Below are 57500 nucleotides of genomic sequence, written 5' to 3' on the forward strand. Positions count from 1 at the left end.
TGATCCACTAAAACAAACTGAAACTGCTGTTTTTATCATCTACGTCGGTGAATTAAGGATTTATTTCCACCAAACCAGAGTTGGTGATTGTTGGAAACACTAACAGAGACGCTTTTAATGAGTTTTATTCTGTTTCTGTCCACTTTAATGAAGTTAACGATGATCTGAAGGTAAAATGAGTGTTTGTGTCTCTGGAGTCTGGTGGAGAGTGATAGTGATATTACGGCTGTTTGTGGTTAAACTAAAGGTCTATCTCTGTAGACGTTTATTTTGATCTTATTTCATTATTTCTTTTGCACGTTTTATTATAGTTTATCGTAGTTTGAGCTTTTTATACAGATAAAATAGTAGAATATATTTATATTTTATACACTGAACACTGGATATTAATGCACATTTTGTCTCTTGACTAAACGCCTCGGCTGCATTGATCAGAGGGACAGCTGATCATGACAAATATTTTTACAAAATTTACAATAAATCTGATCTCACGTCTCACACACACACACACACACACACAGGCTTCCAAATGCCACTCTGTCAGTTAGTCTCTGCCAGTGTTGAGGCATTAAATGGCTTCTCCTGTCACTCCACTCAGCCGTGCAATGAATTCTGGGAGCTGGTGAGTTTTTACACACACACACACACTCATTTAAATACAGCTCGTTAGAAAATACACTCCTACACACACATACACACAGAGCATAATAACCAGACAGCGCTCTGTCAGTGTGCTGAGACGATACGCCGACTTAGGCTGCTGCGATCATACACTGGTATACTGGAACTGCACACACACACGCACACACACACACAGGCAAAGGCCACTCTGCCAATCATGCAGTGGGAGGCTGTCTGCCTTCGATGGCTCTGCTCGTCACTCCGGTCGAGTTAAAACTGAGCTCTGACAGTTTGAGGCCAAGCCTACAGTTTGGACACAGACACACACACACACACACACACAGAGTAAATACACACCTGAATATTTAATCACCGGGACTGTTTCAGATTTCAGATGTTTCAGAAAACTTAAAAAAAAAGTAAAAGTTCATTTAGATTTCTACTAAAGTCAAAGTGTTCACATTCAAAAACTGCATCAAAATACAATAAAAGTTCTTAAAAGTGTTTGAATGTTGCAGATTCAGTCCATTACGATGTAATCAGATTACAGTTACACTTATTATTACAGTTTTACTCACAACCAGTGAAATCACTGCTACTCTTACAGCTGCCAGTTCAATGAGACACTGGGAGGAAATTTCTGCTTTAATTTAATGACACAGTTTAATAAAATCAGCAGTTCAACTCGCCCTCTAATGTTTTAACTCAGCCTGAACCCTGTGAGTCCACTGCTGACACAGAGTGGACAGTTTGGGGCATTTCTATAAAAACAGAACTAACTTCCTCTAATCAGAGGAGGGTCCTCCATCCTCCCCCAGCTGTGTGAATGTGCTTCTAGTGACTGTGTTTTATTGCGCTTTTATGGAATCAATTTTTTCTTTGGTGTCCTGGTTTGGAAACCTCTCTCAGTCAGATTACAGTTACAGCTGATAACCAACAATTTCCCCCCGCCCCGTCTGCACATTGACCTTTAGCTTTCGGGGCAGAGGTCTATAGTCCCAAAATGTAGAACAAGGCTGTATAAAAATAGCTTCATTCCAGCAGTTCTCATTCAGATCAACAGTTTTTATTATCTTATTTATTCCACTGGTTATTTATCTTTGTGTTTTTTTTACTGATCTCTCTTTATAAGTCCTGGTTTTTAGAAACTGGAGCTTTATTATCATGTATCATGTTTGTCTGAGTTGTTTTTATATTTTTGTCAAGAGGAATGCCTCTTTGTCTTTTACTGCTAACCAGCTCTAGCTACAGGTACGAATAACCTCGAACCTTAAAGTCTCTGTTGTCTCCAGGTCTGATGCTGAGCATGTAGTTACTTTAATGTTAAAATACAGTTTTAAAGCTCAAATAAAGAAATAAGTGTGTTGTGTGAATTCCCTCTACTAACGAGGTGGTGACTTCCATCAATACGTATATCGGTGGTATCGATGCTGCAGGAATCGACCCGCCCTCCCCTCGTACAGTCGTTGTGTAAGGAGGCCGCTGTGGTTCGTTTAATGTTTGAAGTAATTACAGTGAAAAGATTCTGTATAAATATGAACGTTCTACTGGTTTTTATTTGCAGCCCACCGACTCTTCTGCCCTTCAGACGTCACGCTGGGGCGAAGTGGTAGATTGCTTTAAGGACACCTTCACACCGACTGTTTCATCTCACACTTATATTCCTCTCGCTCCCAGGTGGAGGTCCTGTGAGGTTTACCCTCCAGTGTGTCTGGTCAGAATTGATTGGATCGCGTACAGAGACACAAAGTGACCTCTGCTTGAAGCCGACTTCATGCACCGACTGACTGAGACTGATATTAAGGGACATTAAAGGGTGCAGACATTGTGTTTGAACTGAAAGATTTGATTGTGTTTCTGTTTGATTGAGAGACACACAGAGTTTATATTTTAATCATGTGTTAACTCTTAATCAAAAGACTTAATGTAAGATACATAACCAGTATGAGCAGATGGTTGTTGAAGATTTTAAATGCTTTGGTATCGACAGCAGTTCTACCTGAAAGGGAAACCCCGACCGCGTTTTATCTGAACACTGAGAGGAGGAAAATCTCAGGAAAGCCACAAAAGCAGCCGTGCGGGACGTACGATGAACTCTCTCTGTCGCTCTGTGAAGTTGCGATCGCAGCAGTTAATGCAAATTCAACCGATGAACGTGGACCAATCACTGTAGATTTTCCTTAACCGCACGTTTTCAAACTCCATTTAATTCTCATTGAAACAAGTTCCCATTTAGAAATGTTTGAACCTTCTGAGCGTTTTACAGTGCAATGTTTTTATTGAGCTCCCTGAATGTTCTTCTGAAACTTGCTGCTCTCATCTGGAGACGTTGACAACTTTTTTAACTTTTGGGATTAAACACTGGATTATCCGTCTGTGTGCGGCCCAGAGAAACTAAGAAGGAGATTGGAGGAGAAAATTGGAGGAAGTTGGAAAATATGTCTGTCACTGATTCCAGCTGTTGCCCCGATCAACCAATCTCCATTCAGAAAACAAGCATTTTAAAAGCTGTTTGCTGGCCGTCTCGCAGACAGACCGACAGAGTCTGAATCATTTTGATCCGTTTATTGACATTAAATCACAGAAATATCAGTTTACTTTAGGCTCAAACCAACTTGCTAGCATGTTAATTTACAAAAAATAAACAAAGAAAACGTGTTAAGTAGGCAATGTGACCGTGCGTGGATGCATGTGGATGTCTGTACACTGCAAAGACGTCTTCTTTAAACCACACTTAGGACTTATAGGTAATGTTAGCCGACGTTGTGGGAACTTTCTCCCACAATTTCACGGCAGAAAAATGCCTAAAAACAATGCAATTTTTGTAAAAGAAAAGCTGCTGTGAAATCAGGTTTTATTTTTAGCCAGAACAATCCTAAAAGCTCCCAGAGCGAAGCACAGACCCGGTGGAGCCGTCACGAGTCGAGATGTTTCTGATCTTTTTTAAAATTCATCAGCTGAAGTTGAAGAAAGTGAAACTGATGAACTCTCTGCTGCTTTAAAAGGTCCTATCAGCTCCAGCGGATTCCTTTACACCATGTTTCTATTCTATCCACTTCCCCCAGTGCATGTTGGGATTTGTTCTGTTTGCCTTGATTCATGAAGGAATTTCTGACTGACTGAATAAAGAAGTGTGTGTGTGTGTGTGTGTGTGTGTGTGTGTGTGTGTGTGTGTGTGTGTGTGAAGTCTCCCAGCTATGACAGGTCACACACTGTTGACAGTTACATTTACATCCCAATGAAAGAAACACAGCTCCAACTTTACTGACTTTATCCACAGCAAAGAGTCAGATGGAGGAGAACAGACTCCAGATCAGCTTCATCCAGTCTGTAATAGTTAAAGTAGAAATGTTTTTTTATCTGTTAAGGGCCTTTTTCTGTTATTATTATACTATTATTATTGACTGGGTGACATATTTTATGGATATTTCATATAATATTCAACAATAAGAGCAGAGAACAGCTGATAAACTGATCAATGAACCTGAACAGTGAACTCAGTAACTGCAGGAAGTTTGATTATTTCCTGCTAATATTGATCACAGATGAGTGTTCCTGATATTTTCATACAATTCTCTGTTTGCATTCTGTGTTGTTTTACTTTGCAGCAGTCAGATAGACCTCAGAGTTATTTATTCTCATTTTTTCTCTTCTATCAGCTCTGTGAATAAAGTTTGTGTTCAGGTCTTTTAGATAGATAGATAGATAGATAGATATTCCTTTATTTGTCCCACAATGGGGAAATTCCAATGTTACAGCAGCAAAGTGGATAGAGAAAAAACTGTACAAAAACAGAGTATGAAAATAATAAAAACACTATGTACAAGAGAAAAAACAGTAAGAATCCACAACAGATAACAGAAATAGTAGCAGCAGTTGCACACAGGCAATAGATTGCACAGTGAATATGGAATGGTAGTGCACAGTAATTAATGCACATTGTTATTGTTTTTAGTTTAGATCTTAAATAAAAATCAAATCTTATTTCTTCACAGAAATTAACGCTGAAATACAGGATAACTTTATTTAAACCATGTGGAGATTTTCATCTGTTTTTTATTTTCTTATTTGTGATCTTCAGAATCAGAAATACTTTAATATACTTATATATTACCTTTATATCAAATTGTCTCCTTTTATAACTCTAATTTTAAGTGTGTTCATTGTAAATAAAATTGCGGAGCCTCGCAGCTCTTTTCACTAAAAACATCGTGCATCGCAAATTTTTTTTTTTGAAAAACTGCCGTGAAACGAGGCAACTTAGGCTGCAGCAATACGGTGAAATCCTGGAGGGACTGAATATCGAACCACCGCAGACACACACACACACATGCTCTTTGATGACATCACTTCCTGTTTTAAAGTCCGACCCGTCCTGATCTCTGACTCGTCTGTGAATGAATTCGCTCTTTATTGTCTCACAGGTGGAGGTCTGTGTGTGATTCTTCGTCACCGCGTCTTCCTCTCAGTTCTCCAGCTGCTGCGACGGCACACATACAGCTCCACATCTGCCACAGATATACATATCCTGTCTGTCTGCCTGTCTGTCTGTCTGAGGAAGTATGTACATCCACTGTTAGACCCTCTCATCCAAACACTGTGCGTCTCCTGTCCTCCAGTATCTGTCTTTAAGTTAAGCTAACTGACTGCTAGCTGCATAGCAGTGGTTACTTAACAAACACTGCTGTTGGCTCCCTGCACCAAACTCCCTTTAAGAAATATCACATTTTAACAATTCCTAACGTGTTCGTAACAACACGTAACTCTAGAAACACGAGCTAAAGGCCGTCATATGTCCACAGTCTGACTGTCAATACAGGATCAATATCATCCATAAAGATACAGTGTATACTGATCAATATCATCCATAAAGATACAGTGTATACTGATCAATATCATCTATAAAGATACAGTGTATACTGATCAATATCATCCATAAAGATACAGTGTATACTGATCAATATCATCCATAAAGATACAGTGTATACTGATCAATAATCCATAAAGATACAGTGTATACTGATCAATATCATCCATAAAGATACAGTGTATACTGATCAATATCATCCACTGGTTCCCAACCTGAGGGTCGGGACCCCCACTAGGGGTCGCCAAAGCTTCATGGGGGGGTCGCGAGGCCTTCTTGATTTTAAGGTGTGCTAGAAAACTTAAATATATACACAGTAGGTCGATATCTCAACATTTCATTCATTTCTGTGAAGAAAACTAAATTAAGTTTTAATTTCTAAGTTTAGATTAAACTGTTAAACCAGATAAGATCATTTAACTCAAATATTTTTTTTAACTTGAAGTAAAACTAACAAAATTTTAAGTTAAGTAAAAGAAAACAAGTAAAATGTCACATTACAGTGAATTATTTAATATCTAAGCTCTGATGAGCTGAACACAAACCGTTTTAGAACGATGGCATCAAGTATCAGGGAGAATATAACACTGAGTTTGTTTAAAAAGCAGCTTATCAAAGTATGATTGTTACAAAAATACCAGTAAATATATAAAAAAAACTCCTCTCTGATCAACATTCACAGGAAATAACCTAAAAAATATGCTAAAGTTCGTCCAAATCTCTGGTTTTCCACCAACTTCCTGCAGTGATCGTGTCCAGCTGTTCTCTGCTGTTATAAGGAACCAGTGGTTTAATCCATAAAGTGGATTCTCTACTAACTTTACTCCTGAAATAAATACAATAACTTGTTTCCATATTTAAAAGCTCCCCGTGTATTCGAGCTGCAGGTTTGTGTTGTTCATGTCGGCGTGAACAAACGACGTGAGGAGGGAGAATAAAAGTGCGGACTGACGGATGAAAGAAGTCTGATTCTAAATAAAAACACAATCTGACCCTGAAATGAAAAAGTATCTTCATATTCTGACGGAAACACCTCAGATGTTTTATTTTCTGTCATTCACATTGTTCACCCCGTCTCCAGCAGCCCTCTCTTTCGTTTTCTCGTGGCGTTTGCGGTGGAATGAATTGCCGACAGTTTCAGTCACGATGAATATGAAGCGAGCTCGATGCCCCCGCTGTGCGCCTGTGTGTGTCTGTTGTGAGGGTTTCACTTGATCTTTTGCAAATCCACCAAACGCATGCATCCACACACCCACACCGGCGTCTCCGGCGTCTGCTCGGGTGGGTCGGAGGGTGAGCGACTACACCCATCTGTCACCCTCCTCCTCCCCCTTCCTCACCCCTTCCTCGCCTCCATACGAGACAATAAGAGCACGAGCTCAAAATGTCTGGAATGAAAAACAAGAAGCAAACAGAGAGAGAGGAGTCGGACACGGAGAGATACTGGACGGTTTCCAGTTGGTCGCGATCCAAAGAACGACGGTGGAAAACCAGAAGAGCGAGTAGAGTCGGAGCATGTTATTATAATTAACTCAATTATTCACCAATTACTGCACATAAAAGTCTTTATTTATGAGGTAAAGTAACTTTTAAACTGTTGTTTTAAATGTCTGCTTCAGTTCTCTTTAGTGGAGTCTGGTGTGAACGGAGCCATAGAGGCAAAGCTTCAATCGTTAGCTCGCTAGCTACACCCGAAAGCTAACTAGCAATTTATCTAAATGAGCTAGTGTTAGCTTTTCTTTTGGGAAAGAAACTGTTTGTATCGCTCTGTTCACGGCCACAGGAGAGGAGGAAGTTGACGGAGGTTCGGTCTGGTGTCGGGTACTTTTATTGGATAAAATCCTGCAGAACCTCTGGAGCTCCTCACTGCTCGGGTCGATGGGATCTGAAGCGTTGAAGCTTTTTCTCCTGTGACATTTAGAAACTGCTTTTACTCAAACATGACCTCACTTCATCCAGACACCTGCGCTACATCACTTCCCATTCACATCAACATTCAGCGAGCTTTCAGCTCTCACCGCTGACATTTAGGCATTTCGCTGACACCCGCAGACAACAGGATAAACTCCGGCTGAAGATTATACGCCACTAATTGGGGAGGTTAAAGGTCACAGAGGGACACTGACCCGAGCAGAGGTGGACCAATTAGCTGCTGACAGAGATATTTTAGGGGAAGCTGAAGGACAAACAGTCAGAGAGCGGCGAGCGGCGAGCGGCCGGAGAGACGGTGAAATAAAGAAAGAGTGGAGGAGTCGGAGAGTCTCCGTCTGGGAGCGCCGGCTGTTTGAGGGCAGACTGACCTCCGACACAAAAACAAACCTCTCCACTCTCTCAACCTGGAGCGCCTCGTCGGAGCGCGCACCTCGTTTCCATGACAACAGAGTGCTGCTCTCAGCTCACCTGTGAGAGTTTGATCCTGCAGCGGTTCGTCCTGACCTGAGGGCCACAGACTGCAGATCAATACTGCTGATTATTGATCGACTGACCGGTAGTGTTACAGAGCGTTTTGATAAATGATCGACGTGAATGAGCGAGCTACTTGGATAATGTTTGATTACATTAGCTGTTGTAATCGTAAATATATTAGGTAGTTAGATTGCGTGATGATAACATTAGCTCTCAGATTTAGCTAACATTTGTCATTATGAAGATTATTTTAACATTAGTACGTTAATTCAGAAACAATAAATAAAATATTCACCTTCAGGTAGAAATATGAATATAAACATTTATTGCGTATTTAAAGCCGTTGGTTGTTTCTGTGTCCTTTGTTTTATCTCTCTGGTCCACGCCACCAGACTCCATTCATAAAAACAGCCATTTTATCTCTCTGGTCTCTGTTTCACACAATAACACAAACAGTGATGTTTCATTTGGCTTTGAAATGGTTCACTGGTGCCGACTGGAGCACAGAAAGTACAAATGAAAGAATATAAACAATCGATACTTAAAGAATCACACGTCAGTCCCAGTCTCTCTTCCCAGCATGCAGTGGGATCAATCGACTTCATTTTCCAGAAATCACAAATGGAATTTCAAAATAAAATACGCTGGCGTTCACAGTGATGGAGGAATAAATCTACCGGAGCTCTCTCAACCCACTCCTTCTTCTCTCTCCCAGGGAAAAACAGCAGCAGGGAATTCTGGGAAGGGTAGGCCCCACACATCACCGGAGTGGTGGGATGGAGGATGAGGAGCGGTTGCCATGGTAATTGAACTGGGTTGTAGTTTTTTCCCTCCCTTTCCGCTCCCTCTTTCTCTCTCTTCAGCTGGGAGTTTACAGTCAGGATTGATCTGCATACTGAATACCTGTTCATATTTCAGCACACACACACACACACACACACACACACACACACACACACACACACACACACACACACAGACACACGCACACACACACACACACACACACACACAGACTGGGTGTAATGGGTTTAAGTTAGGCAGCATATTGGAAATGCCAAGCTAATGTCTCAGAAGCTAAATCAGCCAGTGTGTGCGTTTGTGTGTGTGTGTGTGTGTGTGTGTGTGTGTGTGTGTGTGTGTGTGTGGAGGGTATATTTATAAGTCAGTATCAGGCTGTTAGCACGCCTTGTTCAGCTCACACACACACACACACACACAGTTGCAATGAAGATGTTTTATCCATGGAGGCGAAACAAAACACCTCTGGAATCCCTCATCTATCGCCGTGGAAACGACAGCAGAGGAGGAGAGGAGTCCTCCCCGCATCCATTTCATCCTCTGTTAGGCAGAAAGACTGTGTGTGTGTGTGTGACAGCAGCTGTATCAGCAGAGGAGGAATCTGTTCTCATGTCAGATCTTCACACACTGAGACTTCAGAGTGCTGCTAATTAGAACGACCTCTCCCGGTTCCTCTCTCCGTGTTCGTACCACTGCAGTACTGACAGTAAGGCTAGTGTGGAGGATGGATTACACCGACTGTCTGTTAAAGTCCAGGTGAGATTAAAAAATGTCATTTCAACCCTTTAAGATCACATCCTCAGATATATTGTTCCTATTTAACAAATTATGACAAAACATTAAAAAAAAACTACATTTCTTTAAAAATATATTTTTATATAAAATCCAATCATTGTGTTTTCCTGTGAAACTAAATGTGACGCGTGAACTAACTGATTTCAACCAATAATATCCTGACATTCACCCGTCAATCAATCTTTTAGCGACCCCCCCACCGGCAGACATTACAGTTTGTATGTTGAACCCTGGAGACTTGCTGTTGGTGAGAAACCATTTTTTTGAAGTAACACATCTTCTGATCTTTACCCAGTAGTCATTGTTGTGCCCCAACCAACTGTTTCACATTAACCACACAAGCTTTATTTTGAAAGTCTATCTGGGCCGTGGAGCCCTGCGGTCTCAATCTGAATGTGTGACGTTGATTCTGTCACGTCTCCTCAGGAGCGATCAGCAGGGACGCTCCCCTCGCTCATTTAACACCTCATTAACGTGCTGTGCACAACTGGACGCTCCCACGAACACAAACGCTCCTTTAGAGAGAAATCCCTAATTTGTTTATGTCTTCACTAACGTGTGCATGAATGCAGACGCTCCCTGAGTTATCGCTGCACTACAGACGCTCCCTAACTCGGTTTTAGCACGGCCTGAGGGATGTGCGCCTTATAGACGGTCAGTAACTCAGTTAGCACAGCGCTAACCTAATAACACATGATGAGGCTGTGGACCGAGAGTGGGAACAGGGAAACATCATGTATGTCTCAAAGCCGTGAAGAACACCTGGAGGAAAAAACTTTAAAGAATAGAAACCTATAGTTATCCACAGACGAGAGCAGACAGACAGTGAGTGAGTCTGTGTCCAACTCTTCCTCACAGGTTAGTTAATGATGTTACTGAGTCAATGTGAGCAGATTGTGTCTGTAGACTGAAGAGAATCAGAGTCTCACTGATGGTGGAAATAAAGGTTTTACTTCCTTAAAACAGCCGTTTTTTGAATGGAGTTTGGTGTGACAGTGTGGAGCAGAGGGGATTTGAACCTTAATAATTCCCACAAATGGATTCAATTTGCACAAATTAGAGAGACTGCTTTCAGGGGTCGGGGTCATGACACAAGGCCATCGAGGTACACAGGTACCTGTTTTGTGTTGAGTCTGGCGCCCCCTGTGGACAAAAGCAGTATTGTTTCGACAACATGGCCGCCACAGGTGAGTGAGACACCTGACAGCTCTCTTTCTCTTTCCGCTCTTCCTTCTCTCGTTCTTGATGATGATGCGATTCTTACATGTCTTTATTGCACCTCCTCCTCCTCCTCTTCCTCCACATGTTACAGTCCTGCTGAGGGATTAAGAAGGTGTTGCACAGATGTTGCCTCTTCCTCTTCATCACGTGTTAGCACTAATGACTTATGTGTACAACTTTATAGGACTGCAGAGGATACCCTTCAATATTGCTACTCCTCCCTCCTCCTCTTCCTCGCCTCATCGAGTGCTGATGAAGCTGCTGTGCGATTAAAATGTTCCACAGATGTTTCCTCCGTGTCTAACACTCCCCCTCATCCTCCTCCTCCTCTCTTAAACTGTGAACAACATGCAGCCATGGAGGATTTTTCTGCAACTCTTACACTCTTCTTCTCCTCCATGTTTTTCAGTCTTGGTGTACAGATGGTGCCTCCTTTTCACCTCCTCCTCTTCCTCTCCTCCTACTGCTCGTCTTCCTTTGTGAATAAAGTGTGAGACAGAGAATGGAATATAAAAATACTCCTTCTGCCTCTCTTCATCCTTTTCCTAACTGAATACTATTGTTGTGTTACTTTCTACTATTGACCACATTCATTATATTTACTTTTCAGATTAAAAAACATAAAAAGAGCTTTAAAATTCAACCAGATTCATCAAGTTAAACCAACAGTTTCTTACTCAGGGCTCTTTCAGTTGTTTGGAGTTTTACAAAGAAGACATTTCCCTCTAAACTTCTCACATTGGTTTCTTTTAAATAACTGTTTAAAGTCAACATACGTCAAATGATCTGATGTTAAATAGACTTCGAGAGGATCCACTCAACCGGATAAACAGGACCCCGCCCATTGTGACGGCCGCCCCAGGAGGAGAGGTAGAGAGCTGACCTCAAAGACACTTGGAATTACCAAAAAGAGACGCATGGCGACCACAAAGAGACACCAAAGAACCAGAAAGACACATAAACTGACCACAAGGAGACACAGAGGACCCCTGGAGGAGAGAGAGAGAGCCATGCTAGCTCCTGTATAGCGCTTTAAGTATCCGAATACTTCCTCTTTAACTTTTGACCCCTCAAATATTGTACATGTGCTTCAATTGAGAATCCTTTTCTAACACCAACACCTCCCTGTTCTTCCCACTCCTAATGCTACCCTTCCTCCTCCTCCTCACCTCTCTGTACACCCCCAATCTCCACTGGGCACGGATGCAGATCACGACCATCCTTATTGAATTTGACGCTACGTGTGGCAGAAGGCCAGAGATTGGAAGCAGAGGATCTCGCTGTTTTGTTTCCTCGTTAAGGACAAAATACACAAGTCAACAACAACGGGCAGCCAACAGGCTCTGAAGACGCTCTGCTTCTGAAGCGCTATCGGTGAGATTTGAAGATAAACAGATCACAGAGCCAAATGACGTAGCAGTCCCAGGCCAAAACCGACGTGCCTCTGAACAGCCTCATTAGCTTCAAATGTGGATATATTACACATTTTCTTCTTCAGAATAACCAGGACTATTTGAAAATTAAGATGCATTTGATATGAATACTTGCATTCAAGATTTATAACACATGAAAAATTTAGGATGGCCTTGAAAAATGGATTTTATTAGAACCGTGAAGGTGTCACATATGAGAGCTCATTAGACCTGTGTGAGCTCTCAACAGCCTCGTGACTAATAAATGACATAGAGCGGAGCTGATCGAGTAAAACAAAGATTTACTGGACGGAATTAAAGCATCGTCCCTCAGAGCCTCTGTACAGGTTGGACACGTTGCCTGGATGAACCAAGTGTTCATAAAGACCAGAGCTATCGATATGTTGATTGACAGCGAGATAGACCAATCGGTTCGAGCCTCAGTGAAAGAGTGGGCGGGACGTCGGCATTCTGCCTCTCTTCATCCTCCTTTTCGTCCTCTTCTTCACCTGAATAAATCTAATGAAGTCCCACATGTGTGCTTCTCCCTCCTCCTCCTCCTCTCATCCTGTTTCCTCAGCTCGTCCAGCAGTGGTCTTCCTCCTCCTCCTCTTCCTCCTCCTCGCGTTAAAGTGCTGATGAGGCTGGTGTGCGATTAAAGAGGTGCTCCACAGATGTTCCCTCTGTGATTGATTGCTTCATTTATTGTCTGAGGGCTGAATGTAATAAACTCATTAGCACACTCCCTGGGTAGGAGGCCTGTGTGTGTGTGTGTGTGCGTTTTCTGTCATGACCTACAGTGTCCAGCTCTGACAGTTGATTAATGGGGGTTTTCTTCTCTCCAGGGTGAGTCGGTCGCTCACATCGCTCCTTCCTCCTGTTTTCGTTTCACTAAACTCAGCTGGCCGTCACATCACGTCACAAAGTTTTTACGTGTTTGATGTCGGACAGTCGGCTGGGTTCCGTTAGAGACACATCAACGGTTGGAAGTCACTCCCGAGTTTCCAATCTCTGCTGATTGCTGAGTGAGGGACTGAAAGTGTGGCTGGATGAACGTTATTTAATGAAAACCTCAAAACGACCACAAAATTCAAAACTACAAAGAGATACCAACTGGACACAAAGAGGCACAAAACTACAAAGAGACACAAACGACCACAAAGAGGCACAAAACTACAAAGAGACACAAAATACAAAACTACAAAGAGACAGAAATCAACCACAGAGTTTCGGGGTCTTGCTCCTGGGAGGGTTAGGGACCTGCTACATGTCTGACCTCCACCCAGCTGCTGTGGTGGATTTGTGGCTGACCCCTGGCCTCCGTATGTTACAGAGACGTAAGTGTGGTGATTGAGAGCTCTAATTTTCGGAATAAGGCGTGGAAGCCCGGAGATCAATTTCCTCAGCAGTGTTTCTCATTACAGCTCAGTTCAGTGTGGCACTCGCTTTGTTCCACATTGATCTCATTCCATTTCCATCTTCCATTTCAGGCTGAAGGTAATATCACATATTTATCCAATCTCTGTCTGTGAGCCACAGCCTGCAGCTATGACAGCAGGGGTGAGCTGCACTCCACTGGCTCCAGGTCCTGTTCAGACTCTGATGGCCAACCAGGGCCGGATCATTTAGGCTGGCCATGTGTCAGGTGATTTCACTAACATGACTGAACACTTTTGGTGGGTCCTACCTTACATCGTGATCTTGGAGAGTTCCTTGTGTCAAAATATGATTTTAAAACCTGCATTCCTTCATTGTTTGACATTGATCGTTCTCTCTGGAACCCACAAGGTCCATTTGGTAACTTATTCAGGAGCTTTCGTTCATATGACAGCAGTTGTGGCGAAGACTCCCATGATCCCACGCGACTTCACTTCATCACCAAACTTAATCTTTTGTCATTGTTTTGATGTGAGAGATATCGTCAGTTAAGCAAATTATCTGAAAGTCCAAGTTTAATGCAAAAATTTGACTTTTTGGGGGACTGTTACAGCCTAAATTTTCACAGCAGCTTTTCTCATAATTGTAATGCATGTTGGGATGTTTTTGGACATTTTCTTTTGCAAAGAAATTTCAGGAGTGAAAATTACAATAATAGTTGGAAGCTCTTTTGTATAATTCATTAATAAATTTAATGCAACTTGTTCCAGAGTGCTGCACCGTTCTATATGGACTAAACACTAAAGCAACATGTACAGCCCCACAAATTCAAACAAAACATTTCATATGATTCAATTTTAATGAGCAGAATGTGTAATTATGTTGGACATAGTGCTCTCATCTTCAACCCAACATTTCACCTTCAGACAACCAAAACAAATCAGGGTTCTTCATCAGACAGATGCTTCATTGTTCACAGGGCAGTGAAACAGAAAATGAAATTGATCCTCAGTGACACCAAGATCACAGAGAACAAGTAAGTCGTGCAGAATTCAAAGAGATCGGTTGAATTTGCATTTGAAGTGTTGCAATCGCAACTTCCTGGTGGGACTGAATTGTGTTTTTCTAACATTTTCTATGTGAACAGTGAATCAAAAGAAGATGGTTGGAGCAGAAGTTGTTGTTGTGGTCTGCTTGTTTTCATCTCCTGCGTAATAAAACGGAAAATCCCACGATATAAATTCAACTGAACTTCTGGGAGCGACTGAGAAAGCTTGCTGATTGGTTTCCTGTGGGGACACAGAGGGAAGTGGCTTCTTCTCCCTTCTGCCAACTGGCCGCCTCTGCTTATTTTTTGGATGTCGACTTTGTGTCTGTTTACTTGCCAGAATATTTTTTCCTTTCTGCATCTATCAATAGACCGTCACATGACAGACATGTGTGGTTCATGTGAGGATGCTGGATGGGAACCAGGAGGCTGAAACAGTCTCCCCCTCAGAGTTCAGGCGGCCCAGCCGATGTGTTTATCGCACTGCATTAAGAACGCAGCGGGGAGGATGGAGGCAGCCGTATATTTAGTAATGACCCAGTTCTAAAGGGTGCTGGCAGGGTTGAGAGCTGGTCCCTGCAGGATGATTTCCAAAAATGAAACGAGATCAAAACCAGAACTCCAGCGCCGATGGTTCCCTGTACTGTTTATGTTCTGACCACCTCAATGAAAACATATAGGCTGCATCATGTACGTCTGCTTGTGGTTAAGTTATAATCTGTAACATAAAGCTCATAGTTAGGGCTGGCACAGGTGAGTCCTGAACCATCCCTTAGTTATGCTGCTATAGGCCTAGACTATCGGGGGATTTCCCATGGTGCACTGAGCTCCTCTCTTCCTCTCTCTTTCTGCACTCATTCATGTTCCATTAATGCATGTTACTAACTTCACTTCTTCCCCGGAGTTCTTGTGCTTTCTCGTCTCGCAGGTTCTCATGGATCCTGGTGGAGCCTCCTGCCATGGTCCTGCTTGACTGCCATTGCCAATACTGTTGTTGCTGTGCACCTGTCTGTCTGTCTGTCTGTCTCTCTCTCTCTCTCTGTCTCTCTCTCTCTCTCTCTCTCTCTCTCACCCCAACTGGTCGAGACAGACAACCACCCACCTAGAGCCGGAGGGTCTGTCCTAGGTTTCTGCCTTTTAACAGGCAGTTTTTCCTTGCCCTTGTCTCCAAGGTCTTGCTCATGGTGGTACTGTTGGGTCTCTGTAATTAATGTTATAAAGAGTTCGGTCTAGACCTGCTCTATTTGAAAAGTGTCCTGAGATAACTTCTGTTATGAATTGGTGTTATACAAATAAAATTTAATTGAATTGAATAACATTTATGCACTATGTCTATAAACACTAATATATAGTTGAGTTCTGACATTATCCCAAATGTTTCCAACAATGTTCAAATCTGTCATTTTATTCAGGTAACGCTGCGTTTCACCGGTCACCTGTCGATGGCGTCATCTCCCCTTTGTGCCTGCGTCAGTGTTGTGGTTGTCTGTCAGAATCTGTCATGCATTGACTGTAGATCCAGTCTGAAGCCACATTGTTACCATCCACTGTTTAGATCTTGGTGCTTTTTAACTCTAGATTTGAACCGGATGAAGGATTTTAGTCATCGGACGTCTGGATCTTAAGTTATCAGAGAAACAAGCTGAGCTAACGTTAGCAGCAGCTCGGCTCGCAGCCCCTCCGGGACGTCCTTTGTCTGTCCTACAGCGTGGGATTATTCGGTGTTTGATGATCCCACGCTGCTTCATCACATCATCAAACTTCCTCTTTTGTTATTGGTTTTGTTTGGATGTGAAAGACCCCCTAGTGGCAGAAACTACGGATTGTTAAATTTGAGAAAATGATCTGAAAATGCAAGTTTGAGGCAAAACGTGACTTGTAGTTTTCAGATTAAAAGCACACACAGCCCAACAAAAAGAGAACCTCGTCAGGATGAGAAAATAATCAAACCTGTAGGATGTGGAGCACAGTGAGAGGAGTTTATGTGAAGTCCTCTGGAAGCAGAAATGTTGCAGAGCTGCTGTCAGAAACTCTCAGCCAACCCACTAATCTACTTCTGTGAAGCGTCCTCCAGCTGAAATTTAGGCTGTTAGCTCAAAGTAAGAACTTGTGACCCATTTACACATTGGCGAACTCAGTTTTAGCCCCCTCTGCTGTGAGAGACTGCCGGACACATTTATGGCGTCCGGCCTTTTCCATCCGACCGTCACGGCTCACAACCTCAATTCCAGTCCCCACTGATTCTCACATAATACTGTTTTGGAGTCCTCCGGAGGGAACGCAGGCTCATATCCGCCCCATTTACACCAGGAGCTGAAATCCCAAAGAAGACAGAGGATGTTATTTTAGGTTCCTGCCTTCACAGAGGCCGAGCTGTCGGCCTGTTTTAAATTTCAGAAATTAAATGTCTCCGTTTTCAGAAGGTCCCTGTGTGACTTTTCCCACACCAACACCCTGAATGCATCACTGCTGCTGTAAGGAAACAGAGGGTCCAGTTGTGTTTCTACCCGTTCATATCAGAACTTGTTTCTGGTCTTTAACACTTAATAATAGAGTCTAATTAAGATAATAATGAATCAGTAATTTGGCAGGAATGATTCCTCTGCTGTTGTAATTCATTTTGAATTCAAACTAAACTGAGGAGTAAATATTGTTAGAAAAACAAGCAAACACAGAATTTATTGTATTGTTTCCTGATAGATTTCCTAATGGACGTTAAAGAGAATAGACCTTCAGTTGCTTCACATGTGTAAAATGTCCCTGATGTTTTTATAATTTGTTTATTCAGACTTTATTTTACCAGGCTAGACATTAAGTAGAATTTCTTATTTACAATAAAGACACTTAAAGCAGAAAAGTGTAACATTTACAAGTATCATTAAAAACACCTTTTAAGTCAATTGGAAAATGTCATTCTAAGCCTTTAAGGTCACATCCTCAGTTATATTGCCATTAGCTAGTTAGTTCTTGCAGCTAATATTAGCTGACTTAGCAGCAGCCAAAACAAGCAAAAACACCTCTTTTTGCTTCAACATGGTGATTTATAGACCGGAACCTGCTCCAGGATGGTTCCCTTTCTACTGGTAATCTTCAAGGTGAATCAAACCACATATTTAGTCCCGGCAGTGTTTATTTAAAGATGAATAAAAACCGTCTGTAGTTGAAGAAAACTATTCCAATAACGTATTAGATGGGCCAGTGATGTAAAGGATTGTATCATCTGCATATAAATAATTATGGGCGTCATTAACAGCATGAAGGATATCATTAATGAATGTGGAGAGAGGTTTCAGACTGGAGCGACTCAGACCATTTCTCATCTATTCAGGTCCACTGATATTTTCGGTTCAGTAAAAGAGGATCATCAGAGTGTGACTGCAGCCTCATCACATGTGCGAATGGGAAAAATCGGAGTGACACCTCTCTGGGGTTTTGGCAGATTTCCCGTCTGACACCCACCAACCTCCCACCAACACACACACACACACACACACGGTTACTGATGCCACTTTTGGCAACGTACATTCATTTCCTGCTGACTTTCAATAACCCTAAACTCCACGGACCCAAAAATCTACTTGGGGACACAGCTTTTGTCTCCAGTTGGACAAGCTGTCCTCAATTAACTGATCTTTAGTCTGAAATGTGTCCCTGAAGATAGCCTTCACACACCCTGTGTTCGCTGCTTGAATCCAGATATTCAGTGATATTCAGCAGCCGTCTGGTACAGCTGGTACATTGCAGCTGCTACTCGTCTTAATTAAACATCTTTTTTTATTATAAATCCACTTTTCTGGTGGTTGTGTCTCTCAGTCAGACTCTTCTGCAGCCGGTGTTCTGTTTGGTAATGTCACTCATTGCAGTGTTTGGGAGGAGTTGACTGTTGTTGCTACGCCTGTCAAGATTCCTGCTCTCGAACAGCGTGATGCAGTTTACACAAAGAGAAATGTGACAGTTTTACCAATTTGTGGGTCTTTGATTTCAGACAGATTGACAAAAGAAGCTTCTCATTTCTAGCTGGCAATTCTGTCAGCTGTTTCGAGCTAGCTAATTAAGCTAATGTAAGTTCCATGTTGAAAACAGCTGTCACTGACTTTTTAATGTTTTAGGCAGATTTGTAGTAAATATGCACCTGATGGCAACATAGGATGCATGATAGCATAGCATCGTAGAATGCTAAGAGACTAAAGCGAACAGGTCAGAGATCAGGGAATAAAGTACAGAGGTGTTTATATTGCTGGTTTGGGCTCCTGCCACCCAGTGCTAAGTCAGCTAATGTTAGCTGCATAAACTAGTTAATGGCGGGTGGATGTCAGGATATTACTGGTTGAAATCAGTTAGTCCATGCTGACGTAAGCACGCGTCACATTTAGTTCAACAGGAAGACACAATGACTGGATTCTGATATAAAAATACAAAGAAACTGACACAATGTGACTCATTGTTAAATAGTAGAACAATATAACTGAGGATGAGATCTTAAAGGGTTGAAATGACATTTTTCATTTCACCTGGACAATTAATCTTATTTTATATAGGCCTAATATGTTCGATATATATTCCTTATGAAAATTTCAGATCCACATGAAGAAAATGTAAAAATGAAAATCTCCTTGGTGGCCCCTGCTGGTCCCCAACCCCCAGTTTGAACCTCCCTATCCAGACCACATATCAGTTTCTGACTCAAATAGTAATATCACACGAAACAAATGAAGTCTTGTGGCTCCTGTTCACATTGTTCTGTTAGTGATAGATGCTGACAGATTACTGAATGAATGAAAAACAGGGTTAGACTGCTCGAAGTCTCCCAGAATCCCGCGGGAGTTCCTCATCCATCTCACAGGCTTCCCTACATACATTTTTAATGAGCCGCTCGCCAGAAATCTCGCCTGCTCTTGTTTCTTCCTACAGGCGATAATTGCCTCTCAGGATTTTTTTATTTTATTTTCCAGGAATTATTATTATTATTCTGTGTTTTGCTGCTTTATAACAATGTATTTAAAATGATTAAAACACAGAAATGTGTTTTATTTCTGTGTTCATATGTTTTAAGTATTTGTATAATAATTGATTTTTAAAGATCTTTTTGTCACATATTAAAGAAAAATAGGTAAATGTTGAGAATTTGAAATGAGCTTTCTATCACTGTGATATTATCATTTATACTATTATTCATAGAGGTGAGTGGATTTTATGATATCTTACATTTTATGGCGCCATAAAAATACAATATTTCTGGTTGTGTTTTTATATTTGAGTCTCTTATTGATTTCAAATAGAAGATAGATTACATGGCTCATCCTTCGTGCACAACTGAGCTTAAAACAACCTTTATATCTCACTGTACAGGCGATTTCATGTCAACAAAACACTTATTTAACACTTATATTTAATCCATCATATCACTTTATAGGATGATTGTTATTTCATCAGATATCACACTTTGTTCCTGCAGCTGCTTTTGTGTCTGCAGTTGTTGGTTTTTTCATTATATTGATGAAATAATTACTTAGTATTGTAATGTTGTAATGTAATGTTTGTCATTATTTTAAGATAATGATATTTTGATTTCTTACAGGATCCATTTCTCCCATCACATTGACAGAAATGGGCTTCCACATGTAGTGCATCTATAGAACGACGTTTTAAACACCTTAAGCTTATCATTTGTCTAATTATAATGCTTTTATAATGTAATGTAATTAACACCCTCTCACAGTTTTATTATAGGCATTTACCTGTAATGTCACCACCACATTATATGTCTTATATTGTCACTATAATCTTGCTGGAATATTTCTGGTGATAAAAACCTATGTTTGGTGTTTTTCCAGCCTTGTGTTGTATTAATGTCTAATGTTCCTTTACAGTGTTTACAGGGAGAGATTCAGTCATACTATAGCTGTGTAGTTTCATTAAGGTTTAATGAAGCTCATGCAGATTTTCATCAGAGCTGCAGTTTGCGTGCTGCTGGCTCCCGGGGGGAAATGCACTGCGTGTTTCTGCATTAATATGGATGTGATGTGAGAGCACGGCTGCTGTCTGCAGACCAGGAAGAAAACATCATATCGGGAAAAACAAGAGAGGAAACATATATGGAAGCCCAATGTGAGGAAGAGGATTCTGTAAGTCATCATAATGACAAACTTTATCAATATTTTATACTTATTATCTCAAAATAATGAATTCATATCAAAAATAATTGGAAAATGTCTCAATATTTTGACTTAAGTCATAAATCTGATCTGTGATTTCATAAATTATTTGGTGTTTAATGCAATTTAAGATCAAATTCATGAGGTTTAAGAGTCTTGGATTATCCCTGTTAGACTGAACAAACATCTTCTACATCAGGACCTCCTCCACCTCCTCCTCCTCTTCGTCTCGATCAATATGAACTGAGTGCTGAGACGTGTGGCAGCTCAGGGACTCTCCCTTATTAATAATGAATACAATCCAAACCCTCTGTGTGTGTGTGTGTGTGTGTGTGTGTGTGTGTGTGTGTGTGTGTGTGTGTGTGTGTGTGTGTGTGTGTGTGTGTGTGTCCATCATCTGGAGTGCAACAAACCCAGTGGATAAAAGACACATTTTAAAAATAAAAGCACACACTTATTTTCAAACATTAGTCATTTTTATTTATTACTCTTTATCATTTTAGCAATCTTTTATTCATTATTTTTTTTATATCTCAGTAGGCCTATAATCTGTAAAGTATCAATCTTGTGTTAAAACTGTCTGGGATAGACTATCTATAATAGAGCTTTTTTATTTTCTTAAAATCCTTTGATATACATATTCTCTTGTTAGATGATTTTTGGAATAAGTCCATTTTTTAAAACTCTTTTTGTTACGCAACATCCCCATAAACAAACAAAGAGACAAACCAACAAACAAACAAAAGTACACATCTTTTTTGTCAGAAGGCAGTGGAAACGTCATCTGCGCCTCGAAATAAACCTCCAATTTATTTACTGTATTTATGTAGTTTATGATGCTACTGCACTGTTGGGCTTTTTAATCTAACATACAGACCTAAAATATATCACCTCTAAGGTCGTCTAGTATGAATCACGGGCGTATGAAAAGGGGGGATGTGCTAAATGGCAACAGTCATATCACTCTTCAGCCACGGTTTGATTTTTTTTAGCTACACTGGCCATGAAGTCACATCTTCGTATTGCTGTCGGCTTTTCAGAACATCGCGTTTCTTTCGTTCGGTGACCGTTTCGCTCACAGATTCATTCATTTCTAGCACTGAGCGGGGGGGCGTGGCGGGACAGGAGAACGGTGGGAAATCAACCACCAACGTGAACTTAGAGTTAATTATAACGCGTTTTAATACTTTCACGTCCCAAAAAGATCCTTGAAGAGTTTCCGTCAGGCTGACAGCAGTTGGACTTTAAATTGTTCTCGTGGGAATTCAGGAAATGAGCACAATTATTATTTTGAAAGGAAGGTTTTCATTGATGGAACCAGGAAGTCTTTGAGGTTTAACTTTAAGATTTAGTGGTTCGCTAAACCGACGCCATCTTATTTAACTGTGAACCCAACTGTTAGCTGCCAAACCAGATTAGGTCAGATTAGCTAAATCAAACTGTTAGCTAACCTTCCTTAATGTGGTTTAGCTGCTGTACTGAACTGTAAACGATTGATCGATTGATTCTTGCTGCTAAAGTATCCGAACCAATCTGTTTCAACCAGGACACAGATACCAATATTAGCATAGCGATAGTGCTAGTGTTTTGGGGGGTTGATTTGGGGTCAGATTGAAACCTGTGTACCAGACATGGTGGATTACGCTGGTGGTCCAGTCCCTTGCTGCTGTTTCCTTCAGCAGGATTGAATTCATTAAAGCATTTCACAGTTTGTGCTCGTTTCCTGAAACGTTCTGTCTGAACTGACGTCATGTTATTAAACACCGTTCTGAACCGTTCGTTAATGAAAAGCAGACTCTCAACGACACCCCTACGCCTAAAGAGCTTGGTGGGGGGAAAACGAGGCTACGGTCACACCAGGAACTGGCAGAGCGAGATTTCTTCACGTGGCGTAGATTTTATACGTGGTAGCTAGCGAGGTTAGCGAGCTAGCCAGTTGAACAACCAAAATTAAATGCTATAAATTTTAAAATACACCTACCGCTGGCACACTGACTGCAAGCCATGCTGCACGTGTCAATACTGTCATTGCTTTTTTTTTCGTCAATGCCACATATTTACCTGCAGGAGTTCACCTGTTCAGGGCGGCATTGTGCAGAACGGACTTGTGATAAAAGCTGGTGTGACCGTGGCCTGAGCACAATAAACAGCCAATAAGAACACAAATATTACATCACCATCAAGCATTCGGTCCATCAAACGTACCGGGCTCAACACAGTCAACCTGGCGCAATAAAAAAAGGAAAAGCTGTCCGTGATGGAAATGAGGCGACTGGTCTGACATGGGCTCTGGGCCTCGGCTTGTCTTATTGATTTTGTGGCCTCGCGTCACACATGAATATGCACCTTAGGCTATACGGGACCCCTAATATATAGCCCGATACTGTGTCAGCACCCAGCAGTCACACAGCGCCGTCTAGGCCTAGCCTACTAAACATCAATAATTCATGGTTGACTTTAATACTGTGTAATTCCACGATTGTAAGCGGGCAAGGATCCATCAAATTTTCATCATTGTCATCGTTTCGGCTCGACCGCACCTTGAATATTTCATGTTATCGACCTCCGGGTCAGGTCAGCGTGTGATTGGATGAGCGCTCCGGGAGGACGGCCTGCAGACGTCCCAGGAAGGCAAACCGTGCCGCCGTATAGTGATGTAGTAAAAATCCATTTGGGGTGTTTTCAGGTGATGAATTCAGTCCGTTTGGAGTTGTTTTTTTCTGTATCGAAGAGCAGCTATCACTCTTTTTTGCTATTTTTCTTTTCTTGTTTTTTTCTTCTTTTCACTTTGTGTTTTTTTTTTGTATGTCTTCCCTTGTTTCTGTTAAAACGCCAGCCAAGTCAGTATGGTGGGCAGTGTGGTTAGGACCAAGGCGAGGCCCCTGGCGTCAGCTGATCTGGGGGCTCCGTTGCCGCTGCTACAGAGTTCAAACAAACTCCCACGGAAATCCAGGTTGCGGGACTCCTTTTTCAGTTTCTCCCAGAGGTCCGTCGCTCCCTCCTGGCAGTCGGCCAGCGCCGTCGTGGCACAGGAGTGGAAGTTATCCCAGTAACTGGCAGGAGAAAACACAGCAAGCGTTAGCACCACCAAGCTCATGACTGCAGTGGGAGGCATGGTTTTAAAACTGAATGCATCGTCTACTCAGGAGGCAGAGCCAACAGTGGAAGTCGTCCCAGAATCTGGCACCACAGAAAACACAGCGAGGAAAAAGCTTATGAAGACACAGCCGGTAAAGTTTATATTCCAGTAAAACAAAAAGCAAATGTGGAGCCTCTGAGCATATTACTGCACCGTCTTTTCCATGAGCGTAGGGCAGGAAGACAAATACTGAGGACAACATATGAGCCGCCGTCTCAAAGCTACCACCACTGAGGTCGTGGGAATTATTCTACATTTAAAGATATATACATTATAGTTGATTTATTGGCCAATATTTTACACTCAGTATCTGACTTTAAAGGACCTGTTTGTAGGATTTAGTGACATCTAGAGGTCAAAAAACATGTTAATTCCTGTGAGTTAGCAGAACAAGCTAGTTAGCTACGTGATATTAGATAAAAAGATACTTTATATATTAAATTATAAATTATATTTCATAATAATACACATGATAATAGAGAAAGTTAGTTTTCCTAATTCTCTGTATGAGCTACATTACTATATTATTTCTCTACAGTAATTATTAATTAATGTCCCCTTGAAATCAATGAAACAAGACGGTGGAAACCAGAATCAATACAAAATAAAAGTTCCTTGTTGCTGCTTTAAAAACAATTGTAAGGTAACAGAAATATACTTTTTTACTGTATTTGTTACTTTACAGATTCAGTTTTTTAATAAGAAAATTAAAATGAATGTATCTAGTATAGCTTTTATTAAACACTGTTGTTGAGCCTGTAAAATCGATTTATATTTTTAAATCTACTTTAGATGGTTTTCATTCTGCCAGTGACCTCTTCTCTTCCTCCTTCCTCATCTCTGCTGATGTTTTATTCATCGCCTCATCCTCTCCTTTTTTCTTCACATCTCTTTCATCCCACTTTCTCTTTGCCCTAATTATTCCTTCCTTTTTACTACACTGTAAAAAAAAGGGTTATTTTTTATGGTTAAAAAAAAAGCTGCAGCTGTACTATTAAAGGAAATCAGTGCTGTTGAATTTACAGAATAAATACAAGTTTTTACCATCACAAGAAAACAATGCTTCACTGTTACAGAAACTGTATTTAACCTATTTACAGTTTACAGTCTTTTATTGTCATATTTGTGAGTTTTCCACCAACGTTTTTATATTTTATTCTTTGTCTCACTCTCATTTTAGTCTCGTCTGTTCATCTTTTCTTTCCTTCCTCCTCCCAGTTAATGTAAAGACGACACCAGCCTGCTCACCGACGCGTGCTCACACTCACACATACACACACACACATAAACACACACACACACACACACACACACACACACACACACACACACACAGCGTATCTAATCCAATTTTCCAATCTGCTCTTATTGATGTTGACCTCCTGAACCGAGCCGTGTCGATGCTACATCTCTGAGCAATTAACGCATGTGTGTGTGAGTGTGTGTGTGTGTGTGGGTGGGTGGGTGTGTGTGGGTGTGTGTGTGTGTGTGTGTGTGTGTGTGTGTGTGTGTGAGGAGGCGTATTAAAGCGTCCCTCCTGCCACGCCTCAACACCGCTGTGATGGAGCTGTCACTGAATTAAAAACTCGTGTGTGTGTGTGTGGAGGGGTGGGGGGGAGCTTCCTGCTGCAGTGTGCCATCTGGTGCCCACCCGGTTTGGGTGGTGGGGTGAACAGGGGATAAAAGGGGCTTTGGGGGGTGGGGGGTCAGCTGGCTAGTAAGACCCCCGTCTTGCACATATGCACACCCACCAACTGCACCCCCGAACCCTCCGTCTCCCCCCTCAGGGTTTGCAGTTAATCACTCATATGATTATTTTCTCCTTCGCAGTCAGATTCAGAGACGACTTCCTGTGTGAGCTTTTGTTCTGATTATTACTTTCCTCAGTAACTAGTGCTGTAACTAACTCCTAATAAATGCCAGTGATGTTATTAGACACCTCCAGTTTTATGATCGTGGAAGAAAGTAGTTTGAAAGATTCATATTATTTTGATTTCGATCAATCGTCATCATTTTGGGGAGAAAGGACACAATTACCAGTTTTGTGTGGAGTAGCAGAAAAGTAATATGACTACTAGAGTAACTGATTACTGTTAGCAGTAAAGCAATAATATTACTTTTTAAAAGAGTAATGAATTAAATGTTAAACTAGTCCGACACTGATTAACAGAGGATGAAAAGGTTTATGTTCCCCCCCAAAAAATCTGGTTTTCTATCATGATTAAGTTATCGATATGATGGATGATGGATAACTTTAACAGTTACTGTACACTTTATTTCCCTGACTGTGGTAGGCAGGAGAAATGTTCAAACAAAAATCACTGCTAGAAAGTACAGAGGGTGGACGAATATCAGGAACACCAAGCAAGCTGCAGCAATCCCATTCAATGGTCCTGAAAACCAATTCTAGCTCAGTGAACGGAAGAGTTGGGTCTGAAACTGCTGTTTTTATCATCTACGTCGGTGAATTAAGGATTTATTTCCACCAAACCAGAGTTTGTGATTGTTGGAAACACTAACAGAGACGTTTTAATGAGTTTTATTCTGTTTCTGTCCACTTTAATGTAAAATTACTGATTTTGTCAATGGAATCTGGTGGGCCAGCTGCTGGTTCTCTAGTGCAACATCTACTGGCAAGTGATTTTTACATATATAACCTTTAACTATGTAATATTTAGTCTTTTCAGTCCTCTGTTGATATAGCATACGATGTTATATATATATATATAATATTATATATTGAGATATCGTGAACCTACTGGCAGATCTTGTGCAGGTTGTCCCTGTCGTCCAGGTCCTGGGGATAGTTGGCCATGTTCTCCCCCAACTGAAGCAGACAGTCTGAGAAACCTTTAAACACAGAGTCACATTGACCAGCACTGACCAGCACCGTCTGCAACACAGAGACTGCAGGGGGGAGGAAGAGGAAGAGGAAGAGGAGAGAAAGAAGAGAAAATTTCACATTAGAGAAAATCACAATAAGCTTCTCAGTTATGGACCTCTGATTGGTTGAGTCTGTTCTGTTTTCTACAAACAACAAACCATCAGGACCACATTTTCTGTATGAGGAACCATTTTAAAGAGTTTATTTATCAGTTTAACTTTAAACCTTCTCTAACTGGACAAGACACATATCGATACACACTGATTGTCTCTTATCAGGTTATTAGTGCCAACATTCCTCCAAATGTAAATGTTTTTATCGTATGATTACTTTTATTTTACTTTTTTAAAGCATATTACAAACGTGCCTCTACATATATAAGTTGTATTCATTCCGATAAAAACATGTCTGCCATCTTATTCTGACATAAACAGGTGGAGGAACTTTATCAGCGCTTAACATGACTTAAAGCTCCAGTGTGTGTAACATTGAGAAGTAATATAATATTCATGGTATGTTATCATCAGTGTATTATCACCTGATGATGAGGCTTTGTAGTGTTTTTGTTTCCTTAGAATGAGAGATATTTTGACACAGAGGCGACAAAAATAAAATGTTGTGTCGTCTGCAAAGAAATTGAACCTTGCTCAACTTTTTAATTCATGTATAATCACCTAAAAATAAGAATCGTTCTTAAAATTAGACGTTTTTATCTACAGAGGGAGCGGGTCGTCTTCTACCGAGGACGCCATGTTTCTCCCAAACACTGGATCTAGGAAATAACTTTCTAATATATACATATATCCAGAGGACATTATGCTGTATACTACTGTACTGTAAACAACTGTATAAACTTCATATGGGAAGATAAAAGTGTCATCAGCAAACAGCAAAGAGAGACATGAAGTGTCACTAATACAACTAATTTAACCTGAACAAACGCTGTTTAGTTTATTTGCGCAATGAAACAAAGTATAATACAAAAGTATACAAACATTTTTTCTTTTAACAAAAGAAAAATGTAAAGAATTGCCTCATTATTTAAGAGAAACTAACCAGGAAGTGGAGATCACTTCCTGTTACTTTCTGCTGTTTCCAAGGTTCATTATTAGAAGGTCGGTCAGCTCAGTTTATGGGAATTATTAAGGTTCAAATCCCCTCTGCTCCACACTGTCACACCAAACTCCATTCAAAAAACGGCTGTTTTAAGGAAGTAAAACCTTTATTTCCACCATCAGTGAGACTCTGATTCTCTTCAATCTACAGACACAATCTGCTCACATTGACTCAGTAACATCATTAACTAACCTGTGAGGAAGAGTTGGACACAGACACACTCACTGACTGTCTGTCATTAACTAACCTGTGAGGAAGAGTTGGACACAGACACACTCACTGACTGTCTGTCATTAACTAAGCTGTGAGGAAGAGTTGGACACAGACACACTCACTGACTGTCTGTCATTAACTAACCTGTGAGGAAGAGTTGGACACACACACACTCACTGACTGTCTGTCATTAACTAACCTGTGAGGAAGAGTTGGACACAGACACACTCACTGACTGTCTGTCATTAACTAACCTGTGAGGAAGAGTTGGACACAGACACACTCACTGACTGTCTGTCATTAACTAACCTGTGAGGAAGAGTTGGACACACACACACTCACTGACTGTCTGTCATTAACTAACCTGTGAGGAAGAGTTGGACACAGACACACTCACTGACTGTCTGTCATTAACTAACCTGTGAGGAAGAGTTGGACACAGACACACTCACTGACTGTCTGTCATTAACTAACCTGTGAGGAAGAGTTGGACACAGACACACTCACTGACTGTCCCTCTCTGTGGATTAAAGCCACAGATCTTTTCTTTTACTGTCCTTAGTTGATTAGGAAAGTAAATAAAACCGTAAACTGGCTTTGAAAGTGACGTATCGCTGCTCTCATCTATCAGGTTCAAGATTCATTGAGAAACTTTGTTAACTGTGTCCTGAAGCCGTTCAGGAATTAAACTATTGAGAACTGTTCAGTTTTGATTGTTTCTTGATGAATGAATCTTAAAATAAAGTTCTCCACTTAAATTAAATAAAACTGATATTGATGATGCTGATAAACTGATGAAAATATCTCCTGACAGTAAAATGACCTCAGAGTGTTCAACCCGCTGTAATCAGGCCGTGTCAGTCTCCTCCCTAATTCTCTTTAACTCAACCATAAAACACTGCGCGGGTTGCCAGGTCTGACACGCCTCCATCCCCCCTCCTCAGCCAGTCACACACGTGCACTAACACGACACACACACGCCCCTTTACATGACCTCTGTTAACTCAGTGTGTGTGTGTGCTCGTGGTTCGTTAAGCAGGGGATGGGGCTGATTGATTGGTTTGGATAATAACACGCCTGCTGTCCGGTTCCACTCGATCAAACTGTGGACTAACACAGCATGACGTGTAGGACGAGACACGGCTGTTAGAGGAGGACGAGGGGGAGAAATCCATTCATCCTGCCTGCAACACGACACAGAAAACCCATATCTGTTTCTACGGGTCGTATCCAGAGAGTCTGTTACTCAATATCGGCTTCATGTGGAACTTATTGTGGGCAGAAATAACACATTTATACCACATGCTAAACACTGCATGGGATTATCTTAAAGGGGGTTTCCATAGAACCCATTTTTATTCAGATATCTAGAGGTCAGAGGTCAGAGGGATCCCTTTGAGAACGGCCATGCCAGTTTTTCCATCACCAAAATGTAGCCCAACCTAAAGCGTTGTCGAGCCTCCTTCACAACACGCTAGCATGACATGGTTGGTACCGATGGATGCTATCTTCACTCTAGCTTTAAAATACAACCCGCCACAGCCTCTGGAAGACGGTGTGCAGTGGAAGAGGGAAGGATAATGAATAACTGAATAACCACAATGCACCTGGTGGGAGGTTGAGCTGACCTGAAGCCCTCTAACTCCACACACACACACACACACACACACACACACACACACACACACACACACACACACACACACACACACACACACATTGTATTTAGAACAAAAAGTTAATTGGTAACGTCTGTGTTTACCCAACATGTTGAAATTGTTGCTGTGAAAAAGGTCTATTATGCAAATCTCCAGATTTTGTTGAAAAACGTTTTTCTTTCTATAATATTTGCAACTTTTTATGGTTACAATTAAAACAGAAAAACATCATAAATATTACGAATAACACTGTAAAACCTGTTAACAAAAATAAATGAAATACAAATTAAAGTCAATCAGAATGAATTGTTGAAGCAACTCAGATGTTTTGAGTGAACTTAAAGGTGTGAAATATTTGACTCATTTTCTTTAAGTTGACTTTATATCATTATAATGCTGTATAGGATATCACAGTTCTAGTTTATATTTCAGTTTATTAATCTTTATGAACCCAAATATGCATCTAAAAAAACCAACGTTTTTATTGTACGTCAGCTGTTTTGACAGGTAAAGTAATAATTTGCTTTAGTGGAAGAAAACTGAGTAAATTCAACATTTGTAAAAAGAATTAAAGCATTTTTGACTTTATTTAGATAAATTCCGTTCACACATTGTTGGAGAAATGCTGCGTATGAAACTCGCCACTGGGCTACCGTAGAAACATGGCAGACTCCGCCAGAAGAGGACTAACCCTCCCTCTGTAGATAAAAACGTCTCATTCTCAGGTAACAACAACGATTCTTATTTACAGGTGATTAAACAGAAATGAAAACATACCTATGGATATTATATTATATTTCAATAAATCCTCCTTCTCTTATATTTCCTCTGTTTCCTCATATCGATTTATAGGTGAATCTCTTTTTACTGCTTATTCAAAATTAATTATCAAATTAAATATGAGTAATGTTTATATATTCAGGTTCAGGGGCGGATCAAGAGAAATATTCATGGGGACTGTAGCCCCTTTGTCTGTATTATATCCCATAATATCACATATATTCACATATTGTGTCACTCTGTATGATTTTAATGCTCTTTCTCTGTAATATTACATCAGTGTTCCTCTTATTGTGTCTTAAAGCTGATTTTTTATGAATCCTCTGTTATTTAATATACCTTATTAAACATTCTTGATGTTTTTTGGAGCTGTATAGTTTTAAATATATATATATTTATTTCTGTATTAAATATATATTAATTAAGTATTAATGCTTAAAGATCCCCTCCATGCTTTTATTAACGGGGGTTCCCAAATGTTTCCATGCCAGAGCCCCAAAAACCCCCACTGACAATATACAATAAGATATGTTATAATGTATATTTTTAAAGATTATATGTTATAATATAATAATAATGGTAATAATAAAGTCATTTTATTTTATTAACTGATGTTTTTAGTGTCTTCTTGTACAGCTCGGCTCCCCTGGTGGACCCCGCCACCAGCTCTGAAACACTACTGTCGTCATCTTGAGGCCTTCTTGATTTAAAGGCTAAACAACTTAAATTGTGACGTAAATTCTCCATAAAGAAGCTTATTAAGTCTTTTGAATGTTAAAAAATATTTAAAACATATATAATACAGACCGAATTGTATAAAAAGTTCCCTAAAAAAGGAAATAACCTGCATAAAATTCCTCCAAATCTCTGGTTTTGCACAAACCTCCTGCAGTTACTGAGTTTGGATTCATTGATCAGTTTTTAATATAATGTTAAATATCTATAAAATATGTGACTGAGTCAGTTTAATTCATTAAAGAAAAGGGGTCTCGTTGGGGGAAGCAGTGGCTTAAAATCACTAATAAAAGCAGCTTAATCAGGAATCTTTTGTTAGTTTGTGTTACTTTATGTTAAAATAAATTATTGCATTTCAGCGTATTAAGACAAATAAAACAACGTGTGTCCAAATAAAGTAGAATTTCCACATTAAAACCATAAAGAAAGTAATTTACCTCATTATAAAATCACAGAATCTATGAATATGCTAATTTAGTTTTCTTGCTGCACTGTAAAAAAAAAAAAAAAAATGTTTGTAAACTGACATTAAACTGTAGGTTAAATACAGTTTCTGTAACGGTAAAACTTTATTTAAGCAGCATTTTTAAAGGATTTATACGGAATAAAGTCGTTTTATACTACAAACTGTAAATTACACAGAAAACCAGCGACATGATGTCAACAAACTGTTTCTTTTGATGGTAGAAACGTGTATTTAAACGATAAAATAGGATTAAAACTCAATAATAATGTTAATAATAATAATAATAATAATAAATGAGTTTTGGTTCAGCTGCTTTTATTTTGTTGTTTTTCTACAGTTTCTCTGTATTTGTAAAAATGTCTTTTAATATCTGTGTATTAATATTCAGTCTGTGGATGAATGAGAGTAAAAAACTCCTCCCTCCCTCCCTCCCTCCCTCTCTCTCTCTCTCTCTCCACTGCTTGTCCTGGTGTCTCTCTACCACTGTATGGAGGTGGCATTACATCATCTCAAACATGATGCTTTTCTCTCTGCAGCGTTTTTATTTATTTCATTTATATTTATTTATTTATTTATTTAAATAAAACGGGCCAATCAGCTCCAAACAATGTCACCCCCCCCACCCCCCCATTCACTAGCCCCTGAGATTCATTTTAATTATTAATAAATCAAATAAATCTGATTCCAAATCATTTCTCCTTCAGATGGATAAATATGTATTATTATTAATATGAAACCGAGTGAGCACTGAGAGGATTCTGAAGATTATTTGGTTCATTTTATTTTTATTCTTCCCTAAAATAAATATTAATGTTTGATTTTGTTTCATTAATTTGTTCTAAACTTCCGTTTTTATTCGTTTTTGTTTCAATTCTTTCTCCATAAATCGTGTTTGATATTTTTATTTCTTCCTTTAAAAATAAACATTTTCATCCTCTTTTTATTTATTTCCTTCTTCTCTCATTTCGCGGGTTTTTTTTATTCTCGTTTGAGTGAAACCGGGACAGTCCCATCGCACGCGCACCAACGGGGACGCGCACAGCTTTTTCCTTCACGCCTCCCATCTCGCACTCATTCACCCCACCTCCACACACACACACACACACACACACACGCACAGACACACCCACCAGGCACCGCGCGTAAAAACAACCAAAAAAACGCACAAATTCCAACAAACGTTGAAGAGTTCAAACACTCAGCTGCTTTTTACACAAAGTCTCAGTTTGATTTCACATTTCGATTATTTTGATCATTTAAATTATTTTTTCTTTTTCATTTGCAGGTTTATAATCATTTCTTTGGGTCGTGAATTCGCCGCAGCAGCGCGCCAAAGCTCCGGCAGCCAATCACACTGCAGCACTGGAATAAAACCATAAAGCAGGATGGGGGGGGGTGTAACAGACTAATTAATGGATTCAATGTAATAATCAGTGTGAAATAATCCGCAGTTATTTGTCCGGACAGAAACAAACTCTCTTTTTCTATTTATTTATTCTATTTATTTCTCTTTAAATTCTCTCTCCGCCTCCCGGAGCCTCCGGAGCGTGAATATCAAACCTCTCTCTCCTCTAACAATAGCACACACACACACACACACACACACACACACACACACACACACACACACACACACACAGAGCCTCCTCCACAGCGTCGTTATGCAACAGCAGAAAACAACAAGCAGCTCCATATGTCCTCTGGTTTCATATTTGTATTTTATTTTAATCCGTTCCAGACATTAGACGGAGCCCGCGGAGGGGTTTCCTCCTGCAGTGAACCGGTGCAGTGTGGAAGCTCACTCACCGTTTTTATTATAAAACCTAAAATATAAATAAAACAAATAAAAATAAAATCTCGTGTTTTCCGTCGTGCACGAAGCGGGGTTCGCGCGAACAGTGGAGGAGATGAATGAATGAATGAATGAATGAATGAAGGAGAATTTTCGTTCCTGTGTTTTTTATGAGAGCAGAAGAAGATCTGAAATAAAAATAAAAATGAATCAGGAGGTTTTATTTTGGTTCCCGGGCTGCGGGGCTGCGGGGCTGCGGGTGTGACGGTGCTGCTGCCTCCCCGCAGCCCCGCAGCCCCGCACACTGCGGCGGGAACGGCGGATCCCGCACAGCCGACACACCGGGAAGAAAACAGCTCCGGATGGTGTTTGAACGCGTTTGCAGACATTTAATGGGACGTTTTCTCCTTCACAACACCGCAAAGAAAAACCCGCAAAATCCAACTGAAACCAAAATAAAAGCGTTTTTATTTGATCCGGAAAAAACTGAAATTGGTTTCTGAAGGTGAAAAAAATTCAACAAATGTCTCCAGATTGGGAAGGAAGGCGCAGAGAGGAGGGAGGGAGGAGGGTGAGGAGGGAGAGGAGGGAGAGGAGGGAGGGGGGGGGCATTCCCCTTGTTAACGCACACACACACACACACACACACACACACACACACAATGTGAAGTGTAGCCCCGTTAAAATGAGCCGCTGCTTCATTACGCGGCGGGAACATGTGACAGCAGCCACATTAACCAGGATTATAAAATCAATTCACATCATTAAAAACAATTCTAGCTTTTAACAACAAAAATAAAGAAAATTTAACAGTTTATTTAAAGAAAACTTGTTTTTCTTGCTGCTGGATTCAGAAAATAAAAGACTAAATATTTCTTCCATTTTAAATAATCAGTAAATAAAACCAAGAGACAGCTCCTGCTCCTGGAAACGACTTTAAACAGGAGTGTGTGTGTGTGTGTGCGTGTGTGTGTGTGTGTGTGTGTGTGTGTGTGTGTGTGTGTGGGACTCACCTATGTGGAGCGCGAGGAACAGAGCGAGGCATTTGGAGGACCAGGTTACTCCCATCCTCTGCGTCCTCTCTCACCATGAGAGCAGAGATTCAGAAAGTTGGAGAGCAGCTGAGGAGGAGCCGCACATTCCCCGCACAACAACGGCTACATCCAACACTCTCTTCCTCCTCCTCCTCCTCTTCCTCCTGCCTCTTCTTCCTCTCTTTTTCTTGCTCTGCTCTTTTTTCCTCTGCGTGCTGCTCCTCTTCCTCCTCTGGTCGAGCTCTCCGTCGCTCTGCGCTTCCTGCCTGTTTTACGCGTCTGGAGAGAAAAAAGAGGAGAGAGAGAAAGCCCCTCCTCTCCTCCCTCTCCTCCTCCTCTCCTCCTCTCTCTCCTCCCTCCTTCTCTTCCTCCCTCTCCTCCCTCTGGTTGCCATGATTTCCTCACATCCTTTTTTGTCCTTCATTCATTTTTATTCTATGTTCCCTTTGTTTTCTGGCTCCTGTTGAATATAGAATATCATTTATAAGAGACCTTTTTCACAGCAGCAGTTGGGTAAAACCAGATGTTACCAATGAGACTAATTGAGGCTCAGTTCCATTTAGTGTAGCTGAATGGAACCAGTCCTTCCTTTTCTCGTTTTTAGGATTTCATTATGAATTTATTTCAGTTTTAAAAACAAAATATAAATTATAAGAGAATGGATGAATAAAGAATATCAATTTAAATATATAAATATATATATAAAGAATTAAAACAAACAATATTCACGGCAGATTTTTTTAATGAGTTGCAACGTTTTTGGAGAAGAGAAATATTCACTTCATTTAAAATGTTTATTTTTATTCTTTTATTAGCTTCAATCACTACACTGTAATATAAATATATATAATAAATACTGTTACTATTACTTACAATCTGCTATTACGGTTAAAGGATATTATTGAGTTTTAGTCCGTATTTTACCGTATAAACAAACGTTTTTACCATCAAAAGAAACAACTGGCAGCTTTACTGTTATAAATACAATATACAATTGTTATTATTCTATTACTGTTGATTTTACAGTTAAAGTTGGAGTTTAATTCCATATTTTAGCTTATACGTTTTTGCCACATGAAAAAGGTTTTTGTATGAGAATATGACGGATTTACAGTCTGTAATGTAATAAAATGACTTTATTCTTTATAAATGATTTTAAAATGCTGTATAAATAAAAAGGTTTTACTGTTACAGTAAAATCTACCAACATTTTTTACAGTGTGAACTGCCTTTATTTGGAACAGGCCTCTAATAGAGACACCAGGCTAGTAAAGGAGACCTGTTAACCAGAACTTTACTGTAATCAATAATATAAAACATTATTCTGTATAAATTCATTTAAAATGCTGCTTTAATAAGAGTTACAGAAACCGTATTTAACCTATTTAAATAGAGAGTTTACGGTCTTTTACTTTGATAGTTTGACAGTTTTTCACCATAAAATCTACAGACTTAATATTGTTCTGTTCTGACAGATGGACTGTTTATTGATCAGCTGATTGGTTTGTGCTGCAGGACGAGGCTGTTGATCAGAGACTGAAGCTCTGTCAATACAACCGATATATAAACCTTAAACAAACACTTTCATTCACAGAAATAATAAAATGCTGATTATCGGCCGGTTGTGGACAACTTTCAGTTTGCTTCCCGTCCAGAAGGCCTCTCGGTCCCCCTGTGAAGCTTTGGCGACCCCTAGTGGAGGCCCCGTCCCTCAGGTTGAGAACCACTGTGTGACTGACCTTTGACCTCAGAGGATCCTGTGGTTCTGGTTCCTGCTGAGAGTATAAATCCAGTATAAAGTCCTCCGGCAGGTTCTCCTGTTGCATTCTGGGAGGAAACACAAACAGATTGAATCATTATTGATTAATAATAACCAATAAATCACTTTTACTGCAGTTTATATTTCAGAGGGAAATATTCTTCTTTTATTATTATTAATATCACACAACATTAAAGAAATAGAAATAATAATAATAATAATAATAATAATAATAATAACGTTAATGTATTATATTACAATATCTAACAATAATATATAATATAAATATATATATAATAAGAGTCTGAGCACATTAGAATAACTAAATGTCTGCTACAGTCGTTGAGTGTAATCAATAATCAATAAATACAGTATTGTTGACAGAATAATAATAATAATAATAATAATGAATCAATACTCTACATACACACTGTATCAGCAGCTTCTGAAATCTGATTTATTGTATATGTAATATATAATAATAACACATTGAATGTTAAAGGTCTTCTGTCTGTAGGAATAATGAAGACACACCGATGAGCCAGATGTTCAGTATGAATATCAATCAATCAATTAATTATTCAATTAATTGATTGATTGATTGGTTTATTAATTTATTTATTTCAGCAAGAATGTGAGAGGAAGCTGCACGTTGAGGAGCTGAAGAGGATCGAATAATGTTATAGATCTGTGTGTGTGTGTGTGTGTGTGTGTGTCAGTGTGTGTGTCAGTGTGTGTGTGTGTGTGTGTGTGTGTGTGTGTGTGTGTGTGTGTGAGTGTGTGTGTGAGTGTGTGTCAGTGTGTGTGTGAGTGTGTGTGTGTGTGTGTGTGTGTCAGTATGTGTGTGTGTCAGTGTGAGTGTGTGTGTGTGTGTGTGTGTGTGTGTGTGTGTGTGTGTGTGTGTGTGTGTCTGTATGTGTGTGTGGGGGGATCTCGTCCTCTCCTGCTGATGTCAGCTGAATCTGAAACAAACCAACTCTCTCCTGCATATTAACACAGATGTTTCCCCGAGGCGATGCAGAACACACACACATAGTGACACACATACTGACACACACACACACACACACACACACACATACTGACACACATACTGACACACACACACACACACACACACACACACACAGTAATTGAGATCTCCAAGTGACTCAAATCTGAAAACATTTAACCGACACACACAAAACGACCTGTGTGTGTGTGTGTGTGTGTGTCAGTATGTGTGTGTTTGACTTTGAGTTTGACCTTCACACTCTCTCGTCCAATCAGAGACGGACTCGCCGCTGTCCTTTAGAAAGGGTTTGTTGACATCAGTGACCCCTGCTGGTGGTCGGCAGGAACTGCAGCTGATCTTTGTTCTACTAATAATCAATAATATATTTAATGAGTTAATAATTAATAATCTATTGTTTTACCTTTTTTATATGTTGCTTTATTTGTTGTTTATTCTATATATTGTTACTGATGTTGGTTCTTACTGTGTTTGTTGTTTTTACCTTGTAAAATCACTTTGTTAAATAAAAGTATTATTATTATTATTATTATTATTATTATAAGTGTGTGACATTAGTGACACATAGATCATACATCAGTAACCATGACGATGAAGAAACAGATCCCCCCCCCCCAAACTTTCACTAATGTTTTCAGGATAGAAACAATAAATAAATATGGAGCATCCAGTTAGACTTTCAAAATAAAGCTTGTGCGGTCGTCGCCTTTAAAGCACAAAAGTTTAGTTACATACGTCACTTAAATTAACTTTTACTTTTGGTTTCACTGACGGCGACTTCCTGGGTCAAAGGTACAAATCCTTAAATTCAGCTGAATAAAGAGACCAAAATACTTATTTATTATTATTATTTTAAGAATCTTAAATAACTGAGTTTTCATTGATTGTAACAAGAACAACTTGTTTAAAATAAAAGATTTATTTGATTATATTTAAGAATATTTGGTTGTTTGTCGAAGGGAAGTTTTCTACATCTTTTAAAAATGATCACCACAGTTTTGTACGGCTTAAAGTGAAATTAAACAACATTTACAATCACTGACGACTAAAGAAAACATTAAATATTCACATTTGAGGAGCTGGAACCAGACAGAGACATAATAACACATGGTTTGTTTTGTCCTCTCTGGGCTACTGTAGATATTCCAGTGGCTCAATAGATCCTCCTCAGAGTTTCACTTTAGCTTCAGCATCAGATCATTTAGAGAAGTTATGACAGTAAAACCTCGTCTCCTCCATTAAAGCTTCGACCATAAAGACACAAAATAACTATTGATCTATTATTGATCTATTGATCTATTATTGAGCTATTGATCTATTATTGATCTATTGATCTGCAGAGAGGAGCATCAGTGACGTCAGCCAGCAGGATGAAGAGGAAGGAGGGCCGACGTCACCGCGGCCAATTCTTCAATGGGGCTGTGTGTGTGTGTGTGTGTGTGTGTGTGTGTGTGTGTGTGTGTGTGTGTGTGTGTGTGTGTGTGTGTGTGTGTGTGTGTGTGTGTGTGTGTGTATGTGTGTGTGTGTGTGTGTGTGTGTGTGTGTGTGTGTGTGTGTGTGTGTGTATGTGTGTGTGTGTATGTGTGTGTGTGTGTGTGTGTGTGTGTGTGTGTGTGTGTATGTGTGTGTGTGTGTGTGTGTGTGTGTGTGTGTGTGTGTGTGTGTGTGTGTGTGTGTGTGTGGCTGCAGCATCTTTCGCTGCCTCCATTAGTTTTCTCAGTCACTGGCGCCCTCTGGTGTTTGAAACATGTAACAGCAGCTACAGCTCATCTCCAGCTTTTACTTTTTAACAAGTGCTTGAAAGTAACTAAGTACATTTACTCAATTACTGTATCTGAGTACAGTGTTGAAGTACTCAGGTATTATTCCATCATTTTTACTTTTCATAAAATATAACTAAATATGATACTGTTATTATGTCAGTAAGACTTTAATGATCCTTAAAGGGAAACTGACAACCTACCCAGCAGCATATAAAGTTATATTTTATATTTTATATCTTATATTATATATATATATATATATATATATATATATATATCACATTTACCTGATTTTATTCTATATATAAACTATACTATATATAAGCCTTCTCCCACACTTTCATTGCAAAGAAAGGATTAGAAACACCATCAACATGAATTGCAGTTTTCTAGAAAGGCTGCCATGAAGTCACAATAATCCCAAAATAAACCAAATCCTGGAGGAGCTAATAATCAATCAATATTTTAGAGACATCCCAGAATTTCTTGTGTTCAGGGTCTGGTGTTATAAAGAGGAGCCGAGCTGTAGTTCACACCATGTAACAGCCTTGTAATGAAGTACAAATCTTCTTCTCCTGAATTAAAAAATAATAATAAAACACATGTTTGTCTGTAATTTAATTTATATCATTCTGCATTTATTTACACACAGAACACAAAGCGCCCTCCTCCGGTACAGCCCGGGGAGCCCACCAGGGCGGCAACTTGTGGACTCTGAGCGGTTCTGCCTCCTCTCGGACTGACAGGAAGCAGAACTGGAGGCTGTTCTTCTTCCACCTCTCGTTTTTATTCTGATTTATTCAGTTTATCTTATTTATAGTCTGGAGGATCTGATTCAGAACGCTGCTGAAACAGTCCAACTCCTGCTTTTAACTCTTTATGAGCCTGAACGCAACCTGAGATCCTCATAAAGGTCCTTTAGCTGGATCCACAGTCCAGGCTGAAGACTGGAGGTCTGTTTGGTTGTTTTCTGTCATTGTATTTTGGATGTAAAGCATTTTATAAAATATATATATTAGAAAAATTAAAACACAAGTTATAAAATCATCAATTTAAAGAGAATTCCAACCAGATAAAAACTATAGAAATAAACCTCTGTAAGATCAGGTCCAGCTCCGTCTGTAGGGAGCTGGATTGGGAACCAGAGGGTCGCTGGTTCGAGGCAGGACTGGTAGCTGGAGAGGTGCCAGTTCCACCTCCTGTTCACTGCCAGGTGCCCTTGAGCAAGGCACCTGGCAGTGCGTCACTGTAGTTCAGTACCTGGAGAACACAGAGAAAGGATGCACACATTGAATGTAAAGCCTTTATTTGTAGCACGAGAACACGTCACATAAAACTCATTTATCTTATTTTTGCTGCCTGACAGCTGATTGATGAAGATCACAGAGTGTGAGAACATCAAGCCGCCGCCACCGCCGCCGTCTCTTATTTATCAATTAGCCGTGGCGTTGTGTTCAGGAGGGTTTGCTGATCCCTGCAGGATAATTACAGGGCTGCCTCGGAACAAAGCGCCCGTTGAGGCTGTAATTGCTTTGCGGCCTGGCGGCGGCAGCGGCGATGACTCACTGCTGGGTATTGACTCGTTCTCCCGTGGTGGCGAGCAGCCGTTTGTTCTGCTGCTCTGAGACGCTCGGCTCATTTCTGGACCAAACCTCTGAGGACGTCTCTCAGGTTCAGACGGAAGGAGAATAACTGAATACCAGGAGGAGGAGTGCGCTCTGAATGACTCTGACCTTTGACCTTCGTCTCTTGGCTGCTTGTACTGATGGTGATCTTAGAAGTGAGCTTTATAATAAACAGAGAGCTTTATAATAATAAAGTTTGTACAGTAATCCGTGAGCTCTGCCGTTTGTGAAGATAACATACGTTGTTAAATAGGGGATCAATATAACCGAGGATGTGATCTTAAAAGGTTAGAATGACTTTAAATATATATTCTTAATTAAATAATTGATTTATAAATCCTTTATTGTGGGGACGACAGTGTTGATGTATTTCATAAAGTTGTTAATGCAGCAATAAAATGTCAGTGTGTTTAGTGTGTGAGGAGCAGCGTGACCTCCGCTCTCACTTCCTCTTCTGTCTTAAAGAGAAGCTGACCTGCAGAGGTCAGATTCAACTTTTATTACTGATTTAAAAACACTAAAAACCCTGATTAAAGCAGTTTTTGTCCGTGTTTGTGTTAGTGGACAGTAGAAAGACATCACACAGACAATGTCTTTACTTTTCCTCTTTTTCTGTCCTGCTGTTTTACATTTTCCCGTCACACTGAGCAGATCTGCTGACAGACCATAATAGCCCTCAGTCGGTCCTGATGAGTCAGACAGATTAAAGGAGGTGAGAGACGGTGACTCGTCCTCGGGGGGACGAAGCAGTCTGAAACCTGAAGACTTTGGTTTGGCTCTCAGCCCAGAAAATAAAGAAAAAACACTTCTTATATTTCATCGTGTCGTCTGGTGACTGATTAGATGTCGCAGCAGAGGAGAGACGCCATGTTTGGTTTTATTGAATCAATTGTTGTTTACATGCCAAAATAACTGGAAGGAGCTTTAAATGACGAAGTATCATCAGGTTTTACCCCACTTTAACTTTGTCTCCAGATTCCAGAGCGAAGCTTCACCTGAACGCAGCCTGAAGGAAAATGTCCAACTTGGAAAGTCTGAAGAACCTCAGGAAGATGGTTTATTATAATGTATATAACACTGATGTGTTTCATTAAATCAGTCGTACACACAGTGCTCCGAATGTGCTATTATCAGCTATTGCTAACTACGGCTAACTCTGTGGGGATGACAGAGATAAGTGAGATATGCTACGTGCTACGTGCTACGTCTTGTTAAAGACAACCACATTTTGAAGATGGTTAAAAGATAAAAGTGACATATACCCACTTCTTAAGTTAGTAAAACATTAGCTAACCAGCTAGCTAACGATTATGTAAATTAGTTAGCTAGATTCGTAATGTTTTGCTAACATTAGCGGCTCCATTAACAGTTGAGCTAGCCTCGGTCAACTTCCTTATTTCCTGTACTTAGATATGCTACGTGCTAGGCTAATCTATGATGGAAATGGTTTAAAGACAAAAGTTACACATATATATCTAACTTCCAATAAAAGCAGGGTCCCTAATAGACGCAGGTCTCTTTTAAAAGCCTGGTGTGGCTACACGTTTTAACAAATAAACACAGGTCTCCAATAGAGGCCTGGTCTGGATTTTATAGAAATGATCTCGATGTATAAAACCTCTTAAAACCCACCGGGTCGTTTCAATCTCCTACACAAATATAAATGTTTAACCTTCTGTCAGTATGAACATAATGAACGTCATTAGATCAGTTATAGATTCTCCACAATTCAATCGTTCAATAGATTTTACTAAAACGATCAACAACAAAGTTTAACATTAATTTATTCTGACTCACCGGTTGCACAGTAAACAACCTCTGAAGCATCATAATCATCATGTTAGTGGAACAAATTCTCAAGAGAAGCAGCAGTTAGAGTTTAGTTTAGTTTTGTGCTAAAGGAATTAAAGGCCTGTCCCAAATAGAGGCCTGTCCCAAATAAAGGCCTGTCCCAAATAAAGGCCTGTCCCCAATAAAGGCCTGTCCCCAATAAAGGCCTGTCCCCAATAAAGGTCTGTCCCCAATAAAGGCCTGTCCCCAATAAAGGTCTGTCCCCAATAGAGGCCTGTCCCAAATAGAGGCCTCTCCCAAATAGAGGCCTGTCCCCAATAGAGGCCTGTCCCCAATAAAGGCCTGTCCCCAATAAAGGCCTGTCCCCAATAGAAGCAGGGGGAGTTCAGTGATTAAAGCAAATAAACGCCCGGGCTATTATTAGAAGTTTTACGGTAGTCACATCTTAAGTTAGCTAATGTTAGCAAAACATTAGATAATTTTGCAAAACATAAACTAGCTGGCTAGCTAACGATTAGCTGGTGGATTCCTAATGTTTTGCTAACATTAGCTAACGTCAGATGTGACTCTGTGCTCCAATAACAGCTGAGCAAGCTTCTATCAACTTCCTCTACTTAGATATGCTATATGCTAGGCTAAAGTTGGAAAGACAACCACATTTTAAAGATGGTTAAAAGATAAAAGTGACTCTATATATATATATATATATATATATATATATATATATTTATATATAGTCACCTCTTAAGTTAGCTAATGTTAAACTAGTTAACTAGCTAATGTACGGTATCCTACATCAATTGCTGTCACACTTATTTAATGGACTGTCTCCAGAGGATCATTAGAGGGTTTTTATAGCGGTCATCAGTAACCGGTCGAGCTGATCGGGTCGAGGTCACACACACTTCCTGTTGTGAGTGAAAAGAGGAAGCAGTGTGTGGATATAAACCGAAGCTGATCGGATCTCTAAAGTCTGGACAGACGAACCTCCTCCATCATCTGAGCGGTGAGTCAAACACACTTAATACTTAAAGTCTGTATATTTATTTTCAGCTGCACATGTAATCTGAAATTTACTAATAAATCAATTTATTTGTTCTATTAGGAATTCTAAATGTGAACTACAGCAGATTATTTCATAACATTTACCAAACATCAGGTCATTTTCTTACAAAATATGTAAATAATTCTTATAAAATATGTCAAATATATAAATGTATACGGACTAAATGTTAAATATTAAATTGTATGTGAGTGGTTCACAACCTTTTTAACCTCATATTGTATTTATGAGTTAAACGCAGCTCAAACAGTGCCGTTCACTTTCAGGTGATTTTATTTAATATGTTTATTTATAGTCTTAAAGACAGAAAACTGTCCAGTGCTTCAATGTTTTGTAAATACACAGTAAAAAAAGAAAAAATTAAAATGAAAACTCATAATTTAAAGGCAACTGTCTTGATTAAATTTGCGAGTTTTAAGCAACTCTTATGTTTTAAATAAACTAATAATAATTGTTTGTAAGTTTTGGGGGGAAACAATTGTTAAAACTAATATTTAAAAAAATAAATAATTTCTCAACAGAAGATTATACGTCTGCAAACGTTTTCTCAACTTTTCTTTTTTACAGTGTAAGGTACACATGAGATTAAAAAAAAAAAAGTTAATTTAAAAAACATAATTCCTGAAATAATTTTACTAGAATAAGTTTATAAAATTAATTTGCAATTTATTAAAAAGACGCAGTTGTGTGTCACAATGTTGTTGCTCTATTGTTTCTCTTTATATTATTTTATATTATATAATATATATATTATAAAACATATCATCTTATATTCAGTAGAGTTACATTATTTAATATGGTTGTTTATATTGTTATAATATTCTTCAATATTTCTATAATAAAACATTATTAATAATATTAATTATTATAATATTCACCATTTCAACGCAACCTTTAATGAGTTTTCTGAACATTTCTTTGAAATACAATTAATGTGCAGTGTCCTTGGCAAATAAATAAATAATAAATAAATTAAAATAAATGAATAACTAATTCAGCATATATTTCTGCCACCCATTAAATCACCGGTCATTGAGTAAATTTATTTTATGTTTATGTTATATTATATTTAATGTATAACAATAACAGTAGAGAACAGCTGATAAACTGAACAAAGAACCCAAAATAACTTTTGAGCAGATTATTTCCTGTTAATACCTGTTACATGTTAATACCTGTTAATATTGATCACAAACGAGTTTTCCTGATCGTTTTAGGGAACTTTGTGTGTATTTTTTACATTTCTTTAACAACCATTCAGACTTAATAGGATTCTTTTGTGATAAATTCAGCGTTTTAAATCAGGAACCATGAATATTCCTCGAGATCCGGATGTTAGAAAGTGTAAATATTTCTCCTCTCTCTGTCCAGCAACCGCAGTGTAACCTCTGACTTATCGACCATCATGTCCAAAGAAACAAACAACTACAAAGGGCGCTACAGCGAGCCGGTAGGTATCACTAACAAAAACATTCCTCTGATTTCTCCTTTATCACGTGCTCTTTTTATCTGTTTCTACATTACATCTACAACATTTAAGTCTCAGCGTTGTACTTGTCCACTGGAGCTTCGACAGTCACTAGAAGCACATTCATGCTGTTTGTAAAAGTTTCTGTGCTTCCTGTATTGTAACGTTAGCTAAGCTAGCTGCTCAGAGAGGCTGACAACACTAGTAAATATGCACATACAGAGGTTTTAATATCTTTTAATGATCTTTAGGTGCCGACTTCCAACCTTCAGAACGATGAAAATGATTTCCCAGAATTTGAGCCTTTTGATGAAGACGCCACGCCAAGATCATTCGCACCTGTGGGCGGTAAGATCGGTTTAATTTATTACTTTATTTATCAAACACTTTCAGATTAGAGATCAATAACATAAAAACATGGCGCTCTCTCCGTCTCAGCGGCTCTGTCGGTGCAGCATGTCGACATGTGTCAGCAGTTAAACAAACCAAACCACTACACCACCGCCTACGACATCCAAAACCTGGTGGTCCGCCGTGGTCAGGAGTTCGTCGTGCGAGTCACCTTCAGCCGCCCGCTGGCCGAAGCAGACGACTTCCAGCTCGAGTTCCTGATTGGTGAGTTTGAATTCTGATCTCACATCCCATTGGTCGGGATTCTGAGAGTTTCTGACTGGAGAGTTTGAACTTTCAGTCTGGTTTCAGTCAAATCTCTGTGTGGTTGAATTTGAGCTTGGTTCAGTCAGTTGGATTTCATTTAAAGAGACACTGTGAAAGAGAAAAGAGAAAAAAATCATAACTTCAAGGTTAGGGTTAGGTCTCCATCACTATTTTTTTGGAAACAAAATAAATAAACTAATAATTATTAAAGTTAATTTACTTTTCTCCTTTAGAAAAACTTGAAAAAGTTTTGGAAACCAAAAAATCTGTTTTAATCTCATTAAAGAAGTCCTGAAGCTATAAACTGAATTATATGAACGATGAAACACATCAATGCTGCTGGTAATATTCACTTTATATAATGTATGAAAGTTTTGTGGGTTGAAAATGTCTCAACTCGCCATCTACTGTTGTAAATCAGCCTGAACCTTGTGAGTCCAGTGCTGACACAGAGTGGACAACACAGCGGCTAGCTCAGCTACAAACAGGTAGCTCACAGAATCCTTTACAGACAGCGTGAATGTGCTTCTAGTGACTGTCGAAGCTCCAGCGGACACTGAGAGTCTGACAGCAGCTGCTCATTAGCTCTGTTAGCCCATTAGCTCAGAGGGAGGAGCTAGCAGAACACTTAGAAAGCTTCACCTGCAGCTTCTTCAGGTTTGCTCAGTGAAACTAAAAGAAGAAGCTATAAAGGGCCCCGTTACTGTAATGTGTATTGATATTGTCATCCAGTTGCCCAAAACAATAAAAAGATTATCTACTGTAATTAATAATCTCTTCTTTTTTCTCACTCTGGTCTCATTTAATTCTCATTTTCCCAGTAAACTGGGACAACTGGGGGGGTGTGGTTTCTGTTACGGAGCGCGCTCAGTGGCTGCCGCTCGGCCCCACCTGAGACCAACAGTTAAAGCTCCCTCGTTAACCAATTAGCTGATGAATAGATGTTTGTCTACCCAACAATTAGACGACTGTCAGTTCATTAGGCAGCGTCACATTCATTCAGCTGGCTAATTAGCTCACACACTCCCCATGGCCATCTAATGGTCATTAGATAAACACACACACACACACGCACACACACACAGCTGCTGTCTGACAGATGTTCACTCGCTCAGATTTTTAATTAACATTATTACATTATTAACTCTCTCCTCCTCTTCCTCCTCCTCTTCCTCCTCCAGGTTCCAACCCCTCTCCCAGTAAGGGCACTCTGGTGGCGGTGACCTTCGGTTCCCGTCATGGCGGTCCGTGGTCTGGCCAGATCGTGGAAGCTCAGGGTGAATCGGTGCTGCTGGGCATCACACCGACGGCCGATGCCATCGTGGGGAAGTTTCGTACCTACGTGGCCATCGTTACAAGCGGCGGCATGCAGCGAACCAGCAGGGACGCCAACACCGACCTGTACCTGCTGTTCAACGCCTGGTGTCCACGTACGAACTCCTCTATTGGCCTTTCACTGCCGTCTAATCCCATTTATATTTGATTCTTCTTATTATTAATATTTAAGTTACGGTATAAGCAGCAGCTGTTGAACGCACTTCCTTTAAACTGATTTCACCAGACTCCCTTTTGAGAGTTGCTGAGAGAGGAGAAACTTTGCGAAAATGGTAAATTTGTTTTTTCACTGCGTATTGAAAACTTTTTCATTTCGCGTCATTGCGTAACGGGCAACACAAAACTCTTCAGCTTGACTCTGGATGTAATCTCATCAAGTGAACAATGTGCTTCTCCGTTAATGTTTCAGAGACTTTTAATGACCTCATTGTTTCTTGTGTCTGTCTCTTTGCAGAAGACGCTGTGTTTCTTGCTGATGAAGCGGCACGCAGGGAGTACGTCATGAGCGACTACGGCGTGATCTTTCAGGGTACAGTTTCAGCTATGTCACAGCGCAACTGGATGTATGGACAGGTACACAAAAATACACACATACCGAAACGCAGCAGAAGGAATCATAACGGATGGACTCATTACTAACGGTAAATGTCCCTGCAGTTTGAGCGCGGGGTCTTGGACGCCTGTATTTACATCCTGGATGCGTCTCGGATGCCGATCTACAACCGAGGCAACATCATCCAACTGGTCAGGAAAGGATCTGCTATGGTGAGAATACGGACGTTAAAAACCTGCTGTGAAATTAACATCTCAGTCTCAGAGTGTCACTGACCTTTGACCTCCCTCTTCCCTAAGATTAACTCTCAGGACGACAACGGCGTGTTGGTTGGGAACTGGAGCGACGACTACTCCATGGGCATGCCGCCGACATCTTGGACGGGGAGCGTCAAGATCCTGCTGCAGTACGCCAATACCGGAGTCTCCATTTGCTTCGCCCAGTGCTGGGTGTTCGCTGGAGTCTTCAACACCTGTAAGAGTGTTAGCGTGGAGAAGGCGGGTGTCAGGTCAGGGCTTCCAGAAAGACACAGAAAACAACTACAGAGATGTAAAGTGTCATTAAAATGACCACAAGAAGATGCAAATCTTATGAAAAGTAACACAGCTGCTAAATAAATGTAGCAGAGTAAAAGTAAAAAATAGGATTTAAAGTGTGTTTGCTTAAAGGGCCAGAAAGTGAAACAGCTGAGGGAACGATATGATCCAGACTCAAATATTTGATGTTAGTAACTGAAGTATTTTGTGCAGTCCTCCGCTGCCTCGGCATCCCGTCGAGGGTCATCACCAACTTCAATTCAGCTCACGACAACACGGGCAACCTGAAGACTGACCTAATCTTCAAGACGGACGGCACGCCGGACAGACGCAACACCAGGGACTCCATCTGGTTGGTTTTTTTACATGTACACACTGGTGTTTAAGGTGTTTTTTTTGTCATTTTATCTGCTAAAATAACTATTAAATGGGCTATGAATGAATGTAGTATTTTTTTTCCTAAAACAGAGTGGCTGACTTCAGTGTCCTGCTAAAAGATAGCAAATAGATAAATGTTGGACTTCTAAGTTTAAGTGATGGAAGATAAAAGTGAAAGTAACAATATAGTGTGGAGGATAAATAAAACCTTATAATAACACATCATACATTACTATCTAACTACTAAATGAACTGTAGTGGAGTAAAACAACTCTATATTAAAATATATTACAATTACAAATATTACAAAACGTTATTATTAATCAGTAAAAACTGTAGAACCAGTGTTTGTTTGTCTCAATCTGCAGGAACTACCACTGCTGGAACGAGGTGTTCATTGTGCGTCCTGACCTGCCGGCCGGCCTCTCGGGGTGGCAGGTGGTGGACGCCACGCCCCAGGAGACCAGTGACGGTAGGAGAGACAGGCAGACAGACAGACAGATCAGTATGGTACAGGCGGGGTCGGGGTATCATTGGATAATCAGGAATTTGTCATTTCGAAAGGAAACTTAAGAACTATAAACAGATGTGTGTTTTTGGTGTCAAATTCAAAAGAGGTGGATGTTGTGCTATTATTTTGAAATGTTTACACCGCTTCCTGTCTGTCCTCCGCTCTGCTGTCTTTCCCAAATGAGAAATGAAAATGAAAACCAAAATCTGACCCTCTTTTCTATTTGGATTTCTCATATTTTCTCATAAAAGGGGAATAATGATAAAAGGAATTGATTTTATCTTTTTTAACATCTGTTTAAAGTTAATTATGGATTAGCCAATGATTCCCAGACCAGGTCGACAGATACTAACGTGTGTCTGGTTTTTCAGGACATTTTCGCTGTGGTCCGGCCTCGGTCACCGCCATCAAGGAGGGTCTGCTCTGCCACCCGTTTGACTCTGGATTCGTCTTCGCTGAGGTTTGGTTCGACGATTTTTAAAAAGACAAACACAGGTTGAGGAAGGACTCAGATCTTAGTAGCGATAACACACACCTTCTAGAAACAATCCAAATATTCTTCAATACAGTAAAGTATAAAGATAAGTAAAGAAAATCTGCGAGTGGGGTAAACTACAATTCTTAAAACTAGTATAAATACTCTGAACGTCCCTGCAGGTGAACAGTGACGTGGTCTTCCACAAGCGGGATCGCTACGGGACTCTGAGTCCATATCGGGTGGATAAGACTCATGTTGGACAGGGTATTTACACCCAGGCTGTAGGCAGCCCAGCACCTATGGACATCACGCACACCTACAAGTACCCTGAAGGTAACACACACACACACACACACACACACACACACACACACACACACACAGCAGTAACCTGAATGTGTACTGAACTGGTTTCTGTCTCCAGGTAGCGCAGACGACAACAGGACTATGGCTCGGGCGGAGGAGTACGGCTGTGAGAGGGATCACTCTGAGCTACCTGATACCCAGCTGACTGTCACCATCACGGCTGGACTGGTGACACATCTGTCCACACATCTGTCTCTCAGCACCTGAATATCATAAGTTCTGCTAGCTTCAGTCAAGTGTGTGGCGTGGGAGGTAACTCTCTCAAGCTCCGTTTGCTAAAGCAGCAGCTCCGAGCTAACAGAGCTAACCAGCCATGAAAGCTCTTGTGAGTCCGCAGGAGCCTTTACAGTCACTAGAAGCACATTCACGGCCGTTTGTAAAGGTGCCTGTGTTGTAACCTTAGCTAAGCTAGAGGCTAACGAAGAGAGGCTGAGACGGTGGTTTTCTAGCAGCAGTGGTTGGTTGGTGACGTCAGCTGACTCCAGATCAGCCAGTAGCAACATTCAATCGCAATAACCAGTTCCAACCAGTAGAGGGCACTCGCTGTAGCTCAATATGTAGAATTAAAATACTTAATGTCCATATTTTAACACCAGTAAATAACCACATACACTTCATTTAGGTTTTGACACACAAAACATGTGAAGAGGTAATAAAATATGACATTTTGTAACTAAAGACATATATTAACACATTTATACAAATAACCTGCAACAAAAAAAACCTAATTACAACTTTAAATCCTTTAAAAGTAATTTACTCATTTTACAAAAATTACACAATCTGTGAATATTCAAATGTTTTCTTTTCATTTTCTCCAGAATATTCTTTAAATATTTGTATTTTTCCTGTCTAGGTCAGTCTGGGTCACGATGTGAACCTGGCAGTGGATTTCCAGAACCAGACTGAACACTCCACCACGGTCCAAGCTCACCTGGCCGGCTCTGTCGTCTTCTACACCGGAGTCATATCCAAAAGCTTCAGAGATCAGAACTTCACTGTCACCGTGGCAGCCAATCAGAGTGAGCGACATCAGCGGGAACGGGTCGATTGCAGGGTTAGGGTCCCCACAAATATAGTAACACAAGGATGTGTGTGTGTGTGTGTGTGTGTGTGTGTGTGTGTGTGTGTGTGTGTGCAGCCGAGCGTGTGATGTTTAGGATCCCCGCTCAGGAGTACATGCCTCACCTGGGCTCTCAGCTCTCCCTGCAGTTCATTGTGACTGGACAGGCTGACGACCAATCAGTGTCCGCCATCAAAGTGATCGAAATGCAGACCCCTAGCCTCACCCTGATGGTAAAACACACACACAATAAAAGCATCTGTACGGGCCGTAATGTTCACAGCCATTTACTGCAACTCGTTGTTGTTGTTGTTGTTGTTGTTCTGTAGGTGAGCGGCCAGCCTCAGGTGCAGCAGGAGATGATTGTGACCGTTTCCTTCACCAACCCCTTCAACTTCCCCCTGCAGGGCGTTCACCTGGCCATGGAAGGAGCTGGACTCGTAACCCACAGGACACGCTACTACAGGTACACACACACACACACACACACACACACCTCACGCTACTACAGGTACACACACACACACACACACACACACACACACACACCTCACGCTACTACAGGTACACACACACACACACCTCACGCTACTACAGGTACACACACACACACACCTCACGCTACTACAGGTACACACACACACCTCACGCTACGACAGGTACACACACACACACCTCACACTACTACAGGTACACACGCACACACACACACCTCACGCTACTACAGGTACACACACACACACACACACACACACCTCGCGCTACTACAGGTACACACACACACACACACACACACACACACACACACACACACACACCTCACGCTACTACAGGTACACACACACACACACACACACACACCTCACGCTACTACAGGTACACACGCACACACACACACCTCACGCTACTACAGGTACACACACACACACACACACACACACCTCATGCTACTACAGGTACACACACACACACACACACGCACACACACACACACACACACACACACACCCTCACACTACTACAGGTACACACGCACACACACACACCTCACGCTACTACAGGTACACACACACACACACACACACACACACACACACCTCGTGCTACTACAGGTACACACACACACACACACACACACACACACACACACACACACACACACACCCCCTCTCTGGTGTGTGTCACACTGTGACAGAGGATTTCTCTTTGTGTTTCAGCGTCATTGAGCCTCTGTCTTCGATCTCCTGGAAGGAGTCGTTCTTCCCTCGGCTGGATGGACCCCGTTGTATCGTTGCGGTGTTGGACAGCATCAGCCTCCGCCAGGTAACTTCCTCTGTGCTAATATGCATAGTACATACAGGTTACTGTTAACTCAGAGCTCACCAACAAACATCAAAAATATCTACAAATAAGACATTTAGCATGCTACATGATTACTAATGTGCTTACTGTATCAGAGGTCTGTAGAATGTGCTCACCAGCAGTCAGCCACTGATCCTGCTGAATATCAGCAAAACGTCCACAAACACGTCTTCAGTTGTTTGCTACATATCAACATCCTATAACTGTGAACATGAGAACCAGTAGTTTTATTATGTTATTGATCCGGTTTCAGGTGTGGGGAAGGGCTGACATCGTCATCAGCGCCTGAGATGATTGGTCCACAGAGATGTGACCCCGCCCCCTTTCCATTTACGCCACGCTTCCACCAATCACAGAGTGGGCGGAGCCAACTAACGGCACAAACAACTTCTTTGATGATTTGTTTTCTTTTTTAATTTCATTTACACAAATTGAGTTTGTTTAGTTAAGAGAGGAACCTGAAGGGTCAAAGGTCGCAGCGTGATCAGACAGGACAATAAAGAACTTATATTATATATATATATAAGTTCTTTATTGTAATACTGGAAACATAAATAATAACACACAAACAGCAGTTTAAAGTTTGGCTGTAATCATGTAAACTTGGCCAAAAGTATATGGACAGACATATATTCCAGTCATATGTAACTGCGTCCACATACTTTTGTCCATTAACAAATTAAACAATCAATCAAACTCCACTAGTTTTTTAATTGAACACAAACAATTAAACACAACCTACCGACTTTTAACAATCAGAACAAATAATCAAAGAGCAAACAGGCAACATAAAACATCTGGTTCCAGCTGTTTTAGATTTTAATCCAGTTTAAAGTTTGTAATCACGTAAACTTGGACAAAAGTATACGTAGCAACCTTATGTGATTGCGTCCACATACTTTTGTCCATTAACAAATTAAACCTCCTAAAATGAAACTAATCAAAACAAATGAAGGATTTTCTTTCTACATCAGTTCAATCAGCGTCAGAATGAGTCTGAATGAAATATCAATCAATCAATAAACAGCGATCAGGAGCTGACAGTCACATCATGGATATTAAATCTGGAAATGTGTAATTATGTCTTTGCTTTGTGGCTTTAATATCTGTATTAATGAACCTTTGAATAACAATAAAGCATATTGAAAACCACTGAATGTGTCATTGATTATTGATTACTTTGATCAGAATCATTGATGACACAATCCTCTAACTGTATTATTTTAATTATTAAAACATGTTTTAATGTGGAAGATACTTGAGTAGAAATACTCCATTACAAGTATAAATGATGATATAATTATTGTTTTTATCTTTAATGATTACAGGTAAATAAATATCTTCCTATCCTCCACCACAGGGGGGCAGTGTAGAGCTATTATTATATATTTATATTATTTATTATACTAATATTAAATTAAAGGTTTATATATCAGTTGTATTAACAGAGCTTCAGTCTCTGATCAACAGCCTCGTAGCACAAACCAATCAGCTGATCAATAAACAGTCCATCAGTACAATACAATCAATGTCACAGGTATAATGATAATAATATATAAATTATAAGGAAATAGTTTAAATAAATCAACAATAAAATGTACAAAAGAAAACCTGATAAGATAAATTATTAATAAATTATTAATAATGTCTAAAATATAAAAACGTCTTAACTTATAATAACACGTTAACATTTATTAATATTATTAATATTTATTATTATCTTTATAATAATAATAATAATTATTATTATTATTATTATTACCAGTAATGAAGCAGGTGGTGGAACAGTCTCAGCACTAGGGGGCGCCAGCAGCCTTTTCAGCCTTTAACTCAACCTGAGCAGAGTCTGATTATTAAATTAATTATAATTATTAAATTCATTATAATCATTCAACTAATTATTAATTTAAGCTTTTGCAAATGTAACTTTTGTTAGAAGTTTTTCAAGTGGTTGAAATAATTTGAACTTTTACTTTATTTATATTGTTTATGATCTTAATCAAATATTGATTAAGTTGATTATTGTTGTTTTTCTGCTTTAATGAGCTGATTATTTTTATATTAAACTAATTATGATGAATGTTTTATAAAGATAAATAAAACCAAACAAAGAGAACATTTGTTCTTCTGGTATTTAAAGTAATTGAATTGTTTTCTGGCTTTACATTAAATCTTATAAAGTTAATAATAATAATAATAATAAAGTTTAATGTGAATATTTTATGATTCATAATTTGTTCCTGATACATTAACTGGATATTATTGATCAGTCTCTTTATTAAAGGTTCAATGAAGCTTCAGACACTCAGAGGTCAGAGGTCACAGTGACCTGACGGGTGTGTGTGTGTGTGTGTGTGTGTGTGTGTGTGTGTGTGTGTTTGTTTGTTTACTAACGGTGTCCCACCCCCCACAGCCACAGATGAGTCGTTGTCATGGTAAACGTATATAATGTATCAGCATCACAAAAAAACTGGTCTGTCCGGATACCGAATCAGTTACACACACACACACACACACACACACTCACACACTCACACACACACACACACACACACACACTCACACACACACACACACACACTCACACACACACACACACACACACACACACACACACACACACTCACACACACACTCACACACACACACACACACACACACACACACACACACACACACACACACACACACACACACACACACACACACACACACACACACACACACACACACACACACACACACACACACACACACACACACACACACACACACACACACACACACTCACACACACACTCACACACACACACACACACACACACACACACTCACACACACACACACTCACACACACACACTCACACACACTTGTGAGGACACTGGACTTTTAACGTTGGTTCTGGCGCCCCCCTGTGGACAACCCCCCCCCCCGGCAGGTATTAAACACGCAGTGAGTGATTTCTGCCACTAGGGGTTCAGAACAAAAAGAAAAGAGGAAGTTGGAGTTGTTGTTGTTGATTTAAATGTATCAATATATCAACATCTGTTTATTGTTGGTCAATAAAACTTTATTTATTCTTCTTCTGGTTGGTGTTCAGTGTTTAAACGTTGGTGCAGACATACGGAGGATCGAACACACCAACAGTCTGCTGCATGTGTGTACTGAAGGTAAAGAATATCCCAGTTTTTATTGCTTCTTCTAGGACATCTGATGTAAACAAGCAGTAGTAAACAAGCAGTAGTAAACAAGCAGTCGTCCTGTACCCAGAGGCTCCATACAGCTACTGAAACTCACAGCAGCAGCAACAGTCAGAGAGTATTTCACCTCTGTGCTGAACCAGTGTTTGTGATGAAGGAGGTGAAGGAGGTGAAGGAGGTGAAGGAGGTGAAGGCCCGTCAGCGAGTTGTTGTAGCAGCTCCAGCAGCGTCTGATAACTCCGTGTGTGAAACTACAAACATGGCAGACAAAAAGCATCACTTCCTGCTTCTCCTCTGACTGTCACTCACGGCTCTTGAGCAACGTCCTTTGTGCGGCCCGCAGAGGGCGGACAACCTCGACACCGTGCCCTGAGGAACGCCACAGCCTCCACACTCTCTGTGAGCAGAGCGCGGCGGCCTCAGGCTGCAAGGCAAACAACTGTTACCTACAAATCATCCGTCACTATGGGAAACCGGTTTTTCACCCCCTCCTCCCTTTCTCCCTCCCTCCTTGTCTTCCCCCCCCCCCCCGCCATCCTCCTCCTCCTGCTGCTGCTCCCACTTCACCCACATCTCTTCAGCAGGAAGCAGCGCGGGGAAGAGAGGAACATGTGCTTGTTTTTTTGGGAGGTTGGGAAACAGTGAGGCAGCATGTGCTCGTCATCCCCCACACTGCCGACAGGTGTTGGCTTCATGTGACTGCCTGTCTGTCCGGACAACGCTCCAATGGAGAAAGAGGAGGAGGAGGAGGAGGAGGAGGAGGAGGAGGAGGGAGTGTGTAAAGTTTCATCAACAACAACTGTGTCAACTCCGTGTTGAGAGAGCTCAGATCTCCTTTCTCCGGCTGCTAGGCTGAGTTTGGGGATGCCTCTCCTCCTCCTCCTCCTCCTCCTCCTCCTCTTGCTCTCCGCTGGATGAATGGATGAATCCACCCTTTTGTTGGCGATGGTTGGTTCCTCGGCAACGGCTCCATGGTTACAGTCCAATAAATAACATCACAGTCTCTCTGCTGCGTTTTCAGGCCGCGATGCAGAAAGAGTCAACTTTATTTTCTGTGTCTGACCTTTGATCAAGTTTTAAATAAAGTAAAGTAAAGTTATAAAGTTTATCAGTAAAATAAATAAACTCTTGTTTAATGTGTTTGAAGCTCGACTGTCTCTGTTTGACCTTCAGCACCGACAGGAACCGACAGGAACCGAGAGGAAGCAGAACATAACTTTTAGAGTTTAATCAGTTTTAAAGCTCATTTGTTAGCTCGTTAGCAGCCAGGCGTGAATAAGTTTGAATAATATATAATAATAATAATGATAATAATAATAATAATAATATAATAATAATAATAATAATAATAATATATAATAATAATAATAATAATAATATATAATAATAATATATAATAATAATAATAATAATAATAATAATAATATTATAATAATAATAATAATAATATATAATAATAATAATAATAATAATAATAATAATATATAATAATATATAATAATAATAATATATAATAATAATAATAATAATATATAATAATAATAATAATAATAATATATAATAATAATAATAATCACTGGTTCCCAACCCGAGGGTCGGGGCCCCCACTAACGGTCGCCAAAGCTCCACAGGGGGTCACGAGGCCTTCTTGATTTTAAAGGTGTAACTACCTGTAAATGTAAAACCCGTCTGTGATCAATATATCAACAATAATCAATCAGTTACTGAGTTCACTGGTTGGGTTTTATTGATCAGTTTATCAGCTGTTCTCTGCTGTTATTGATACTGATCAATAGAATATGAAATAAATACATCCAAGAGTAACGGAAAGTAATTAAGTTACTTTAATATTGTGATACTTGGATTAAGTTACTGGCTACACTTTACAACAGGTAATCAGTAACTGTATCAGATTACATCTTAGAGTGTGTGTGTGTGTGTGTGTGTGTGTGTGTGTGTGTGTGTGTGTGTGTGTGTGTGTGTTGGGGATGGGCTCGTTGTATCTCAATAGATTCATTTGAATTGAAAAGTGGCCGGTCGAGGTGAATGGCAGTGATTG

The 57500-nt window shown here is 40.1% G+C and overlaps 2 protein-coding genes and 1 long non-coding RNA gene across 3 annotated transcripts; 1 reads left to right on the forward strand and 2 right to left on the reverse strand.

The window, feature by feature from the left end:
• Nucleotides 1-21157: 21157 nt before the first annotated feature.
• nrn1a (neuritin 1a) lies at nucleotides 21158-34800 on the reverse strand. The gene is made up of 3 exons (XM_051385922.1): nucleotides 34500-34800; nucleotides 26602-26749; nucleotides 21158-23756 (listed from the first exon to the last, which is right to left on the reverse strand). The coding sequence occupies exons 1-3, from the start codon at nucleotides 34552-34554 to the stop codon at nucleotides 23528-23530; spliced, it is 432 nt and encodes a 143-aa protein (XP_051241882.1). The 5' UTR covers nucleotides 34555-34800; the 3' UTR covers nucleotides 21158-23527.
• Nucleotides 27930-32129, reverse strand: LOC127355244 (uncharacterized). Its single transcript, XR_007881683.1, has 2 exons — nucleotides 28255-32129; nucleotides 27930-28199 (listed from the first exon to the last, which is right to left on the reverse strand). It is a non-coding gene; the product is annotated as an uncharacterized LOC127355244 (long non-coding RNA).
• Nucleotides 34801-43456: 8656 nt separating the features above from the next.
• Nucleotides 43457-53392, forward strand: LOC127355205 (coagulation factor XIII A chain-like). Its single transcript, XM_051385849.1, has 18 exons — nucleotides 43457-43476; nucleotides 44905-44983; nucleotides 45253-45349; nucleotides 45440-45616; nucleotides 46840-47088; nucleotides 47448-47566; nucleotides 47651-47758; nucleotides 47846-48020; nucleotides 48296-48434; nucleotides 48829-48932; nucleotides 49343-49431; nucleotides 49629-49782; nucleotides 49874-49983; nucleotides 50672-50837; nucleotides 50957-51111; nucleotides 51208-51344; nucleotides 52096-52201; nucleotides 52494-53392. The coding sequence occupies exons 2-18, from the start codon at nucleotides 44939-44941 to the stop codon at nucleotides 52527-52529; spliced, it is 2166 nt and encodes a 721-aa protein (XP_051241809.1). The 5' UTR covers nucleotides 43457-43476; nucleotides 44905-44938; the 3' UTR covers nucleotides 52530-53392.
• The last annotated feature ends 4108 nt before the right edge of the window (nucleotides 53393-57500 follow it).

The sequence above is a fragment of the Dicentrarchus labrax genome, unplaced genomic scaffold, assembly GCF_905237075.1.
Source record: "Dicentrarchus labrax unplaced genomic scaffold, dlabrax2021, whole genome shotgun sequence".
Taxonomy (NCBI): domain Eukaryota; kingdom Metazoa; phylum Chordata; class Actinopteri; family Moronidae; genus Dicentrarchus; species Dicentrarchus labrax.

Excerpts from the sequence above, each read along its gene's own strand:
- nrn1a (XM_051385922.1), bottom strand. The coding sequence starts at position 34,554 with ATGGGAGTAACCTGGTCCTCCAAATGCCTCGCTCTGTTCCTCGCGCTC. Across the intron at positions 26,750-34,499 it reads GTTCCTCGCGCTCCACATAG|TCTCTGTGTTGCAGACGGTG; the intron begins GTGAGTCCCACA and ends TCCCCCCTGCAG. Across the intron at positions 23,757-26,601 it reads AACCTGCACAAGATCTGCCA|TTACTGGGATAACTTCCACT; the intron begins GTAGGTTCACGA and ends TTCTCCTGCCAG.
- LOC127355205 (XM_051385849.1), top strand. The coding sequence starts at position 44,939 with ATGTCCAAAGAAACAAACAACTACAAAGGGCGCTACAGCGAGCCG. Across the intron at positions 49,432-49,628 it reads CTGGATTCGTCTTCGCTGAG|GTGAACAGTGACGTGGTCTT; the intron begins GTTTGGTTCGAC and ends ACGTCCCTGCAG. Across the intron at positions 51,345-52,095 it reads CACAGGACACGCTACTACAG|CGTCATTGAGCCTCTGTCTT; the intron begins GTACACACACAC and ends TTTGTGTTTCAG.